The sequence below is a fragment of the Sus scrofa genome, chromosome 2, assembly GCF_000003025.6.
Source record: "Sus scrofa isolate TJ Tabasco breed Duroc chromosome 2, Sscrofa11.1, whole genome shotgun sequence".
Taxonomy (NCBI): domain Eukaryota; kingdom Metazoa; phylum Chordata; class Mammalia; order Artiodactyla; family Suidae; genus Sus; species Sus scrofa.
The window spans coordinates 7,734,032-7,794,979 of NC_010444.4; the positions used below are offsets into that span (position 1 = coordinate 7,734,032).

General features: G+C 56.2%; 2 protein-coding genes and 1 long non-coding RNA gene across 5 annotated transcripts; 1 reads left to right on the forward strand and 2 right to left on the reverse strand.

Moving 5' to 3' along the window:
* RPS6KA4 (ribosomal protein S6 kinase A4) lies at positions 17,934-31,270 on the reverse strand. 2 transcript variants are annotated; one of them, XM_003480680.4, is made up of 17 exons: positions 31,102-31,262; positions 30,929-31,000; positions 30,014-30,232; positions 29,806-29,921; positions 29,161-29,268; positions 28,623-28,703; positions 28,115-28,218; positions 27,872-28,022; positions 24,296-24,460; positions 21,349-21,477; positions 21,048-21,181; positions 20,860-20,953; positions 20,205-20,378; positions 19,930-20,124; positions 19,474-19,633; positions 19,116-19,279; positions 17,934-18,873 (listed from the first exon to the last, which is right to left on the reverse strand). In XM_003480680.4, exons 1-17 carry the CDS (start codon positions 31,154-31,156, stop codon positions 18,679-18,681), a joined length of 2,316 nt encoding a protein of 771 aa, XP_003480728.1. In that variant the 5' UTR covers positions 31,157-31,262; the 3' UTR covers positions 17,934-18,678. The 2 variants fall into 2 exon arrangements, with proteins under 2 accessions (XP_003480728.1, XP_005660815.1); XM_005660758.3 differs by lacking the exon at positions 30,929-31,000 and having other exon boundaries at positions 31,102-31,270.
* Positions 33,893-50,594, reverse strand: CCDC88B (coiled-coil domain containing 88B). The gene is given in 31 exon segments (XM_021082875.1): positions 33,893-34,096; positions 36,382-36,450; positions 36,568-36,786; positions 37,298-37,390; positions 37,393-37,463; positions 37,658-37,756; positions 37,988-38,133; positions 38,253-38,439; positions 38,639-38,782; positions 39,115-39,371; positions 39,737-39,877; positions 39,964-40,059; positions 41,387-41,504; positions 41,583-41,710; positions 44,998-46,134; positions 46,216-46,352; positions 46,530-46,544; positions 46,547-46,637; positions 46,813-46,959; positions 47,499-47,657; positions 47,800-47,881; positions 48,011-48,086; positions 48,089-48,155; positions 48,349-48,492; positions 48,575-48,658; positions 48,744-48,802; positions 48,879-48,948; positions 49,062-49,156; positions 49,159-49,172; positions 49,334-49,476; positions 49,759-50,594. Coding segments are annotated over 31 exon segments (4,770 nt in total). The 5' UTR covers positions 50,185-50,594; the 3' UTR covers positions 33,893-34,040.
* LOC110259241 lies at positions 49,921-59,692 on the forward strand. 2 transcript variants are annotated; one of them, XR_002341447.1, is made up of 3 exons: positions 49,921-50,112; positions 53,607-53,710; positions 57,932-59,382. It is a non-coding gene; the product is annotated as an uncharacterized LOC110259241 (long non-coding RNA). The 2 variants fall into 2 exon arrangements; XR_002341448.1 differs by having other exon boundaries at positions 49,930-50,108; positions 57,932-59,692.

Consider the following 60,948-nt stretch of genomic DNA (forward strand, 5'->3'; position numbering starts at 1 on the left):
TCACTTTCTGCTGCCTGGTTTTCCCATCTCCAGGGAACTCAGACCCAGAAGGATCCTTTCTGGGCCATGGGCAAGGTCAGGCATCCCCCTTAGTGCTCCCTGGCACCCCCTCCTTCCCTGCCCTCTCAGCTGATACCTCTGTCCCCCCCAGGCTAGCAGGGACCACGTCTGTCTTGTTCACGTCTCTACCCCCGTCCCCAGCCCAAGACGGGCTCCGCCTATTGAAGGAACGTCTGATTCTTTGAGAACAGAAACAGTCTGGGAGGGGATTGACTCGAAGGCCCCATCCTGCAGGGAAACTCAAGGAACGGAGCATGTAAGGTTTGAGAATCCCCCAGGCCCAGCAGGCCCAGCTCTACAGAGGCTCGGGAAACGGCCCCCAAATGGAACTCAGGGAGTTCCCGCTGTAGCTTATCATCAGTAACAAACCCAACTAATATCCACACTGTGGCTATGGTGTAGCCCAGCAGGTGTAGTTCAGATGCGACCCCCCCAGCCTGGGAACCTCCACATGCCGCAGGTGCGGATCTAAAAAAAAAAAAAGACCAAAAGGAGTTCCCGTTGTGGCTCAATGGGTTAAGAACCTGCCTGTTGGAGTTCCCATTGTGGCGCAGCAGAAACGAATCCGACTAGGAACCATGAAGTTGAGGGTTTGACCCCTGGCCTTGCTCAGTGGATTAAGGATCTGGTGTTGCTGTGAGCTGTGGTGTAGGTCACAGACACGGCTCAGATCTAGTGCTGCTCTGCCTGCGGCGTAGGCCGGCAGCGGTAGCTCTGATCAGTCCCCTAGCCTGGGTACCTCCTCGTGCCACAGGTGTGGCCCTAAAAAGCAAAAATAAATAAATAATTAATGAAATGAAACGGAAATAAAAAATAAAAAAGACCAAAAAAAAAAGGGGTTGGGGATCAGGAACCAGGTCGAGGATGGGCTTTCTAAGATCCTTTGTCCACTCCCCGTCATCCAATGAGCTGAAAGAACCACACAGAAGCAAGAGTCTTGGCATCTCTGCAGCACTAGGATGCAGGTTTGATCCCCAGGCCAGCACAGTGGGTTAAAGGATCTGGCGTTGCCACAACTGCAGCTTGGATCTGATCCCTGGCCCGGGAAATCCATATGCCTCGGGGAGGGCAAAAAATGAAAAACATAAACGGTCTCTCTCCCAAAAAGAAATCCTTAGACACAGAGCCATGGCAACTGCTGCTTTAAAAGGAAAGGCTGGCCTCCCAGGCTTGGGCGGGGCGAGGGAGGGCTGGCCAGGGCCTGAGTGGCATGAGGTGGTGGTGCTCTTGGACCCCAGGCTTGAGCCCCATCCCTGACCCATCCTGCAAGCGATGAAGCCTCCCTGCCCTCAGTTTTCCCATCTGTTAATGGGGCCCCCGTGAGACCCACGACAGGCTGAAATAGATGACACCTGGGAGGTGTGTAGCACACGGGCTTGTGCTCTTACTGCTTTTGGCCAGCAGGTCAACACGAGGTTCCCAGATGGTGCCACGTGAGGAAAGATGTTTGGGAAAATCCCACCACGAAGAGTCTGTTTAGCCTCTGCCTGCCTGCCTGGGGAAAGACAGACTTTACCAAGAAGGCCGACCCCTTTCGTCCTCCTCAAGCCCCAGCCCCCACCTGGGAGCCCTCGCTGGCCTCTGCCTGCAGTTCCTCCCCCTCCCCCACCCCCAGGCCAGGAGGGACCGCCCCAAGCAATTTGCTGCCTGGGATCGATTACGTGGACAGAGATAGCTTCTCTGCAATTTAATGAATTGGCTCTCTAGCTCATAAATCACCCCCTGTGACAAGCCTGGCCTGTTCCCAAGAGAACGTCCAGCCTCAGAGCCAGCCACCTCCAGGGCAGTTTCCCAAACTACATTCCCGGGGAACCCTGGTACTTCACAGGTGTGCCTGGGCCTGGGGCGGGGAATCCTGCGTCATACAGGCATTGTGATGCAGGACTTCTCAGAGCCTTGAATGTACCCTCAGAGCCTTGCCTCCTTTCCAAGAGGGGGTAAAGTAGACGGATGATGACAAAAGCTTTTTACAGAACATCTATTATTTCTTTTTTTTTTCTTTTTGTCTTTTTAGGGCCTCACCTGCGGCGCATGGAAGTTCCCAGGCTAGGGGTTGAATTGGAGCTGCAGCTGCTGGCCTACACCACAGCCACAGCAACAGCAACGTGGGATCCAAGCCGATTCTGTGATGTACACCACAGCTCACAGCAACACCGGATCCTTAACTCATGAGGCCAGGAATCGAACCTGCGTCCTCATGGACATACAGTCAGGTTCTTAACCCGCTGAGCCACGACGGGAACTCCATAGAACATCTATTATGTCTGATAAATACCTTGAGCTCCAAGGAACACCGTTGGCTGCTCATTTAGGGCAGTTCCCCACTACTCTCCAGCTAAGGAGACTGAGGTCCCCCTCTCCTACTGGGCACAGTAGGGACTCAGCCTGCTGTCCCCTCACTGAGGCTCTCTCTGTGACGTGATATTTTGAGCCTGCTGAGCCAAAACGCAGACCTGAGGGGTGAATTGACCTCCACCTCCTCTCTGGGGCCCCTCTCCTCCCCCCCCCCGTTTTGTGACAGTAAAGGTGGGAACCGGGGGGACTTGGGGTCTCAGGGACCAAGAGCACTGCCTCAAGCAACCACACCGCTTTTATTGTGCTCTTTAGATGAGATCAAGTGAGGAGGGGTTCTGGGTGGAGGATATAGGGTTTGCTTACTATTTTATAAGTTCTTTTACTATTTTAAAAGCCGCTTAGCTGGTAAAAGGTTAAGCTTTTACTCTGTCTTAAGCTGAAGTCATTTACCAGCACTGTGACTGTTTTTCAAGCAGGAAGACTGGACAAAGTAAAGAAGGACAAGATGGAGTTTTCAGCAAAGATCCTTCACCCCTTAGCTCCAGCTAGGCTACAGGGCACAGAGCCACAGGCTCCGAGGCCACACACACACACACACACACACACACACACACACACACACCCAAGTCCTCTCTCCGATCCTTGCCTCCCCCCCACCCTCTTCCCCCACAGGTCACAGGAAGGCTGGTAAATGAAGAACCTCAGCCCTCTGGGAAGTCCCAACACCTTCCAGGGACCTGCTCATGACACTTGAGGATGCTCGGGGCACAAGGAAGGAAACAGCCCTACTCCCACCTGTCGGCCATCAGCTGGAGCTCCTGGCCTCTGTGCCGCCAGTGTCCACGTCCCTTCCCTTAGCTGGGCCAGGCTTCCCAGGAACCGCCACCACCGCTGAGCCCACTCCCTCTGCCAGCTACACACCTCTGTCCCGATGGGACTCCGTTCGTTGACATAACAGGGTCTCTGAGCTCCAGACACCACTGGACCCCTGTGCTTCCGTATCCAGAGCTGCTGGATATAGGGAGGGTGTATTCCAGGCATTGCAACTTGGGCCTTGTGTGTGGCATGGGCTTGGGCTGTGGAGGACAGAGTGGATACCTACAAGAAGACAGGGCTTTTTTTTTTTTTTTTTTTTTTTTTTTTTTTTTTGTCTTTTCAGGGCTGCATCCTTGGCGTATGGAGGTCCCCAGGCTAGGGGTCAAATCGGAGCTACAGCTGCTAGCCACAGTCACAGCCACAGCCACGCCGGATCTGAGCTTCATCTGCAACCTACACCACAGGTCACGGCAACGCCGATCCTTAACCCACTGAGTGAGGCCAGGGATCGAACCCACATCTTCATGGTTCCTAGTCGGATTCGTTAACCACTGAGCCACGACAGGAACTCCAAGACAGGGCTTTTTTAAGAAGGCGTTAAGTGGGAGGCAAGGATGCTGAGCAAGCTGTACATGTTCAGTGAAATCACGTATTGAAAGCACTTGTTTCTGGGCCAAGTTCATATGCTCACAGATCATTAGCACTTTTATTCCTTTTCAACAAATATTTTGGCTAATAGAGAGCCCATCTTCCTTTGATGATAATAGTTTGAAGGATGGTGGAACACGATTTTTTTTTTTTTTTTTTGGTCTTTTTATCTTTTCTAGGGCCGCATCTGCTGCATATGGAGGTTCCCAGGTTAGGGATCTAATCGGAGCTGTAGCTGCCAGCCTACACCACAGCCACAGCAATGCGGGATCCGAGCCGCGTCTGCAACCTACACCCCAGCTCACGGCAACGCTGGATCCTTAACCCACTGAGCAAGGCCAGGGATCGAACCCACAACCTCATGGTTCCTAGTCAGATTCGTTAACCACTGCGCCACAACGGGAACCCCTGGAACATGATTTTTTTAAAAAAGCCCTATAAGTTCCCTGGTGGCCTAGCAGTTAAGGATTCAGTGCTGTCGCTGCTATGGCTGGGGTTCAATCCCTGGCCGGGGAACTTCTGAATGAGGCGGACATGGCCCCCCCAAAACCCCCTACATTTCTTTTTTGACTGATAGAAACAAATCACTGTCTACATCATCACAAGGATCCCATCTTAGATTCTCTGTCTGGAAAATGAGCTATAGGGCGTTCCCGCTGTGGCTCAACAGAAATGAACCTGACTACGATGCATGAAGACGCAGGTTCGATCCCTGGCCTTGTCCAGTGGGTTAAGGATTCGGCATTACCGTGAGCTTTAGTGTAGGTCACAGTCATGGCTCAGATCTGGTGCTGCTGTGGCTGTGGTGTAGGCCAGCAACTACAACTCTCATTCGACCTCTAGCCTGGGAACCTCCACATGCCTCGGCCGCAGCCCTAAAAAGTAAAAAGTAAAATAAAAGAGCTGTAAATTAAGTCATAGGGAGTTCCCGTCATGGCTCAGTGGGTTAAGAACCCAACTAGTATCCACAAGATGTGGGTTCAATCCCTGGTCTCCCTCGGTGGGTTAAGGATCCTGCATTGCTGTGGCTGTGGCATAAGCCGGCAGCTGCAGCTCCAGTTTGACCCCTAGCCCAGGAACTTCCATATGGGGCGGGTGTGGCCCCCAAAAGACAGAAAAATAAAATTAAATAAAAATAAAATTAAATAAAAAAATAAAATAAGTCAGAGATCAGACTTTATAAACCAAAGAAAGGTTGGCTGTTATGTTTCTGACCCTTGCTTCGTGTTTCAAATCCTTATTATGAGCACCAGCTGGCAAAGGAAATGTTTCTGAAAACAGAGTCTTTGGGTAAACAGTAGACCGGACCAAACAGCTTAGAGCTTAGATGGAGGTAGAAGTTTTTACTTTAAAAACAAAATGCGTCTGGAGTTCCCGTCATGGCGCAGTGGTTAAGAATCCAATTAGGAACCATGAGGTTGGGGGTTCGATCCCTGCCCTTGCTCAGTGCGTTAAGGATCTGGTGTTGCTATGAGCTGTGGTGTAGTTTGCAGAGGCAGCTCAGATCCTGCATTGCTGTGGCTCTAGTGTAGGCCGGTGGCTACAGCTCCAATTCAACCCCTAGCCTGGGAACCTCCATATGCTGTGGGAGCAGCCCTAGAAAAGGCAAAAAGACAAAAATAAATAAATAAATAAATAAACAAAAGGTATCTATACCTTTAAATCCATTTGGTTAAATGGCTGATTCGATAAACAAATACAGAAGAGACTGGAAAATGGGGTGTGAGCTCCAAGACAGCAAAGAGGGCTGTGAACTTCAAGGATGTTTATGGAGCAACTGCTGAAACCAGCTTTGCAAAGGGCCAAGTCTCCACCAGGTAATAAGAGGGCTGCCACGTCGGGAGCCCAGCAGGATTTATGACGTTAATTAAGTTCACCAGATTCCAACTCCCTGTATAACCCGCTCAGCGGCCTGAGGTTATAAATGAAGTCTCCGCACCCACATCAGTGCCTGGGGCCCAAGGCTCACCACCTCTCACGGAAACAGCCCTGGGGTCTCTAGCCCTAGGCCCTGCCCTCCCCACCCACCCCCCTGCGCCACCGTTCCTGCCTCCCCTCCTCTCACTGGGCACTTCTGCACTAAACTTTTTCATTCTCTTCTTCCAGTCCTAAGAGATGAAACCCCCTTGTGTGTCCCATCCTTCAAAGAGGACCAGGTGACACAGGCCAGCAAAGAGCGGGCTCTGCTCCCCAGCATACACACCTGAGGGACTCACTGCTATATTCACATCAAATGCCTCTTTATTCATGAATAAAGCTGGGGGAGTTCCCGTCGTGGCTCAGTGGTTAACAATTCCGACTAGGAACCATGAGGTTGAGGGTTCCATCCCTGGCCTCGCTCCGTGGGTTAAGGATCCGGCATTGCCATGAGCTGTGGTGTAGGTTCCAGACACAGTTTGGATCCCACATTGCTGTGGCTTTGGTGTAGGATGGAAGCTGTAGCTCCGATTAGACCCCTACCCTGGGAACCTCCATATGCCTCAGGAGCAGCCCAAGAAATGGTAAAAAGACAAAAAAAAAAAAAAAAAGGAATAAAGGTGGGAAGTGACTCACCAGTTGTGCTCAAAAGCCATTGGTGGAGTTCCCATCATGGCTCATCAAGTTACGAACCCAACATAGCATCCATGAGGATGTGGGTTCGATCCCTGGCCTCACTCAGCAGGTTAAGGATCCGGTGTTGCCACAAGTGTGGTGTAGGTTGCAGACACGGCTCAGATCTGGCGTTGCTGTGACTGTGGCCTAGGCCAGCAGCTGCAGCTCTGATTCAACCCCTAACCTGCGAATTTCCATATGCCATGGGGTGGCCCTAAAAAGAAAAAGAAGGAGAAATTACCATTTCAAAAGTTGTTGGTATCAGTTAAGAACTGCACCTAGTTAAGTAACAAAGAACCAAAATCACAGTGGCTCAGATAAGACAGAGGTTAAATTTTTCCCTCAAGTAAAAAGAAGTCCAAGGCAGCCAGTCTAGGGTTAATACAGCAGCACCATAGCCACCCATGATCCAGGCTCCTCGATCCTGCTCTCTGCTATCATTAACATGAGGGTCACATCCATGAGTCACCTCATGATGCCAAGATAGTTACTGCAGCTCCAGACATCACATCCACATCCCAGGCAGCAGGAAGTAAAAAGGGGCAAGGGCAAAAGAGCATGCCTCCCAGTTAATTCGGCCTGCTTTAAAGAGCCTTCCCAGAAATCTCACCCAATAACTTTTTTTTCCTTTTCGGCCGCCAGGTGGCACATGGAGCTCCTGGGCCAGGGATCAGATCTGAGCCACAGTTGGAACCTACACCACAACCCACTGAGGCAGGGGATCTAACTGGAGTCCCAGTGCTCCCAAGATGTCACCAATCCTGTTGCACCACAGCGGAAACTCGCCAATAATTTTTGCTTGCACCTTATTGGCCTCTTTCTTTTTTTTTTTTTTTTTTTTTTTTTTTTTTTTTTTTTTTTGTCATTTCTTGGGCCGCTCCCGCGGCATATGGAGGTTCCCAGGCTAGGGGTCTAATCGGAGCTGCAGCTGCCAGCCTACGCCAGAGCCACAGCGGCGCAGGATCCGAGCCGCATCTGCGGCCTACACCACAGCTCACGGCAACGCCGGAACCTTGACCCACTGAGCAAGGTCAGGGATCGAACCCACAACCTCATGGTTCCTAGTCGGATTCGTTAACCACTGCGCCACGATGGGAACTCCCCTTGGCCTCTTTCTAAGAGGCTAGGAAATGTGGTATTATAAAAAGTTCATAAACTGGAGTCCCCTGGTGGCCTCTCGGTAAGGATCTGGAGTTGTCACTGCTGTGGCTCAATTTCTATTCCTGGCCTAGTAACTTCCGCATGCTGCGGGGTGGGGTTCGGTGGGGGAGCCCATTGACATAACCAGCACTTTCAGCTTTCTGTTGCTAAAGAAGACGGGGAGGGGGCGTATGGATTTTGGATAAGCAAATAGCAGCCTTGGACACAACTGCTTGAGAGCTAAACAGAAGTAAAGGAATAACACCTCAAACTAATTTCCCACTTGGTTATTGTGGGGAGGCCGCAAGAGAAGAATAATACAAGTCCCTAAACAGTGATTATAGCATCAAAAAGAAGGCCATGCCCGATATTCTCAGCCCATTCTATACCTAAGATGGGATGCTATTTTCTCTCTCTCTCTTTTTTTTCTTTTTTCTTCTTTTCTTTTTTTTTTTTTTTTTTTTTTTTTTTTTTTTTTGGTTTTTAGGGCCACACCCGCAGTATATGGAGGTTCCCAGGCTAGGGATCGAGTTGGAGCTACAGCTGCCAGCCTACACCACAGCCACAGCCATGCCAGATCCGAGCTGCGTCTGCGACCTACACCACAGCTCACAGCAACGCTGGATCCTTAACCCACTGAGCAAGGCCAGGGATTGAACCTGAAACCTCACGGTTCCTAGTCAGATTTGTTTCCACTGTGCCACGACGGGAACTCCTTGTTTGCTTTTCTCCTTGAAACAGCTTACATGAGAACCCTGTTTCTAGTCTTTCTGGACCACAGCCTGCACATTGTGGACCCAAGTTGATCAGACTGGAAAGCCAAGCTAAGATGAGGGACCCCACAATGTCCCGTGATGACCAGCATGCTTTGTTTTTAAAAGAGCTGCTGACTTGCCTTTTTTTTTTGGAGGCGGGGGGGGGGGCCTGCCCCTGCAGCATGTGGAAGTTCCCAGGGCCAGGGATGGAACCCATGCCACGGCAGTGGCAACACCAGATCCTTAACCACTAGGCCACCAGGGAACTCCATGTCTGTCTTTTTGAGCTGGCACATCTGCCTCCAATAAAGAAAATCCAGAGCTGACATTCATGATGCTTCAGGCTCTACAAATGGAGGCAAGAACCAGACTCTAGGAGCAAAGAAAGCTAAAACTTAGAGCGAAAGAGGGAGGCAAATAACCACACATCTGTTAGGAAAGAACATTTCAAAGGTAGGAGAAAACTTTGAGACAGCTTAACATTATGCTTAAGAGCTTAGGGTCTGGAGTAGAGGGACGCGGCTTCCAGGGCCCACACCTCCGGAGGCGTGACCTCGGACAATTGACCTTCCCGAGCCTCAGTTTCCTGATCCATAAAATGGAACACTAACAGATAATCGTCGTAAAATAGAACCTATTCACGAAATGAAATCATTCATGCACAGCCCTTGGCCCAGTGCCTGGCTCCTGGTCCAGGGCCAGGGCACCCCCAAACATCAGCGATTACTGCTATTTGCTTAACAACTATAGTGAGCCGAAGGGTATTGACCTGCTCTGTACGGCACGGAAGGTTTTAGCTCAGGACTCTACAAACAGCTTCAACATCATTATTATCGTTGTCGGTGATGAAGGAAATATCCAGAAAGTGTTTCCTCTTTCCACAGGCAATGAAAAACACCTCCTCTGGATCTGGTTTCCTCCTGCGCGAACCTTCCAGAGTGAGCCTCCGGGCCTCAGGGAAGAAGCAGGACACAGCAGCCCCCGTGGGGACGCTTGAAGGTCCCGAGCTTCGGAGCCTGCTTGGCATCTGCGACTCCCTCCCTGATGACCTGCAGGGCCCATCTGGGTTCACGGGCTCAAAGGTGGCTTCTCCTCGCTCCTTTCTGGATCCAGCCTCCTCTGAGCCTTGTGATGGGTTTTCAGGGACATCTGTCGGCAAGCAGGCCCCGTTGGACTCCAATCAGCAGGAAGGGAACACACAGAGGATGTGGGGATGGGGCGGGAGGCCTGGCACGGAATACCCTGCTTCCAGTAGAATGGCAAAGGCCTGAATTTCTGGCAGAGGGCACTAGTTTCTGAGGCTCCTGCCAGCCAATTGGATCTGTGTCCCCACGGAAAATTCCACGTTACAGAAAGCACGGCCAGTGAGGTGGAAGTCTCAAGCAGGGAGCCCCGGGACACATGGCTTTGCCCTCCTGCAGCCCTGTGACTGTGGCTGAGTTCCTTCCCTTCCATGTGCCTCAGTTTCCCCAACAGGAATATTTAGGGGGTTGATGAGAACTGTGGCTCTAAACTCTAAACATGTATCAGGAGTTCCCGACGTGGCACAGTGGAAACGAATCCAACTAGGAACCATGAGGATGTGGGTTCGATCCCTGGCCTTGCTCAGTGGGTTAAGGATCTGGCATTGCCGTGAGCTGAGGTGTAGGTTGCAGACTCAGCTCGGATCTGGCGTGGCTGTGGCTGTGGTGTAGGCCTGCAGCTACAGCTCCGATTCGACCCCTAGCCTGGGAACCTCCATATGCCGCAAATGTGGCCCTCGAAAAGACAAAAAATAAAAATAAAAATAAAATAAATGTGTATCAGCAAAGCTTGTTACAAAGACAGAGTCCAAAACACACACCCCAGAGTTCCCAAGGTGGCTCAACGGGTTAAAGACACAACATACTGTCTTTGAGGATGCGGGTTCGATCCCTGGCCCTGCTCAGTGGGTTAAGGATCTGATACTGTTGCAAGCTGTGGCGTAGGTCACAGGTATGGATTGGCTCTGGTGTGGCTGTGGCTGTGGCATAGGCCATGCAGCTCTGATTCCACCCCTAGCCCAGAAACTTCCATATGCCTCAGATTTGGCCCTAAACTACCCCCCTCCCCAGAAATTCAGACTCAGATGGACACAGAGGGCCCAGGAACCCACCTGAGCCTCCTCCCAGGGGACAGGGCTTCACTGGCTGCCCTTCAGCTGGTGGTTTCAGGCATCCCAGAGTCCCACTCTGAGCATGACCCTTTCCTGGGAGAATCAAAGGGAGAGGAGGGTCCAAGAAGAGAGCAAATCGACGGCAGGGGGTCCCAGAGGCCCTGGCCTGGTGGCTTCTGTCTGCACATGACCCACAGCAAGCCCACGCAGACCTGCTGAGTACCGCCCGCCCACCTTCCTGGCACCAGCAGGGCAGCTGCCAAACGCAGGCGCTGCTGGGAGCAGCACCTTCTGGAAATTGGTCTCCTTGCCTTTCCTGCTGAAAAGTCCTTACCTTTGAGATTTTCAGAAATCTGAAAGGAACAGCTCTCTGGAGACATGCCCTGTCAGTAAGGAAGTCAGGGCTTTTCCTTTCCAAGGAGGATGCACAGCAAGACGACACTCACAAGCAGGCACGCACTGTCCTGTAGAAGCCGGGAGTGGGGGAGGGCCGGCCTGGATGGCAGTGACCTCCCTGCCTCGCTCCCAGGGGCCCTTCTGCCCTCCGCCACCCCCCCACCCCTCACTCTGCTCCATCACCAGCATTCAGTGACACCTGGGAGGTGGTCCATGGGCTTTGCAGGTTTCACTCCATCTAATCCACACAGCGACCCCATGAGGTAGCCAGCATCCTTGTTCCCATTTCACAGATAAGGTTACTGAGACGTAGAGAGGTTCAGTAATTTGCCCAAGGTGATCCAGCTAAGAATTGGTGGAGCCAGATTTGCAGTGAGCGGTGGAGCTCCCAGAGGCTGATCTCTGAGATCCGCAGGTCTTCCTGCCTCACCTCTGCAGCCCCAAGGCGGGCCAGCTCCACCCGGGGCCACCAGACCCTCCATCCTGGTCTAAATCTGAATCCCACACACAGACCCCTGTAGTTCATAAAGCACATCCAGGGAGTTCCCGTCAGGGCTCAGCAGAAACAAATCTGACTAGTATCCATGAGGATACGGGTTCGATCCCTGGCCTCACTCCGTGGGTTAAAGATCCTGCGTTCCCGTGAGCAGCGGGGTAGGTGGCAGATGCAACTGGGATCCTGCGTTGCCATGTCTGTGCTGTAGGCTGGCAGCTACAGCTTGGAATAGACCCCTGGCCTGGGAACCTCCACAGGCCACAGGTGTGGCCCTAAAAAAACTAAATAAATCAATCAATCAAGCACGTCCAGGAACCTTGAGGGGCGGGGGAGTGGGCACAGGTTGGGACAAAGAATAAGTATTTGCTGCAAAGCTTCCACCCCGAGGCTCTGTGCCTCCTTCAGGGAGCCCACTGAGAGCACTTTTACACACGCATGCATACACTCATATATGTGCATGGTCTCTTTCACGTATATACAAACTCACACAACACATATGCTTTGTTCACACACTCAGGCACATTCACATTCACACAAACTCATGCAGCCTCACACTCACACCCACACGAGACATTCATGGTCCACAAACACCCTCACATACACACCCACACACCTGTGCAGACACGCTTGCACACGTTCACACGCTCCCAGTGCACACTCATCCTCGCGCAGTCACATGCATCCTCACGCTCACGCATGAATTTACTCACATGCACACACATCTGTGTATTCATGTGCACACCAACTGCCACCCACTCCCAGCTGGTTGATTTGTCCTCAAGCTGCTAATGGCCGTGGGTGGTCAGTTGTCAGACGGCAGGTGCAAGGAGGACCTGTGGGCCGTGGGGACTGGGCAGATGGGAAGAGCATCCCCCTTGCCCCAGCCCCGTCTTGCCTGGACCTGGGTCCTGGCCCCCAGCAGGCCTGAGCCCATCCTGATTTTCCCTGGGTTCTCTGAATACTTTTTCCCCCCAGTAAAGCTGCTATTTGTGGAGGACTCACACTGTGCGCCTGGACGCCTCGCCAGGAGTCCCGCTGGACAGCCTGCGGCTCTCGAGGTGAATGCCGTGCCAGCCCCGCTTCACTCAAGAGGCAGTGGAGAGCAAGCCACTGTGAATGGTTGACAACTGCACCGCTCGGCTCCCAGGTGTCCCAGCCGCGCCCCCTGTGACCTCGCTGCACGCCAACTCCCTGGGACTCGGCAGGGTTCACTGCCACCTTCACACCCACAGCCCATCCCTGAGTAGAGGGGAGAGAGGGAGGAGCTTCCCATCAGCCCGCTAGGGCCTCCCATCCCCCCGGCCACCACCACCATCACCATACCCCCCCCCCATCACCATCGCAGCCCTGCCAGACCCCGGCAGAGGAGAGAAGGGCCCCCTGGCGACCTCCAGGAGCCCTGCCAAGAAAAATGCGGGCGGCTGGGCGGGCAAGGACACACTCGTTGGTTTCGTTTTCAAGGAGACAGCGCATCTTGGATCGCGCCAGTGCTGCCTCGAGTCATATAAAATGATAGGCTCCTTCTGAAGGGCAGTTTGATCATATATCTGGAAAGCCTTTAAAACGTGCATGCACGGGCACATGTTTTAGCCCATTAATTCCACGTCTAGGAAATGTATCCTAAGGAAATATTTGCACAGGGGAGCAAAGATGTAGGCGCAAGGATGCTCGCCGCTGCCCTGTTTAAAACGGCAAGGAATGGAAATCAGCCCGAGTAGCCAAAAATAGAGAACAGTCCAAATAATCATAATATACCCATACAATAGAGTATTATGTGACCACACAAAAAAAACCTGTCATATAATTATTGGCATAGACACAATCTATTTCTGAGTTTAAGACGAGCTGTAGGAGTTCCTGTCGTGGCGCAGTGGTTAACGAATCCGACTAGGAACCATGAGGTTGCGGGTTCGGTCCCTGCCCTTGCTCAGTGGGTTAACGATCCGGCGTTGCCGTGAGCTGTGGTGTAGGTTGCAGATGCGGCTCGGATCCTGTGTTGCTGTGGCTCTGGCTTAGGCTGGTGGCTACAGCTCCGATTCGACCCCTAGCCTGGGAACCTCCATATGCCGCGGGAGTGGCCCAAGAAATAGCAAAAAGACCAAAAAAAAAAAAAAAAAAAAGACGAGCTGTAATAACTTGCTTACACTTGATACCATTTCCATCAAAATCTTTGTCAATAAACAAAGATCGCGAAGTGTATGGATCAGACTGTGAACACAGATTCTCAATGGAGAATAAAGCCACTGGTGAGTTTTCATTTTTTCCTTTTTGTATTTTCAGATTTTTTTTTGAAAATTGACCTTCAACGAAGATGAATTTTTTTCAATCATATGTACATATTATTATATTGGTTTGACTTTACATGAAATATTCCTGAAAGACTACACAAGAATTGGTAATATTGGCACCTCTGGTAACAAAAAGTCCGTGGCTAAGGGTCAGGACATGTGGAAGGAAATTTTTTCCCTCTGTGCCATTGTAATCTTTGAATTTTGAATTATCCAAGTTTATCTCTTTTCACAAATATAAACAAAGTGGAGTTCCCCTCATGGCTCAGTGGTTAACAAATATGACTAGGAACCGTGAGGTTGCGGGTTCAATCCCTGGCCTTGCTCAGTGGGTTAAGGATCTGGCTTTGCTGTGAGCTATGGTGTAGGTTGCAGACAGGGCTCGGATCCCACGTTGCTGTGGCTGTGGCATAGGCCAGCGGCTATAGCTCTGATTAGACTCCTAGCCTGGGAACCACCACATGCCAAGGGTGTGGCCCTAGAAAAGACAAAAAAAAAAAAAAAATATATATATATATATATATACACACACACATATATATACACATGTAAACTAAGTTTACATTTTGAAACAAAAACCAAAAGATTTAAGGAGGATTTTCAACATTTCACAACTCCTTTCTTTCTCTCTCTCTCTCTTTTTTTTTTTTTTTTTTTTTTTTTGGTGCACCTGCAGCACATGGAATTTCCAGGGCCAGGGATTGTTGGACCCCAGCCACAGCAGTGACCCACGCCACAACAGTGACAACACCAAGTTCCTAACCGCTAGGCCACCAGGGAACTCCATAAATGCCATTTTTGTGCAGCAGTGATTGGAAGGAGACTATATCAAAGTCACAAACTCAGATACCTAAAGGAGTCAGGAAGATAAATGAGAGACAGAGCTAGAGTGAACAATAGGGAACGGTGGGGACTGGGGCAAACCAGAAAGCAGGAGCCCTCTCTATGTGGCAACAGGATTCTGCTCTGGCTGCTCAGGCCATCCATAAAAGTCAAATATCGGAGTTCCCGTGGTGGTGCAGCAGAAACAAATCCTACTAGGAACTATGAGGTTGCGGGTTCGTTCCCTGGCCTTGCTCAGTGGGTTAAGGATCCACCATTGCCATGAGCTGTGGTATGGGTCATGGACGCGGCTCGGATCTGGCATTGCTGTGGCTGTGGTGTAGGCCAGCAACAACAGTTCCGATTAGATCCCTAGCCTGGGAACCTCCATATGCCGCTGGTGCAAAGGACAAAAGACAAAAAAAAAAAAAAAAAAAAAAGTCAAATATCCAGGTTTCCTATGCATTTTCTCACTTTAAAATATGTGCTGCCCTCCCCCTCCAAGAAAACAAGGCACGGGCTCCAGTTTGCCATTCCCACTGCATTACTGTGAATGTTCTTGTTAAGAGCCGCAGGGAACTTTAGGGAGCGACACCTTTCCCAGAGTCAGAGGACGGTTTCCCGGGGCACAGACTAAAAGCCAGCATCCCCACTTCAGTTCCAACAGCAGTTAGTGAACCGTGACTTCGAGGAAGGTGACCGTTTACAGGCAGCCAGGCTTTTGGAGAGGCATCAGCATTTTAAGAGCCTGAGCCTGACCTCTGAAGCCATTTAAGAGTAGAATTAGGAGTTCCCATCGTTGCGCAGTAGTTAACGAATCTGACTAGGAACCATGAGGTTGCGGGTTCCATCCCTGGCTTTGCTCAGTGGGTTGAGGATCCAGGGTTTCCGTGAGCTGTGGTGTAGGTGTAGGTCGCAGACATTGCTCGGATCCCGCGTTGCTGTGGCTCTGGAGTAGGCCAGTGGCTACAGCTCAGATTCAACCCCTGGCCTGGGAACTTCCATATGCCATGAGTGCGGCCCTAAAAAGCAAAAAAATAAAATAAAAATTATATCTCCATAAAGCATTTTTTGGCTCCTCCCCCAGCCTGTGGAAGGTCCCAAACCCGCACCACAGCAGTGACCCAAGCCACAGCACTGACAACACTTAATCCTTAACCTGTGCACCACAAAGGAACTCCTCAATACAGCTTTTTTTGTTAATGGCACACTCTCAGCATGTGGAAGTCCACCAGCCAGGGATTAAGTCCAAGCCTCAGCTGAAACCTATGCCACAGCTGCTGCAATGACAGATCTTTTAAACCGCTTTGCTGGACTGGGAATCAAACCCTCATCCTCGAGGCCACTCAAGCCACTGAAATTGGATTCTTAACCCACTGTACCACAGCAGGAACTCCTAAAGCTATTTTTTTTTTTTTTTTTGGTCTTGTTAGGGCCGCACCCATGGCATATGGAAGTTCCCAGAGTAGGGGTTGAATCGGAGCTGCAGCTGCCAGCCTACACCATAGCCACAGCAACATGGGATCCAAGCCACATCTTCAACCTACACTGCCGCTCACAACACCGGATCCTTAACCCACTGAGCGGAGCCAGGAATCGAACCTGCGTCCTCATGGATATTAGTCGGGTTTGTTATCTCTGAGCCACAACAGGAACTCCTCCTAAAGCTATTTTTGAATGCACAGATTTCAACATGGATGAACCTAGAGTTTATGATACTAAGTTAAGTAAGTCAGACAGAGAAAGACAAATATCCGAAGTTGATATTGCTTATATGTGGAATCTAAAAAAGTGATACAGGAGTTCCCATTGTGGTGCAGCAGAAACGAATCCACCTAGGAACCATGAGGATGCAGGTTCAATCCATGGCCTCAGTGGGTTTAGGATCCAGCGTTGCTGAGGCTGTGGTGTAGGCCAGCAGCTCTAGCTCCAATTGAACCCCTAGCCTGGGAACTTCCATACACCACGGGTGCGGCCCTAAAAAAACAAACCAACAAAAAAATACCTGGTGGGTCAATGACCACACGCTCACATTTGTTTATTCCCTAGTTCGTTGTCACAACCACAGGACTCAATTTTGACCAATTGGGAAGCCTGGGGCTGTAGGTGACTTGCTCAAATCAGTTAGTGAAACAGGGGTCAGAATTAGAGCTACTTCCCCCTCCCTCCATCTCCTCCTGGGAAGCTTCTCCTGGGCCCCGCCCTCCTCCCTCAGACCTGTAGGATGCCACACAGCTGAGGGTCCCCACATACCCCAGTTGCCTTTGATCCACACCCATGGGACCCCACCTGCCCACCAAGCCTGCCTGGCTTTGCCCTGACTTCAGCATCTCTGGAGCCCTGGCTTCTGTGCCCAGGCTATCGGGTACCTCCTCCTCTAAGAGGTACACCTCAGAACAAGATGGGAACATCACCCTGAGAAGACCCCGCAGGGTGGCTATGGGGAACAAAGGCCAGGAGGCAGCCAAGTGGTATCCAGGCAGGAGCAAGGGGTGGGAGTTTTCAGGACATCAGCACCCCATGGACAAAGAGCCCTGACCCAAGGTGCTCAGGCCAAACTGCCCTATGGCCACAGCCACCCAGCAGGGATCACACAAGGGCAGTCCCACTCTCCCTGAGAGAGCCACACTCTGACCATTGCCAGGGTCATGGGCACAGCTCCTTCCCTCCTGCTCTCCCTCCCAGACAGGCACCAAGGCCTGTCCAGCCAACCTCTCTCTGGGAACCACCCCTTCTCCTGTTCTCCACCCAATGAGCTTCCAGAGTGGGTTCAAGATCCACTTCTGAGCCAATCAACATCCCTGGTCCCAGCAATTGGCTCAGGGTAGTCACCTGACCTAAATGCATCCAATCAGAGTACATCTAGAGATTCCTGCCTGGAATATGAACACAAAGGCTCTGTTTATCACCAGATCTCGGTGAGGCCCCCAGCACCTGACACCCATCTTGGGGCCAAAAGAAGAGTCTGCAACAATACCCCCCAAAAAACAATAAAAAGCTGCAGACTGCAAAAACACCCCCCCAAAAAACAAATCAACAACGACAGCAAAAATCAGACTGAAAAGCTGAGACTGGAAAGCTGAGTCCTAATCAGGGGTTTGCATCTTGATCAGGCCTTGCCTGAAGGAACCACTGGATTGTGTAGTTCAAAGAGCCTAACAATCCTATTCTGCTGAAGCAAGTTTAGTTTGGGTTTTCTATTACCTATCACCAGGAGAATCCTGTATGAGACATGGCAGAGCTGTCAGATGCACACCCAAGATGACTGTCTGACCTTCCTACTGCTCACATCAAAAGCCAAGGCCAGGAGTTCCCTTGTGGCAAGGTAAGTTAAGAATCCCGCGTTGTCACTGCAGCGGCCGGGTTGCTGCTCTGCTGTGAGTTCAGTCCCTCGCTGGGGAACTTTCACATACCATGGGTGCGGCCAAAAAAAAAAAAAAAAAACCCCAAGGACAAAGGCCCCCACCCATCCACACACATCCACACACGGATGCCACACACAGCACTGGGTAGACTTTTATTTTAAAGTCAAAGGCACAGCCTGGATGGGCTGAGGCAGTGACGGTGGATGCCCAGCCCAGACCCCCAAGGCCCCACCCCCAGCTAGGGGCTGCTGTGCCAAAGGAGAGGGATGGGTGAAAAGGGGGCCTCCCCTTTTAGGGGTTTGCCTACCTCCTTCTTAGCCCCAAAAGGGGAGAAGCAGGTGACATAAAGTGAGGCAGCAATGCTTCAGGGGGTCCCCCAGGGCCTCTAGCTGAGCCCCCCAACACAGGTCTTTGGTGGACGTAATTGCACAGACAGTCCATAAAGTGACAGCTTGAAGGGTGTCCCCTCCCAAGAGCAGGACCTCAGGGGAGGGCAGGAGAGAGAGGTCCCAGTTTCTCCCTGTGGCAACTCAGTGCTTAGAAATGGAGGAGGAGCCCTTCCCTGCTGGGGCGGCCCCTGGGGGGGAAGTGCCTTCCACCAGATGAGGCTGGATCTTGGCAGAGGGCCCCCAACACCCCACTCCCCAGCAGGCCCCCTCCCTCCCTGCATCTCTAACTCTATCTGGTAAGACATAAAAAAAATTCTCTGCTTATAAAAATACTTCTGCTCTGTCTGGGGTGGGGTGGGGGGAAGGGGAGCGGAAGGTAACAATCTGGGAATGGGGCCGGGCAGATGCAGGAGCCCCCGGGGGCAGTGAGCTGGCCTCCTAGATCACAGACCCGACGGGAGGGGGGGTCACAGTGGCCGGGGCTAGGAAGGGGGCAGAGGACCGTTGGCTCGTCGGGGGGCTCCCTTGGCGGCGGGAGCGCGGCCCGGGGCGGCGGGCGCGGGGGAGACGCGGCGGGATGTGGCTGCGCTCCGCAGCTTCTGCTTCCGCCGCTTGGCCAGAGGCGCGTTCTCCACGCTCTTCAGGAAGAAACCCTCGCGTTTGCCCCGGTTGAATGCCTGGCAGAAAGGAAAGGCTAAGTCCCACAGGCCAGCCTCGACTTCCAAATCCTAGCTTTGGCCCCCCATCCCTTCCCCCTAGGTCAGAGCCAGCAGTCGCACCAGGAAAGGTCAGGGCCCCCCGACAGGTCAGAGGCCGGGACTCAGTGGAACTCAAGCTTCCGGGACTCTGCGGAGTCGCCTCCCAGAGGCCCCGCCTCTCCAGGCTTAGTCCCCCACCCATCTCAGGCCCTGCGCCTCACCATGAAGGTGGCGTTGAGCCCAGAGCGCACGGCGGGCCCCGAGGACTCCAACACGTCCGGCGTCCGGAGCGGGGGCGAGGAGCGCGCGCTGCCATCCTGCAGCCACGAGCTGCCCCGCAGCCCCTCGAGCTTCAGCCGCTTGGCGGGGTCCACAGTCAGGAGCCCTGGGGGAGCAGGGCAGGGAAGTGTTGGGACCTGGCCGTGTGTAGAGGCTGCGCCCCGGAGAGATCCCAACAGCCCGCTCTCCTCCCCGGACAAGTCCCCCACCAGAACACCTGACCCAGTGGCAATCCCTGTCCCATCATCACCCCGTGGCTTCCCCCTCCCCAACCATGACGTGTGACCTACGGCTCCGCACCTCGGACCAGCTCCTTGGCTTCCTCAGACACGCCCTGCCAGGCCTCCCCGTCAAGGGAGAAGCGCCCCTCGCGGATCTTGCACATGATCTCGGCCGCCTGGCTCTGCCCGCCCTGGCCTGAGGCCCCCTGGAAGGGGACCTGGCCTGACAGCATCATGTACTAGGGGGGTGAGGGGGAAAGTGAGACCGGTCCAGGCTAAGGGGCCAGTGGAGGCCGGGAGACTGACTTCTCAGCCCACCGCAGGACCATTCATCCTCTCGGCCAGGGTAACTTGTGAGGCGCATGCGTGATGAACACTGACTTCAAACCTCCAATACTTGGATGCCTGGACCCCAGACCCAGAGAGACCACGCTTCTGTATTAGGACGACCTCTGACCCCAGGCTCAGACCAAATCTTCCCACCCCCGCCAAGCTCAAAGGACCCTGACATCTCCACGGGGACCCCGTCCCATACCAGAATGACGCCGAGACTCCAGAGGTCGCAGGATTCGTCGTAGCCTTGCTGCGCCAGCAGCTCGGGGGCCGCGTACTGCAGCGTGAAGCAGGGCGTCTGCATGGGCCCCGCGGGGCTCTGCGGGCGCAGCCGCGCGAACCCGAAGTCGATTATCTTAACTGGGGCTCCAGGCGTGTCATCGGCGTAAAGGATGTTCTGTGAGGGCGGCGAGGCGGCCGTCAGAGACGGGCCCTCCTCGCCGAAGCCCTCCCGGTCCACCGAGGCCCCGCTCCCACCTCGGGCTTGAGGTCGCGGTGCACCACTCCCGCCTCCTCGTGCATGAAGCTCACGGCCGACACAAGGCTGCGCAGGATCTGGCTCGCCTCGGACTCGCTGAAGTGTCGCTTCTTGCGGATGTGCTCCAGCAACTCCCCACCCTGCAGCAGCTCCAAGACCAGGTACGTGTGCAGCTGCGGGTGGCAGGGCGGGCCACGGTCACCACCGGGTCACGCATCACCTCTGGCCCGGGCCAGGCCCCACCCACGAGCCAGATCCCGCTCTGCGGTCACCACCAAACCCCTTCCCCAGCCTCAGGCCCCGCCCACGTTAGCGTGCTGACTCAAGACCACCCAAGAACCACCTTCAAGTTCTACTACCCTCTCCCCCACTGTCTTCCAGGCCCATGTTCCATTGGTCACCTTAAAACCCCGCCCCCATAAATTCCCTTCCCCCTCACACGCCCTCCAATTCCGTTCCCTTGGCCATCCTCAGCCCTGCCTTCAGGTCTTCAAGCCCTATTTCTCTCAAATCTCTCCACCCTGGCGCCAGGTCTTCAGGCACCTGCACAGACCCTCAGGCCCCTCCCACGGCGCTCTCAGGCCCCCGCCTCCCAGCATCCTCCCCTCATCCTCCTGCGCCCCTGCGTTCCGCCCCAGCCCAAGAAGGCGTCACCTGGTCGTGATGCACTTCGTGCAGCTTCACTACGTTGGGGTGCGACTGGCACAGCCGCAGGGCGGCCACTTCGCGCTGCGTATTCGCCTCCAGCCTGGGGGCGGGGGAGTGGGTCAGGACAGCCGCCCTCCGGCCCCGCCCTCCCGGAATCCCCTCCTCCTGGCCCCGCCCACCCCGGGTCCGCCCACCTGCGGCTGAGGATCTTGACCGCGAACTCCTGGCCGCTCTGGCGCTGCCGGCAGCGGCGACACACGGAAAAGCTACCCTGGCCCAGCGCGGGCTCCCGCAGGTCCAGCTCATACTGCTGGAAGAAAGGCGAGTCCTGGGGGAGAAGGGGGGGCGCGTCAGAGGTCCTACCCGGGAGCCTCGAGGCCATGCCATGCCCCATCTCAGAGAGGAAGTCACAGCGGGCGCCTGGTGAAGTCAGGTCTGGAGTCCCTAAACCCAGATGCCCCCAAGCCCACTTATCCCCATCCTGGCCCAACCCACCTGCATCATGGCGCTCCTGGCCACCGCTGCCCGGCCGGGCCGGTCTCCAGCACCAGCCGCCTCCAGTACATCTGTCATCACCGCGTTGTTGTGGTCAAACAGGATGGAGGGCGCCACGAAGGAGTATCCCTGGCGGGGAAGGGGGGTTGTCAGGGGTGGATGGGCATCCGGGAGTTGGAGATGCAAATGGAGTCCCCAAAGGTCCAGACCCAGCAGAAGAAGGATGGGGGCAAAGGAAGGACCCAGGACTGGAGGGTAGAGGGGCTGTTGCTTTTGCATCCCGATGCACACAGGATGCGTGGACATTGTATTCCACCTTGCTCTATGATCTCTTGGGACCATGTCTATCCCCCACCAGTCTGCGAGGCCACCTTTCTCATCACAGTGGTTTCCCCCCCCTCCCCGCCAAGTACCAAAGACATCAACTGGCACAATGCGGTGGCCCAGAATATGATGCGCAGAAGGCATGAAAGAACGTGGCCTGGCACCGCACATGCTTCGCTCATGAGAATTCAACCCTGCCCCCCCAGGACAAAAAGTCTTTTTCCTTCCTTTCAAATCAAACTTTGGCCTCCTCTGCAAGGAGGAGCTACTAAGGAAATGTAAAGAGAAATCAAAGTTCTTTGCCTTTCCTAAGGAGCCCATCCTGGCAATTCAAGAGATTCCCAAGGGTAATTTTAACAATATTTTGTTTTCTCCTAAAAATGCAGTGCCACTGTGCACTAGAATGCAAGCCCCACAGGGTGGGATTTTTGTCTGTCAGGTTTATTGATACGTCCCCAGTGCCCAAATCAGTGCCTGGCACACTAAAGGCACTCCATCCGACTAGAAACCGTGAGGTTGGGGGTTCAATCCCTGGCCTCACTCAGTGGGTTAAGGATCTGGCATTGCCGTGAGCTGTGGTGTAGGTCGCAGACGCAGCTCAGATCCCAAGTTGCTGTGGCTGTGGTGTAGGCCGGCAGCTGTAGCTCCAATTCAACCCCTAGCCTGGGAACCTCCATATGCTGCGGATGTGGCCCTAAAAAGCAAAAAAGAAAAAAAAAAAAAAAAAGAAAGAAAAGAAAGAAAGTAACTACTGATTCCCAAGAAAACTTATGCATCAGGACTGTGAGATCAAGGTCGAAACACTGTGGATCCAGGGATGTTCAAACAGAGCTGTCACTTGTGAGCACCTCACAGAGAGAACTGATCCATCCATAGCTGATACTGACCTAGTATTATTTAATATGTATAGACTGTGTCCTCCAGGCCAGACGCCCAAGCTGGACAGAGGGACTGGAGTTCCCATCAAGGCTCAGCAGTAACAAACCTGACTAGTATCCATGAGGATGCAGGTTCAATCTCTGGCCCCACTCCGTGGGTTAAGGATCCATGGTGTAGGTGTGGTGTGGTGGAGATCACAGACACAGTTCAGATCTCACGTTGCTATGGCTGTGGTGTAGGCCAGCAGCTGCAGCCCTGATTTGACCCCTAGCCTGGGAACTTCCATATGCCGAAGATGAGGCCCTTAAAAGACAAAAAAAAAAAAAAAAATTAAATACACAGTCCCTGCCCTCTGGGAGCTTCCGTCTCAGGATATGACCAGACAAACCGCTCCAATAGATGTGCTATCTGCAGAGGGCTGGCACGCAAGGAAAAGGCAAGCCAGGGCCAGAGGAGCAGAGACTTTACATGGGGGCAGCGCTGGACAACAAGGCTTGAATTTTACCAGGTGGGCAACTGTGGGGAAGGAACTCCAGGTGGAGAGAACCACATATGCAAAGCCATCTGTGCCTGGAGGTGTTAAAGCACCGAGGAGAATGATAGTGAATGCCGAGGCTAGGGTGCCAAGCAAAGACCACATCATGCAAGGCCTTAAATGCAGAGCAAAGAGTTTGGCCCAAGCTTCGCAAAGTGGGTGCAGGGGGTCTATGACCCCAAGGAGGGCAAAGCCATAGTACAAACAAGGCCTCTCCTCCTTGTGTCCACTTAAGCAAGTGAATTTTTTTTTTTTTTTTTTTTTGTCTTTTCTAGGGCTGCACCTGCTGTGTATGGAGGTTCCCAGGCTAGGGGTCTAATCGGAGTTGTAGCCGCCGGCCTACACCACAGCCACAGCAACATGGGATCCAAGCCTCGTCTGTGACCTACACCACAGCTCACATCTTTAACCCACGGAGTGAGGCCAGGGATCGAACCTGCAACCTCATGGTTCCTAGTTGGATTCATTAACCACTGAGCCATGATGGGAACTCCCAGCAAGTAAATACTTTAAAACAATATCTTTGCATAATAATAAAGAGATATAATGGAAAAGAAGGGAAATTAGTGTGAAATTTAAAGATAAACCAGGAGTTCCTGTGGTGGCTCCGCGGAAACGAATGACTAGCATCCATGAGGACGCAGGTTTGATCCCTGGCCTCACTCAGTGGGTTAAGGATCCAGCATTGCCCTGAGCTGTGGTATAGGTCACAGACTCGGCTCAGACCTGACACTGCTGTGGTGTAGGCTGGTAGCTATAGTTCCGATTCGACCCTAGGCCTGGGAACCTCCATATGCCATGGGTGAGGCCCTAAAAAGCAAAAAAATAAATAAACAGGAAATTCAAAGACATGTCCTGTCAGGGAGTCTTTCGTTTTTTTTTTTTTTTTTTTTTTTTTCCTTTTTAGGTCCACTCTCTTGGCATATGGAAGTTCCTAGACTAGGGGTTGAATTGAACCGCAGCTGCTGGCCTGTGCCACAGCCACAGCAATGCCAGATCCTTAACCCACTGAGTGGGGCCAGGGATCGCACACGCACCCTCATGGATACTAATCAGGTTCATTACCGCTGAGCCACAACAGGAGCTCCCCAAGGAGTCTTTATGACTGAGAACTCCAGGCACCCCATGAGAGGAGAGATCTGGGGGACAGGCTGGGTCCTGAGCAGGACACAGGGGGTCAGCACTGTGGTTCTGTGAGCTCTCACTCACCTGGAAGATGCGAGGGTCCCCAGGTGGGGGGCTGCCAGGGGGTGAGTAGACAGGCTCCAGCCGGGTAAATTCCTCTGCAAAGTTGCCCACATCCAGCTCGGAGCGGATCTGGGGTCGGAAGGGGGCTGGAATCTTCCTGGCAGCCAGAGCAGCCCAATCCAGACCCTGGAGAAAAGGAATGAGAGCTAAGGGATCAAAGGGCAGGAAGTGGAAACCCCTGTCCGTTCAGGTCATCCTCTCTGGGCAGCTCCTCGGTGAGGCAAAGGTCTCTCTGGTATTTGGGTAGGAAGCGGTTCTTCCTGCCTCTCCAGCTTCTGTTTTCCCTCCCTCTGATAACAGGATCCCTATTTCCCTTGGAGAATCACCCTTCTACCACACTCAGCCAATTCTGGGACTGTGAACAGAATCGGCATGCCAAAAAATGCCAATCTCTTTCTCCTACTGGACTTACATCTGGGAGGATTACTGGAACTTCTGAGGACCCCTCAGGGTCTAATGATAAAGTGCCCATGTAGAAAAACAGAACCAAGAGACAAAGAAATGCCTAATAACATAGATTCAGCACCTGGATGCAGCCTTGCCTGAAATCAGACCACTCTGCCTTGGACTTGTCATTTATGGGAGCTAAATCATGCCTTTTTATGTGTAAACTAGCATAGCAAGAGTCTGTTCATTGCCTGCCCCACATCCAACGTCCATTTTTCCTGTCTTCCTTGGTACTATAGCCCCAATTTTATTGCAGGAAGTAATGGACACAACTAAAAAATAGGGTTTTACAAACTTCCTTGCAATTAGCACTGACTTATTACTTGTAAGCAAAAATTACAAGGTAGGAATCCAGGAAAAGAGCCTCAAGAGGAAAGTGAACCGTTGGTAAGTGCCCTTTTTTCTTCCCCTCCTTCTTCCTCCTGCATCCTGCCTGGAGAGCAGCCTAGAGAGCAAGAGCTCCAGCAGTCATCTTGTACCAGGAGGTAACCCTGGGAATGGAGGCTAAGAAGAGAGGAATATTTTTTGGACATGCCCACAGTATGCCCAAAAAATATTCACATGTATGCCCACAGAAGTCCCCAGGCCAGGGATGGAACCCATGCCACAGCAGTGACAATGCCAGATCCTTAACCCACTGAGCCATCAGGGAACTCCTAGAGGAGCATTTAAAAAGGAAAAAAGAGAGTTCCCATGGTGGCTCAGTGGGTTAAATACCTGACATTGTCTCCACGAGGATGGGGGTTCAATCCCTGTTCTTGTTCAGTGGGTTAAGGGTCCGGCATTGCTGCAAGCTGCAGCATAGGTCACAAAAGCAGCCCAGATCTGGTGCTACTGTGGCTGTGGCATAGGCTGGCAGCTGCAGCCCCAATTCAACCCCTCGCCTGGGAACTTCCACATGCCTCAGGTGCGGCTGTAAAAAATAACGAGAGGAGTTCCCTCTGTGGTGAAGCGGAAACGAATCCGACTAGTAACCATGAGGTTGCGAGTTTGATCCCTGGCCTCGCTCGGTGGGTTAAGGACCCACCGCTGCCATGAGCTGTGACGTAGGTGGGCAGCTGCAGCTCCAATTCGACCCCTAGCCTGGGAACCTCCATATGCCACAGGTGTGGCCCTAAAAAGCAAAAAAAAAAAAAAAAAAAAAGAAGAATAAGAAGAAGGAGAGAAGGAGAGAAAGGGGAAGGGAGGGAGGAAGGAGGGAAGAATAATGGAAAAAGGAAAAAAAAAGATGGAACTTGCCTTCATGAAGACACCACAGCAGCCCTAGCCTGCCAACCTCTGGCTCTCTTTTATATGAGAAAATAAATAAATAGACCTGGGTCTTGTTTAGACCACTGTTCATTCCAATCTCTGTTCTTAGCAGCCAGACTCTAGTCCATGGATATCACCGTTTTGAGTTGGACTTTTTTTTTTGTCTTTTTGCCTTTTCTAGGGCCACTCCCTCAGCATATGGAGGTTCCTAGGCTAGGGGTCGAATCGGTGCTATAGCCACCGGCCTACACAATGGCCACAGCAACGCGAGATCGGAGCTGCATCTGCAACCTACACCACAGCTCATGGCATTGCCAGATCCTTAATCCACTGAGCAAGGCCAGGGATCAAACCCACAACTTCATGGTTCCTAGTCGGATTCGTAAACCACCGCACCACGATGGGAACTCCGAGTTGGACTTTTTGTCACTTGCAGCCTAGAGGCCTGGCTTGGGCTGGAAGGCCCCGGTCCCGACACCAGGGACCTCAGCATCACTATCACTGAAGAGGGAGAGTAAGGGCAACATCAGGCCTCGAAGACCTTACGGCCTCTCCAATCTGACGGCTGGTCCACCTGCTCCCAGCACCCAGGGCCCAGCTCAGGGTAGGCTTGAGGAAAAAGCAACGCAGCAGCCACTTTGCCCACAAAGGGACATCATTACTGCAGAGACTCCGATCCCTGAGAAAGCTTCTCTGAGGCCCCTTCTAGGCGGTGCTGGCTGAGAAGATTCGGGGAGACGGCACTCATAGCAGTGGTAACTGGTCCTGGCCCACAGTGAGTGACTGTAAATGGGTGCTTTTTGTTACCAGACAAGGGACAGATTTAACACCCAGAGGTTAAACAGAACACAGCAGTTAAGAGCATATGGGCCCATGGAGTTCCCTTCGTGGCTCAGTGATTAACAAATCCAACTAGGATCCATGAGGATGCGGGTTTGATCCCTGGCCTTGCTCAGTGGGTTAAGGATCCAGCATTGCCGTGAGCTATAGTGTAGGTCGCAGACACGGCTCGGATCTGGTGGTGTTGTGGCTGTGGCCTAGGCCAACAGCTACAGCTCTGATTAGACCCCTAGGCTGGGAACCTCCATATACCAGGGTGCGGCCCTAAAAAGCCAAAAAAAAAAAGAGCACATGAGCCTTCAAGCCACCCAGACCTTGGTTTGAATCCGAGCTCCATCAGTTGGCCCAGTGATCTTGGTCAAATTACTTCACTCCCTGAACCTCGATTTCCTCATTTGTAAAGACGAGGCTAATCAGGATGGTTCTGAGGCTTCCATGGAATAATGTAAGCAAGGGCCAGACGCAGATGGTACTGCTACATGGTCCTACTAGACAATGACGCTGGCCGCGCACAGTGCCCACGCCAGCGCGGTCCCACAAACTCCGCACCGCACCTGCGTGTGCTTTTAATAAGTGAACAAAACCCACCTGGCTGATCGACTGTGCAGGTACACAGGCTGTACAGGGACAGAGACCAAAACCTGGGTGGATGCTAAGAGTCATAAGATTTGGACCAATAGAGACGCGAGGGCTATACCCAAGCTACACTTTGACTGTGTGATCGCGGGCAGGTCACCTCGCTTCTCTGAACCTGTCCAATAAAAGGACTGATGAATCAGCCCTGCCAGGCAACGAACCTAGAATTCTCTCCCCTGAGAACATCTTCCAAGTTTCAATTGAGATGGATGAGAAGACAAGCCAGCTTTCTTTGGTGAATTTTCTAAAGCAAGTGAAATTGTCCAGTCTCAGACCACCCCCGCCCCAGCATCCCCCAGCCCAGAGCCATAGCCCGGGCCCCAGTGTGTGCAGAGAGGTATGGGGGTGAGCCGGGAGCCTCACCTGGAAGAAGGGGTGATTCTTAACTTCCTGTGCCCCCTGGGGTCCCGCACCCAGCCGTTTCTTGGGATCCTTGCAAAGTAGCCGCTGCAGTAGGTCCTGTGCCACTGGCCCGATCCGAGGGGGGAAGGGAGGGGAGCACTTCAGGATCCGTCTGGGAGGATTGGGGGGGGCGTCAGGGGCAGCGAGCCCCCCCCCAGCCCTGCCCAGGCCCCTCGGCCACCCTCTGCTTCCAGCCCTACTCACCGAGACACCTCTGCCTGTGTATTCCGCTCACCCTCCAGGGTGAAGGGCGAGGCCCCTGTCAGCAGCTCAAAGAGCAGGATGCCTAGGCTCCACCAGTCCACAGCCTGCCGGGCAGAGGCAGGATGAGGGCCTGCGGCCACCCCTGCCTCCCCCTCCACCCCCCTCCACTCCCCCCCACACTCTCACGAGCTCTGCACTGCACCTGTGTGTGCTTTTTTTTTTTTCTTTTTGGTCTTTTTGCCATTTCTAGGGCCGCTCCCACGGCATATGGAGGTTCCCAGGCTAGGGGTCAAATCGGAGCTATAGCCGCTGGCCTACACCAGAGACACAGCAACTCGGGATCGGAGCCACGTCTGCAATCTACACCACAGCTCACAGCAATGCCGGATCCTTAACCCACTGAGTGAGGCCAGGGATCGAACCCACAACCTCATGGTTCCTAGTCAGATTCATTAACCACTGAGTCACGATGGGAACTCATGTGTGTGCTTTTAATAAGTGAACCCACCTTGCCGTGGCCTGACTTGCTGCGGATGATTTCAGGAGCCATGTACTCAATGGTGCCACAGAAGGAGAAGGTCCGCTCTTTCTGGGAAGGCAAGAGGACCCTTTTGTATTGTTTGTTTTGTTTCCTGTTTTGTTTTGTTTTAGGGCCACAGGGGCGGCATATGGACGTTCCCAGGCTAGGGGTCAAATCAGAGCTACAGCTGCCAGTCTACACCACAGCCACAGCAATGCCAGATCCCTAACCCACTGAGCAGGGCCAGGGATCGAACCTGCATCCTCATGGATACTAGCCAGGTTCGTTACCTCGGAGCCACAACAGGAACTCCAAGAGGACCCATTTGGACACCTAGCCATCCCCAAGGCTCAAGATAAGACTCGCTGGACTTCGTAAGGGTTGGAGCAGTGGGAACTTCCTGAAGGTAGGGCCTGACTCTAATCAGCTCTGGGCCCCCGAGGAACACAGAGCCCAGCATGGAGCTGAAGCCAGGAAGGGAGGGCCTGTGTGGGGCTGCAGGAGGCCAAGACCGCCCTTCACTCACCTCCTCCGTCAGGAACTCCTTGCTAAGCCCAAAGTCCGTGAGGACGATATGGCCCTCGGAGTCCAGCAGCACGTTCTCCAGCTTCAGATCTCGGTAGATGATGCCCAGCTGGCAGGAGCAAGAAGGCACTGAGGATTCCTCCCCCGCCTCCCCCCGCTGCTACAGCTCCCATCCCTGCACCAGATCCCTGGGGAAGCGGATCTCCCGAGCAAGGGTGGCCGGGGGCAGACCTAGGCCATTGGATAGAAAAAGCCACTTAAGATATGAAAGCAAGAAAGGAGATGCGAGGGAGTGGGGCCTGAGGTCCCAGAGAGAGGAAAGCCATGCGAAGCCTCATTTCATGCTGGCTCTGGGAGCCAAGGCGTGAGCTCTCTATTTGAGGAAGTTCTGTGAACATGGCCCCAGGAAGCAGCCCGGAGTTCCCGCGACAGGAAAGCCCCTTCGAGGAGGTGCGAGGGGAGGAGAGACCCCCCCCCCAACCAGGCAACACAAGGCCTTCCTTCCAGGAGGCCTAACAGAAGCAGCTCCAGTTCCCTCCCAGGGCACCTCCCCAAAGGAAGCCCCCGGCTGCTATATTCACAGGACTCTTCTAAGGCCCAGACCCAGTCCCCACGGCAACGGGCAGGTGGCCAGGTCCTCACCCACCTTATGCAGGTGCTCCAGGGCCAGCACGATCTCGCCCCCGTACACGCGCACCTCGGCCTCCTTGAAGTACTGGCGCTGGTAGAGGTGGGTGAACATCTCTCCGCCGTTCACATAGTCTGGGGAGGGGGGGTGGAGGTTGGGGAGTGGCCCCCAAGGGTCGCTCCACCTGCCACCGTGGCCCCCAAGGTTGGCACGTGCCTGCCCTTACCCAGGATGAGGTGCAGCTTGGCATCAGTCTGGAAGGCGTAGTGCAGCGTGACCAGGAAGGGTGCCTGGCGCACCAGCTCCAGCACGGAGCGCTCCGTGCGTGTGTGCTCCTGCGTCTTGGCCCGCTGCACCAGAGCCGCCTTGCGCAGCACCTTCATGGCATACAGCTTCCCCGCGTCGTGCCCGCCTGCCTTCCGCACCAGGAACACCTTCCCGTAGGCTGCGGGAGCGGCGAGTGGGCGGAGAGTAGGCCGTGAGCAGGAGGGTGGTGCAGACTGGTGAGGGTGGGAGTGACACCACCCCGGGAGGGTGTGCAAGTGGCGGGGAAGGAGCTGGGGTGAGAGGCAGGTGTGCAAAAGCTGGCAGAGCTCTAAGGAAAAGGTGTGCACACCCCCGGAGGGTGCTCAGCAAAACCGGGTGGGTGGGGGTGCAGTGTGTAAACCAGGCTGGGGGGGACACGCAACCCCAGGAGGCCTGCAGCGCAGGGTGGGGGCGGGGCATGTGCAAACCTGTGGCTGATCAGACAAATGCAAGAGGATGCAAAGCCCAGGAAGGGAGGCAGAGGTGCGTGCAGAGGGGAGGGATGGTCAAACCCGAGGGGGGCAGTTTGCAAAGCAGGGGAGAGGGCTCTCATCTCTCTAGAGGAGGAACCCTGGAATCACACAGGCGGGTACAAGCCCCCAAGAGTGTTGGCAAACCTGGAAGGACCTTCCAGGGAGAAGCAGTGTCAACGTGGAGCAGCCCCGGGAGTGGGCGTGCAAACCTTGGCAGGGCAGGGCAAGGCTGGCAAAGCGGGCTGTGCCAGGAGAGGGTGGGGGACACTGTGGGTGGCCTGGCCCGGCCCGGGCGGGTGCGGGGCGGGTGGCCCAGGGCACCACGCCTGGGACACCTGCCGGTGGATGGGGGGGGTCCTCACCTCCCGTGCCCAGCACCTTGAGCAGCTGGAAGTTCTCCACGCCCACCTTCTCCTCGTGCCCGGTCAGGTTGGCTGCGGGCACAGGGGGCAAATGAGCCCAGCCAGTGCACGAACCCTCCCGGCCGGCCTGGACCACCCTCCCCCGGCCTGCGCCCCCGCCGCCCCTGCCCCACCTTCGGTGATCCGCAGCTCCACCGCACAGCCTTCGTCCTCGTCCTCGTCCCCCATGGCGGGCGGGTCGCTGGGGCCCGCGAGGCTCGGCTCCGGGCGGCGCCGGTTACATGGCGGCTCCGGCCGGGGCGGGCGCTTCCTGGTGCCGCCTCCGGGGCCCAGGCGGGCGCCGGCGCCGCCTCCCGGCTCCCCGCCCCGTGCGGCCTGAGTCAGGCGCTGGAACGTGACAGCGCCGGGCCGCCGGTGGGCGGGCGGGGGCGGTCCGTCTCCCGCGGGCGCGCGGGGCTGGCGCCAGGGTTGTGCGCTCGGGGACCCCAGGGGACCTGCGAATATCCCATGCCTGGACTCCGTGGATAACCTGGAGCCTCCATGGGGTGGACACTCCCAAGCCAGGTGTCTGCCTCAGGCTGCGCCCCAAGGGGACTGGGAGTCCCACTCGGGATTTAGAGGCCTCCCCGTCCGGGATGCCAGGCCTAAGGGCAGCCAAGCAGCTCTGTCCAATTCTTAGCCACCAGCGAAAGTGAAGGATTTTCTTAAAATCACAACCCACGGGCAGTTCCTGCTGTGGTGCATCAGGTTAAGGATCCCTTGCTGTCTCCGTGGTGCGGAGGGTCCCATCCCTGGCCCCAGCGGTGGGTTAAGGATCCAGCATTGCTGCTGCTGTGGCATAAGTTGCAGCCGGGGCTGGAATTCGATCCCCAGCCCAGAAACTTCTCCATGCTTCAGGTGCAGCCAAAAAAAAAAAAAAAAAAAAACCACTCAGTCCCGGGTTTCAGCACCAAAAAAAAAAAAAATCACAAGCTGTTTTTGATCATTCCTTGACTGCAGCAAATAGGAGAGGGGATCTATAGATCCCCTTGACAGATGAGCAGCCTGAGGCCGCACGGCCACCCTTCTCCAGCTGCTGCCAGCGCAGCCTCAGCTTAGCACCTCACTCTGTGGCTCTCGATCTTGGTGCTGGGCAGGCTGGGAGGGTGTTTGGGTCCCTGTCTATACCCTGAACAGCCAGAGATCCTCTCTCTGCGGACTTGCCTGTGCAGGGAAGGCCTGGGGGCCCAGGCACCCTGAAGACCAAGCCCTGTCTCTGGGCTCCCCCTACCCAGAGGACCACCTGCAGGGGACACTGAGAGGGAGCCCCGCCTGACCCCCAGCAGGGAGGGGCAGCCAATTTTCTGACCGAATCTCTCTTGAGCAGACCTGTAAGAGCGCCTCAGCCTCCAGCCACCCTTCGCGGCCCCGCCGGTGCCACGCACCTCCCTTGGTTCTGTCCCCTGTCATCCCCAAGCCTGGCACAGAGTAGACCTCAAAAAGATGTCAGAGCCACACCAGAATGGCTTCCTTTCCCCATCGGGCCCAGGACCCCTGGCTGGCCTGTGTTTCAGAGCCTCATCCCCTCCCTGACCGTTGAAGGGGCCACCAACAGCCTGGGGCAGCCATCAGAGCCCCTCCCCGAAGGCCTATGGGAGGAGGCTTCCAGCAGCTCAGCCCTGCTGGAAGCTAGGGCGTGTGCTCCCACGCCACCAGCCCGGGAAGCTCAGGCTGAGAGGAGGGGGACAGAACAGTGGGTTATCCCCAGGGAGGCGGGGTGGGGGGGCAGGGACTGTGGAAACCCTGTGAGTCAGGCTACCACGGGTCACCAATGGGGAGGCTGGCCCAGCCCTCCCAGCTCTTCCCGCCCTCAGATTCAGGTGCCTCGCCTCAGCCCCGCAGCCCCACCCTACCCTGGGCAGTCCCAGGTGCCCTGACTCACGTCCTGTAATCCTGTCACCCGGACTAATTGCCCCCTTCCCGGGTATCATCTTAGAGGCCCTGGTCGAGACCCCAGTGGCCTTCCCGCCTCATGCGTCCCTCCCCAACAGGCCCTGGCCCTAGGTGACACCCCTGGGGCTGTAAACTCCCTGGGGAGGGTCTCAGCCCCAAAGGCTCATTGGAGAAAGAAGGAAGAGGCAGGAGAGTTCCCACCATGGCGCAGTGGTTAACGAATCCAACTAGGAACCATGAGGTTTCGGGTTTGATCCCCGGCCTTGCTCATTGGTTAAGGATCCGGCGTTGCCATGAGCAGTGGTGTAGGTCGCAGACGCAGCTCAGATCCCGCGTTGCTGTGGCTGTGGTGTAGGCCGGCAGTGGCTACAGCTCCGATTGGATCCCTAGCCTGGGAACCTCCATATGCCAGGGGAGCAACCCTAGAAAAGGCAAAAAGACAAAAAAAAAAAAAAAAGAATGAAGAGGCAGGAGAAGTGAAAGGAGAGAAGAAGATACACGGGAGGGGGGGGTGGGCCCTGACCCCACCTTTTAAGCAAAGGCTGAGTGGAGGCTCAGACCCCACCCACTGCTGGCTCCTAGAATGCCCCCCCACCTCCCTGAGACACCAGGCCAGCCCCCTCTGAAGACTGGGCAAGGAAGCCAATGGCCACAGCTCCCTGCCAGCAGAGGTTGACTCCAGGCCACCGGTGTCCCTGGCCCCGAGTTGCTCCTGGATGCGGCCAGTAGACACAGAGCGCAGGTTCAGGCATTTACAGCCCGGCTTTATTCATGGGCCCCTCACATCCCAGCTAAGGCTCAGAGGTGGGCCCAGCCCACAGTCCCCAGGGAATGGTCCTTGGCTCCCCGCCGGGACCGGAGAGGGGGCTCCCTCGCCCATTCCTGCCTGCCTCCTCCAGCGGAGGGGTTCCCCAGAGACCGCCTCCTGAGCACGGGCCGCAGGGCAGAGCCCCAGCAGGGAGCTGTTGGTGGGCACCGGCCAGCAGCCCCGTCCATACACTGAAACCGGCCCCCAGTCAAGGCTCCGGGGCAGGCTGTGGAGGGTCTAGGGACCCAGGCCTTCTTGGCCAAAGCATCTCCACAAGTATCCTGCCTCCCCAAGTTCTTGGGCTGCCTGGGGCCCCCGCTGAGACACCAGTGTTGAGAAGATTCCACTCCCAAGCTCCCCGTCCACGCAGGGTCACTGGCTGAGGGAAGGTGTGAGAGTCCGTTTCTCCGGTTCCTGCACCTCGAGGCCTAGAAGAAAAAGCTCAGCTGAGGCACCACGGTCCCTCCAGGGACTCCTGGGAGCCCTGCCAGGCCTTCGCTTCGACTGTTCCCTCTGCCTGGCAGGCCATTCCCCAGACATGCGGACATGACAAATTCTCACCTCTGAGTCTTTTCTTTTTTTGTCTTTTTAGGGCTGCACCCGAGGCATATGGAGGTTCCCAGGCGAGGGGTTGAATCAAAGCCGTAGCTGCCAGCCACAGCCACAGCCACAGCCACACCAGATCCAAGCCTCATCTGCCACCTACACCACAGCTCATGGCAACACCAGATCCTTAACCCACTGAGTGAGGCCAGGGAGCAAACCTGTATCCATCATGGATACTAGTCAGATTCGTTTCTGCTGAGCCACAGCAGGAACACCTCACCACCTCACCAGCAGGAACAGCTCCACCTCCTCTCTGAGGCCTGCCCTGAGCACCCTGATTAAAACTGCCCACCCAAGAGTTCCCGTCATGGTGCAGTGGCTAACGAATCCGACTAGGAATGAGGAGGTTGCGGGTCCGATCCCTGGCCTTGCCCAGTGGGTTAAGGATCTGGCATTGCCATGAGCTGTGGTGTAGGTTACAGACACACCTCGATCCTGTGTTGCTGTGGCTCTGTCGTAGGCTGGCAGCTGTAGCTCCGATTGGACCCCTAGCCTGGGAACCTCCATATGCCACGGGAGCAGCCCTAGAAAAGGCAAAAAAATATATAAAAAATAAAACTGCCCGCCCAGTGCTCCTGATCTCCCTCACCCTGTTCTCCTTTCCTTTTCTTTTTTTTTTTTTTTTTTGCTTTTTAGGGCCGCACCCATGGCACATGGAAGTTCCCAGGCTAGGGGTCGAATCGAACCCGCAACCTCATGGTTCCTAGTCAGAGTCATTTCCGCTGCGCCTTGACGGGAATGCCCCTGTTCTCCTTTCTTCCCAGGATATTATCACCTCCTAATACTTTCTTCCCAGGATGTTATCACCTCCTAATATCCCAGGGCTGAGCTGCTCAGTACAGGACTGAGCGCGTGACATGTGGCCAGACTGAATTGTGATGATGGGCCTGGGTGTAAAAGACCACCGACTTCAAAGACGTGGTATGAAAAAGATGATATAAAATACTTGGGTAAATCAACCACAATAGAAAAAATAAAAATCTTAAAAAAAAAAAATGAGGAGTTCCCAGCATGGCTCAGTGGAAAACGAATCTAACTAGCGTCCATGAGGACACAGGTTTGATCCCTGGCCTCCCTTAAGTGGGTTAAGGATCCAGTGTTGCCATGAGCTGTGGTATAGGTCGCAGACGCAGCTCAGATCCTGCATTGCTGTGGCTGTGGCGTAGGCCGGCAGCTGTAGCTCTAGTTCGAACCCTAGCCTGGGAATCTCCACATGCCGTAGGTGTGGCCCTAAAAAGACAAAAAAAAAAAAAAAAATTTGTTTTGGAGTTCCCACCGTGGCACCGTGGTGTTAAGGACCTGGCTTTGTCTCTGCAGTGGTTCAGCTCGCTGCTGAGGCACAGGTTCTACCCCTGGCCTGGCACAGTAGGTTAAGGATCCAGTGTTGCCGCAGCTGAGGTGTAGGTCACAGCTGTGGCTCAGTGTCGATCCCTGGCCCAGAAACTTCCATATGCTGCAGATGCAGCCAGGAAATAAATAAGTGGAATTTCATTGATGATTTTTTTACCCTGACTACATGTTGAAATGATAAGTTTTGGCATATCAAGCTAAACAAAACATGTTATTTAAAATTAATTTTAGGAGTTCCCATCGTGGTGCAGCGGAAATGAATCTGACTAGGGACCATGAGGTTGCAGGTTCAATCCCTGGCCTCGCCCAGTGGGTTAAGGATCTGGCGTTGCCATGAGCTGTGGTGTAGGTCGCAGACGCAGCTCAGACCCCGAGTTGCTGTGGCTGTGGTGTAGGCCAGCAACTGTAGCTCTGATTAGACCCCTAGCCTGGGAACTTCCATGTGCCGGGGGTACAGCCCTGAAAAGACAAAAAAAAAAAAAAAATTAATTTTACATGTGCCATTTTACTTTTTCTGATGAGCCTACTAGAAAATTTTAAATTTGCACATGGAGCTCACATCATATTTCTAGATAATTATTATTCACTGTCTCCCGCCTCTCCATACCAGAGCATTCCCACTGCACCCCCACCCGGCTGGCACATCACCTGGCACTTAGTAAAGGCTTATTGTCCAGTGAGGGAAGGGGTGAAGGAGGCCTGCCAGGGGCCTCAGGCAGGGCAAATATCCCGAACTCCCTCCCAGGGCCCCACTCACCCTCTCGGTTGGCATCTGCATCGTGTTCTGCCAAGGTCTCGACAGAGCCATCCCACTCCACGCCAGATCCTGGGGGACACAGGTAGACACTGGGCCACAAGGACCAGAACAGAGCCGGCAGGGAGACATAGGCGACAGGAGCTGGTGGGTCAACAGGGAACTGGGGGGGCTCATGGGGGCAGGGACCCTGTCCCCATACCTTTGCCACGGGAGCTGGGTGCCCCAGGGGGCCAGGGCGCCGCTGTCGGAATCGCTGCCTCGGCGTGTCCCCAGGGCTGAATGACTCAGAGCTTCGCCCCACAGGGAATCTTGAGCTGAGTTTGCGCCGCTGCCCACCTGCCAGAGTCTCATCCCGCAGGCAGAGGGAACTCTGGGCCCGGCGCATGGGTGCTGGTGAGGGGGACCCTGCAAGAGGCCCAGGCATGGAGGGTGTCAGGGCAGCGCAAGGAAGGGCTGGGCAGAGCGGAGGGGCCAGCAGGGAGGAGAAGCTGCGGGGGGGGGGGCCACTGGGGGAAGGAGGGTGGAGACAGGTGGCTGGACCCTGAACTGGCTCTGACTCTAACTCACTGTGTGACCTTGGGCAAGGCGCTTCCCCTCCCTGGGCCTTGGTTTCCTGGTCTGTTGACTGGGATAAATGACCTCTCACTAAAGTCCCCTGCTGCTCCGAGGTCCTAGGCACCACTGAGGATGGATAGGACTGGGTGGGTGGCAGCGCAGGCAGGAAGGAGGTGCCAGCCAACAGGGACACAACAGGGACTTGGGGCAAAGAACCCCTGAACCATCTGAGAGGTGGGGGGAGGGCATGTGTGCAAGCCACACAGGAAGGCAGAGAGCAGAGGCACTGACAAGTCCCGGGGAAAGGCGGGGAGGGGACACGGGGCAGGGACCATCTTGGTCACCTGGCCCCCAGACCCACCTGTCCCATCCGCCTCCCTGCCCTCGGGGAGCTCCGTCTCTGGGGGGCCCCCCAGGCTCTCGGTGCTGCCAGCCCCATCGGCCCCCAGGCGCGGCCCCCCATGGGGGCCCCCTCCCGCCGGGGCCGCATCAGCCTCTTCACCTTGTCTGCCAGCCAGCTGCCCTTCCTGGGGGCAAGAGGGCACAAGAGGGGGTAAGGCCATGGAGGAAGGAGGGACACGAGGGCCATGGCAGGGACGGCAAAGGCCAGGCAAACCCTCACTGGGGCCTGGACCTGGCCTGGGCCGGGGCTCCGAGGGCGGGGTAGGGGCTAAGTAGGGAAGCTCCCCAGCCCAGCCCAGCGGGGTGGAGGACGGCTCACTTGGTCCGGGGCAGGGGCCCGGGCTCCAGCACGCGGTACTGGTCCATGATCTTCTCCACCAGTTTCTGCTTTTCCCGGCGCAGGGCATTGAGCTGGTCCCTGGGAGGATGGGGAGGGGTGAGGCGCGCCTGAGGCCTGGGCGGGAGCATGGGGAACGCCCTGGCACAACCCTGCCCGTTAGCGCACTAACAACCCCAGGATGGGCTGATAAATGCCACTGCCCCAGCCCTTGGGGGGGGGGGTCAGCCTCACCCTGTACCCAGGCCCTCTCCAGGCCTTCTCCCCATAAACGACCCAAGGGCAGCCACACCGGTCCCCCCGGCCCCTCACAGGTACTCGCGCTGCTCGCGGTGCAGGTGGTCCCGGCTCTCCAGGCTGCGCTCCAGGAGCTCCCGGTTCTCCCGGCTCAGCGCCTGCACCTCCGCCAGCAGCTGCCGGTTCTCCTCTTCCTGGGCACTCCGGAGCTCTGTCAACAGCTGTCAGGGGCAGCCAGTGGGCTTGATGGGGCTCAGGATGCCGCCTTCCACCCTCTCCACGCTCTCTCCACCCGCCCCCCTTCAACTTTCCCCCAGGCTGCCACCGCCCCTTACCACACCTCACACTGCGTGGTCAGCCGGCAGGCGCTCAGGTCCAGCTGCTGGTTGGACTCGCGAAGTCGCTGGCTCTGCATCTCCAGCTGTGCCCGCTCCAGCTCCAGCCGTGCCAGCCGGCCCCGCAGCTCCCCGCGCTCCCCCTGCAGCTCACCTCGCTCCCGCGACACTTCCGCCAGCAGCAGCTGAGCTCTGCAGAGGCAGAGAGCTGCTCTCCAAGGGGACTTGCCCCCCATCCAGACCCTTCAGGAGGGCCGGAGGAGCCATGAAGGGGAGAGGAGGCAAAGCAGGACACCACGGGGAAAGCGCCTAAATCACCACCAACCCACTTCTCAGACGGGAATACTGAGCACTGGCCCGAGAGGGGGTGGGGCTATGCCAGGGCTGGTACCTGTCATGCTCACTCTGCAGCCTCCGCAGCTCCTCCTCCAGGCCCCGCTGCCGATGCCCGTCCTGCATCAGCCGTTCACGCTCTGCCAGTAGGGCCACCTCCTGCGCCTCCACACTGGCCCTCTGGGCCTGCAGCTGCTCGTGCCTGCAATGAACAAGGGATTATAGTAGGGCTGCAGGGACCAGAGCCGGGACAAGCGGGCAGCTAGACTGTGAGGACCCTGTGCCATCTCCTAAGCACAGGCCCCAGGGCAGAATGCTGTGCCAGGTGGCACCCACCATTCCCGACCACCAATGAGCCCCAGGGTGAGCCCACCCTGGCAGGGCAGGGAGCCCAGCTGCCCAAGAGGGCACAGCAGCTGAGGAGGGTCGGTTGGTGGTGGCCTTTCTCCGGTGACGTCAGACCCACCCAGGGAATCTGCTCCAGGCAGTCAGCAGGTGCCTGGGGTCGGAGCTTGGTGTCTGGGGGAGGCTCACCGGCCCTGTAGCTCCCGGTGGGCCAGCTCCAGTGCCCGCATGTTGGCCTTGAGGTCCCGGTGCCGGGCCAGCAATCCCTCTAGCTCAGCCTCCTGCCGCCGCTGCAGCTGTGCCAGCGCCTCGTGGTCCCGAAGCAGGGCCTGTTGCTGCCCGCGGGTCTCCTCCTGGGAACGCCGTGCCGCCTGCACCTCCTCCTCCAGCACCCCCAGCTTCCTGTGCAGCTCCTGGCCTTGTATCTCCAGCACAGACTTCTCAGCCTAGGTCAGAGGAAGGAGCAGGAGCTGCTGGCGTGGCCTCGCGGGTCAGAAAGGTGGTAAAGGGATGGGGCAAAAGGCAGAAGGTGGGACAGAGGAAAGAGCCATGCAGGGAGCCAGAGGCAGAAGCCATGGTGGAGAGGAAGCAAGAGGCACAAGGCAGGGGCGGGGGTGGGGGCCGGGCAAGCAGGAGGCTGGCTGGGGAGGAGAGGGCCAGAGAGAGGCACTGATGTTGGCGCTGGAGGCAGGGCAGGGATGTGGGCGCTGGAGGCAGGCAGAAGGGGTAGGAACAAACAGGGCAAGGCTGGGGCGGGCAGTGGAAGGGGGCAGGGACGAGGCAGGGGCCAGGTACACAGGCCATCACCCACCTGCAGGCGGCTGCTGTGCTCCTGGGCCCGCTGACTCTGTAGCAGCAGCTCCTGGGCGCGCCCCTGCAGGCTTCCCAGCTGCCCCTCCAGGTGCTGCAGCTGCCCCTGCAGAGCGGCCTTCTCGGCTGCCAGCGTCGCATTCTGTCCGGAAGGGAGGAGCTGAGTTGGGGGGGGCCAGGGCTCCAGGGCACAGCCCCAACCCCGGGCCCAACCGGCCCCACACTCACGCTGCGCTCCACCTCAATGAGCCGCCTGCTCTGGGCCTCCGAGACCCTCGGCTCAGCCTGGTCCTCCGACCCCGGCCCCACAGGGCCCTGGCGCAGCTGCAAGGAGAGGCCCAGGGAGGTCACGGGGGGGGAGGGGCACTGGCCTGGGGACAGCACGTGGACCCTTACCCCCTTTGGCAGCCCCTCCCCCACCACAGCCCCCCTGAACCCCGCAGCCTGGGCTCCTGGAGCTCCGTCCCCTCCATCCTGCGTTTCTCGCCTCTTGGTTCTGGGCACAGCGTGGCGTCCGCACATCCTACTCCTCCTTGGGGCTCTGGTTTCTTTTCTTTTTTTTGTTTTGTTTTGTTTTGCTTTTTAGGGCCACACCCGCAGCATATGGAAGTTCCCAGGCTAGGGTTCAATCAGAGCCACAGCCACCGGCCTACACCACAGCCACAGCCAATTCAGATGCGAGCCTCATCAGCGACGCACACCACAGCTCATGGCAACGCCAGATCCCTAACCCACTGAGGGAGGCCAGGGATTGAACCTGCACCCTCATGGATACTAGTCGGGTCTGCAACCCGCTGAGCCACAACAGGAACTCCCTGGGCCCCAGTTTCGATATTGCTTTCTCCAGAAAACCTCCCCTGACCAATCGCACATATGTCAGCGAGCCAGTCTGCTGGGGGCCCACAGGCTGTGCTCGCCTGCGTTCTTGCCTCCATCCCAGCTGGACAGTGAGCTCCCGAAAGACGGCAGCCTGGTACTGGGCCATACCAGTGCTGAGCCTGCCCACAGCAGGGGCATCAGAAACAATTACTGGAGTTCCCGTCACAGCGAAGCGGAAACAAATCCGACTAGGAACCATGAGGTTGCGGGTTCGATCCCTGCCCTTGCTCAGTGGGTTAACGATCCGGCGTTGCCGTGAGCTGTGGCGTAGGTCGCAGACGTGGCTCGGATCCTGCATTGCTGTGGCTGTGGTGTACACAGGCAGCCATAGCTCTGATTAGACCCTGACCCTGAGAACTTCCACATGCCGAGGGTGCGGCCCTAAAAAGACCAAAAAAAAAAAAAAAAAGAAACAATTACTGACTTTGGACAACAGAGCTCAAGGACTTAGTCACTGAGCTCAGGAAGTGGTGGGGCTCCAGCAAGAGAGACACAGCAGTCACTTCAGAGTAAAGCCACCAGGCTCTGTCCTTTTGAGGAGTCGGGTAGACAAGGCCTAGGCAGAGCGGCCTGACTCCCAGCACAGCACTCCCTCCTCCAGGCCCCAAAAGGGGGTGCAAGGTGAGCAACTGGCCAAGAACTGAGCGGTGAGACCAGAGAGGTCACTAGAGGGACAGGGGGACACACAGCTCTGAGCGTCCCCATGCAGGATGGGGGAGGGGTGGCCGAGGTCCCGGCAGCCAGGGCACCAATGGGGCAACCCGGGCCTCACCTGGGACAGCTCCTCCTCCAGCTGCAGGGCCCTCTTTTTGAGCGCCATCAGCGCCTCCTCCTTGCTGGTGGCCGCTGCCTGCAGCTCGGCTTCCAGCCGCTGCTCCAGGCCCTGGTACCTGCCGAGAGAAATCTTGGCAGCTGCCCCTCCCCAAGTCCTTGCCTGCCCCCACTCTGCCCCTTGGGCAAGGTCCCACCTCTGGTGCTGGAACTCCTGTTCCCGAAGAAATTCCTGGCGCTCCCGAGCCGCCTGCTCCAGCTCACTCTGCAGACGCTCCAGCCGGGCCCCCAGCTCCCGGCCCCGCACCATGGCCTTCTCCAGCTCCTGAGGACAGGCAGAGCAGGCTCAGGGCCAGGAGGGCAGACCAACCTCCTCCCCCAGGCCTGAGAGTCAGAAGACCTGGCCTTCTGTCCTTGCTCTGTCACCCTGGGCAAATATCTTTAACCCCTGGTGCCTCTACTTCCCACATCTGTAAAATGGGAGCAAGGCCTGGTGGCCTTGCAGAGTGGGTCTGAAGGAACTGGGGATTATAAGCCTGCCGGGGAGTTCCCGTCGTGGCTCAGTGGTTAACGAATCGACTAGGAACCATGAGGTTGCGGGTTCGATCTCTGGCCTTGCTCAGTGGGTTAAAGATCCGGCATTGCCGTGAGCTGTGGTGTAGGTTGCAGACTCGGCTCGGATCCCGCATTGCTGTGGCTCTGGCGTAGACTGGTGGCTACAGCTCTGATTTGACCCCTAGCCTGGGAACCTCCATATGCCGCAGGAGTGGCCCTAGAAAAGACAAAAAGACAAAAAAATAAAATAAAATAAAATAAAAAATAAGCCTGCTGGGGGGTGGTGCTCCAAGCCCACAGAGACACTCGCGGGACAAATGTTTTCACCTGTCTGAGCCCCTGGTTCCTCATGGGCCCAGGGACACTTGAACACATCCTAGGTGCTGAGGCTACACAGGCCACGTGAGGGAAAGAGGGGCTCGGGGGGCCAGGCCTGGAGAGCGCCCTCAGCCCCAGGGGGATAGCCACAGAGGGCAGGACCTTGGTGAAGGCCAGGCCTAACCACAGTGGGAGCTGGGAGGGGAGGGCCAGGCAGCTGCTGGCGGTTGGGCCATACCATTGCGGAAGTGGGTAGGAGACCCACTCTGGCCTGTGGGCCCCAGAGAGAGGTAGGTCAAACCACTCCGACGAACGGGGGGCCCCGGCTAGATGAAACCACGGGGAAGGGCCAACTAAAACCGGCGCCCGCCACATCCTGCCCTTGGAAGTGGAGTCTGCCAACCTTTGCTCTGATCTCCTGGCTTAGCAACCTGACCCAGGCCACAGCGCACTTCCAGTCACCCTTGGCCACTGCCTCTTGCTGAAAAACTAAAAGTCCCATGAGGCCCTGCTGCCTGCAGCCAGCAGCCACGAGAGCCCCAGGGCAGAGGGTTGGAAGGATGGCCGTGCGAATAAAGACTTGCATCTTGGGCCAGAGCCCTGCCCTGGCCCTCTGGCCCTGGCCCCAGCCCTCAGTGCCCCATCCACTGCCTCCCATCCTCCACCTCACCAGAGAAGCCTATCTACCCAGGAGGCCCACTTGGCACCAGGTGCCCTAACCTCCTCCCCCTGGCCAGCAGCCTCCTCGGGCACCACACCCACTTATCACCAGGAACTGCTACCAGGAAACCTCACAAAATTCCCCTTTGTCCCCAGCCTCTTCCACTGGCTTGATCCTCGGAGCCAGCTCTTCCAGCCGGCCAGCCCTGCCCTCACCTTCACTACCCACCTCCTGGCACTCCCTTTCCACAGATTAAGCCCAAAGTGAGTGCCAGGCGCTGCCTCAAGCCTTCTTCATTATCTTACAGGATCCTTTCTTTGGCCACGCCCACAGCATGCTGATGTTCCTGGGCCAGGGATCAAACCCCAGCCGCAGCACTAACCAAAGCCACAGCCATGACCACGCCAGATCCTTAACCTGCTGAGCCACCAGGGAATTCCCTAGCAGGTACCATTTTTATTCTAATTTAACAGGTAAGGAAACTGCGGCTCAGAGAGGTTAAGCAACTGGCCCCAAGCCACACAGCTTAGTAGGGGACCTGGGATAAAACCCTGGTCTGTCTGACAGCATCTCTCAGTCACCTCCTCCAGAGGCAACCTCTTGGCCTTCCCGTGTCACTCATGCCCCCAGTTCTCACACTCCCCAGGCCAAGCCAACAGCGTGTTCCCCACTCCCCTCTCGGAATGTTAGGGTCCTCCTCTGTGCAACGGGGGTGAAACTAGAAACTGCTCAGTCAGAGGATCTGATTCCTTGTCTGCAGCACACCCTCCCCCAGCACTGGGCCCCACTGGCCGGAACACCCCTCCCATTGCCTCAAGGTCTCCTCCCCTTCCCCTGAGGGGCCTCCAGACCCACAGACCCGACCACTCTGCTCGCTTTAAACCCCCCAGTGACTCCTCACTGCCCTCCTGAAAGCAGCTGCAACTCCTTCCTTTGCTCGGAAGGAAGATGAAGGCTTGCCCAATAGGAAACCTGCCTCATGAAGCCTCCAGTCTCACCTTCCTGCGCTCCCCGCCTCGCACTCCACCCTGATAAACTCAGGCCTGCGCCTCCTCCTGGCTCACTGCCACTCTCTCTCCTCCTCCAGGAAGTCTTCCCTGACATGCCCCTGCCTGAATCCAGGGTGCTTCCTGGACCTGCCACAGCTCCCTTCAGGGTCCTGTCTCCAGCCCAGACTGTGAGCGAACATCTGCCAGAGGACAGGTGCACTGGATGCCTGGTACAGGGCCCGGTGCCAAGGAGATGCCCACGAACACCCTTGAATGAATGAATAACGAAGTTTCCGGGTCTTCTCTCAACTCCAGCCCCTGCCCCAGTCCCCGTCAGCCATACCTGCCGCCTGGACCACTGACACTGCCTCCTAATGACCCCAGGATCCCCTGTACACCAAAGTGACCCTCCTCGAACCCAGCCCACACCTTTGGATGCATCCCCTGCCTGGAGATGGATTACAGGCCTCGCAAAGCTGGCCCAACGCATCGCTCCCCTTTCCCCCACGTCTCCTGGGCCCCTGAGTATCACTAATGCCTTCAGGTCTTTGCACATGCTGTTCCCTCTGGATGAAATGTCCTTCCCCACCTAGTGAAATCTCCCATCTTCCCTTGGAACCTTCCCCGAAACCTCCTTGCCCAGACCCTGGCAGCAGCGCCCCCTCCCACAGGCTCCCCCTCTACTTTGTCCCTAATAACCAACATATCTCAAGCCTTGCCCGGCATGAACTAGGCTTTTCACATCCTATCTCCCTTGGTCTCCCAAAGACCCACTGAGGCAGCTCTGAAGAGCATCCGCATTTTACAGATGGAGGCACTGGGGCAGCGTGGAGCAAACTGCCAGGATTTTTACCCAGACCATCTAGACCCATGCCAGCCTCCTCCAGCCACCCCATCAGAGGGAAGGGACAGCTGCCCCTGTCCCAGGCCAGGCGCACCTATGGAAGGCCGAAGTGGACTTGGCCTCTCCATCTCCAGCCCCAGCTCAGTGCTGGGCGCTCAGTAGCTGCTGATGGAACTAGTAACCTCAAACCCCAGCAGCTGGCCTGGAGCCCTGTTTCCTGACCCTGGCTGGGAGCTCCGACATACCTCCTGGACGGCCCGCCTCTCCCGGCGCTCCTTCTCAGCCTCCTCCCGGTGCTGGCGGCCCTCGCTCTCCAGCACCTGCAGCCGCTCCTCGGCAGCCTCGGCCCGGGCCCGCAGCCTGGGCGCCTCTCGCTCCCACTGCCTCCGCTCACGGCCTGTTGCTGCCAGCGCCTCCGCCAGCGCCTCGCGCTCCCGCGACGCAGCCTCCAGCTCCCCGCCGGCTGCCTCCACCGCCTCCCGCAGCCGGGCCAGCTCCTGGGCCTGGGCCTCTGCCTCCCGATGGGCCTCAGCCTCGGCCCTCCGCGCCTGAGCCAGCTCCTCAGAGAGACGGGCAGCCTCTGTGCCTCGGGCCTCCAGCCTCCGGGCCTGGGCCTCCAGCTCCATTCGAAGGGCTCCAGCCTCTCTACTCAACTGCGCTACCTTCTCCTTGAGGGCCTCCTGCTCGGAGACACCGCTGGCCAGGATCTCCCCTGGGCTCAGCCCCGCCCAGGTCTGGGTCTCAGGCACCCTTTCCAGCATCTGCGGTGGGTTCTGTTGGGCTGGATCCCTGACCGTCTTCTCCAGCTGCTGTTCATGCTCTCTGGCCTCTGTTTGCCCCTGGGGCAGGTCCAGCCTCGGGCCTGGGGTCGCCGGCTCCTCCAGCTGCACACGGAGGCTGGGCTCTGAGAGTCCAGACCTGCTTCCAGAGGCTTCCTGTCTCAGTCCTGGGGCCTCAGGCACTGACTCCCTAGGCTCTCCTCCCAGTGACAGCTCGGCCTGAATTTTGATCTCTGGACCCAGAGGTGGAGCCACAGAGGCCGGGGTCTGGAGGGGGGCTCCAAAGCCAGCCTTGTCCAGGGACTCCTGTGCCTCCGCAATGGAGCCTGACTCCTGGGGCGTCAAGTCTGCAGTGACCACAGCAGCCATCTGGAAGCGACTTTCCACCTCCTGTAGGTCTGAATCAGATGCCTGGGGACACTCAGGTAACTCCGTGAGGGCTGAATCTGATGCCAGAGGAGCTGGGTCCATGGCCAGGGGGCCTGCATCCCCTGCCTGAGCGGCCAAGCCCTGGGGGGCGTGGTCTGGGGCCAGGCAAACCTGGGGATCTGAGTCTGGGTCTGGAATCACCACGTCCTCGCTCTGCTCCTCCAGCAGGGGGGGCTGAGGGCACACGAGAGGATTGGTCACACCCAGAGGAGGATGCCAGAAAGGACCGGTGGACAGCTGGGGGAGAGAACTCACCTGGCCACTTGACGGCCCCTGCAGCACCCGTAGCAAGCCTCGAAGCTCCAGATTCTCCCGCTCCAGGGTCCGCAGCCGCCCAGCCTCTGCCTCTCTCACTTCATCATGCAGAGAGGGGGCTGCTCCTGGCAAGGGTGCTGGCGTGTGCAGGATGAGGTCAGGACCCCTGCCCTTCCATGGCCCCAGCTCTCACATACACCCCCACCCCTACCCTCTGGGGGAAGTGAGCAAATCAGAAGCCCCCGTCCCCACTGTAGCTGCTGGCAAACATAGGCAGCCTCCCACCCACAACCCTCCACTAGGGCCCGGCTCACCCTCCCCAGGAGAGGCGGGGGTGGCTCCAGGCTCCGCTGAAGCTCCAGCTCCAGCTCCACGTTCTCCTCTGACAGCTGGTCCACCTGATGCCGCAGAGAGTCCAGCTCCTGGAGTGGGGGGAGCGCAGAGTCAGAGAAGCCCTCCCCACCATGGCCGGGCCAAGGGTGGGGACTAGAGGGTCACTAGAGGAAACAAGGGTAGGAGTCACAGGGATCACCAGGGAAGCCCGGGGTCCCAGGGGGTCACAGATCACTGAAGGACCGGAGTCGCGCGGGCAATCACCGCGTGGGCCTCGCCCAGCCGGGTCCGCAGCAGCAGGTTCTCTCTCTGAGTCTCATGCAGCCGAGCACAGCGCTCTTGAGCGGCCTCCAACTGCTCCTCCAGCAGCGCTTTTGAGGCTTCCAGAGCCCCCGAGAGCACCCGCTCCTCCTGGTGGGAGAGGAGAGAGAACCGTGGTGTAAAGCTGCCCCCAAACACTCCAGGGCCGCAGACCCTGGCGCCCCCCGCCCCATCGGACACGACGCCCCGCCTCCCCCTCCATCTGCCCCTCCCTCTCCAGGGTCTCTCAAGGTACCACTTCCCTTGCATCTGACTCCGCCCTTCTCCTACGTAGGCCCCGCCCACTCTCCCCAGGAACCTCCTTCCAAGGTGGCATCCTTCTAGGCCCCACTTAGCCCCCGATGCTGGGTGCTCTCTCCAGACACTGCCTCCCCCACCCTTGGCACCACCCTCCTCTCTAGAACCTGCCCTTACCTACAGCTCCCACTTCTCTTCTCCAACTGCCGCATCCTCCAGAGGACCCATCCCCAGACACCACCTCACTCCTTTCTCCTAGCGGTGACTATTCCCTCCATAAAGCCGGACCCTCTCTTCTCTAGGCCCAAATTTGTTCCTTTCATGGCCCACCCCCATCCCTGGCAGGCCCCGCCCTCCCCTAGGCTCCGCCCAGGCCCCGCCTCCCGCCTCACCTCCAGCTGTCCCTTGCAAGCCTCGGCCGCCTGCAGCCGCTCCCTGCAGCGTCGCAGTTCCTCCTGCAGGCGGGGCAGGCGGCCGACCCGCTCCCGCAGCGCCTCTGCCTCCTCGCGGTACAGTTCGGCCCGCTTGGCCTGTCCCGACAGCGCCTGGGCCTGGGCCAGACGATGCGGAGCTGGGAACGGCCAGCCACTAGCCAGAGGGATTAGGACGGGAAGGAGCCGGGTTGGGGGGAGGCCATAGGACAAGGGAGGCGCGGGGAGAGGGACAGGGAATGCGGGGAGCGTCTGAGCGCACCTCCTGGCGGAGCCTTCGAAGTTCGGCCTCCAGGCCCTGCACCTCCACCTGGGAGTCTAGCACCAGCTCAGCTTTCTCCTCCCTGGAGGAAGGGACACAGGAGGGGTCTGGGGACCCTCACCCTCCAGCCCTTCCTAGGCCCCAGGCCACCTAGGACCAGGCCCCCATCCCCCTGCCCGCAGGTCCTTCCCAGCCCCCACCCCGCACTCACAGCTCCTGCCGCAGGCGCCGCAGCTGGGCTTTGGCGTTGGCCAGCTGCAGGGCCAGATGGTGTGAGGAAGCCTCTGGGGGGTCCTGGCAGGAGCCTCGGGCAACAAGGGGACCTGCTCTCGCTCCAGCAGCAGTTCAGCCAGCCGCTGTGGGAGGTCAAGGGTCAGGAATCAGGAGTAAACCCATCCCAAGAACCCCACATCTGCCCCCAACTACACACGATGAATCTAGTCGTTACAACCCTCCTGGCCCAAGACCTACAACCCCAACCCCACACCTGGGCCCCCACCCCCATCTGGATCCCCCACCATCCTTGCTTCTCCACCTGCCACGTCTTACCTGAGCCCCCACGTCACGCTCCCGAACCAGCCTCAACAGTGTGCCCATCAGGCTCCGGGACAACATCTCCAGCTCCGGGGGCGCCAGCTCGCCAGGGTCAGGCCCAGCCAGTGCCAGCACCATGCCCGTGCCGGGCTGGGTCACCTGGAGGCGCAGGGAAAGCAGTTCAGCCAACGAAGTGGGGGACAGGGTGTCCCTGCATGGCAGTGCCAGTCCAAAGGTGTACCTCCTGGATGGCGGCAGCCAGCTCACTCTGGACGTCGAGGCTGAGGCCCTGGATGTGTCGGATGAAGAGTTCCCGGTGCTCACACTGCGGGGAAGAGGGGACGAGGCTGAGCCGGAGTGTCCCACCTCTGCGGCCAAAGCAGGACCGTACCCTTCCCTCCCCCGCTCACCTGCACGGACGCCCCCAGCAATAGCCTAAGGATGCCTTCTAGCTCCTCCACCGCCTCCTCTGCAGGGCACAAGCCACAAGGGGTTAACGGGCAGGGGAAGGGGTACAAGCAGGAAGGGGTGGTGGGAGAGAGCACCTGAGAAGGGGTCCAACCCCAAAGTCTGGAGGTCTGGTGGTGGTGACAGGATCAGCAGCTGCAGCTCCTCCTGCGGAGGAGGGGCAGGAGATGTGGGAAGGGCCTTCCCGAAGCGGGGGGGGGGGGGGGGGGGGCGGGGGGGGGCGGGGGGGGTCCCAGGCTCGGCCTCCCCAGATCCCTCACCTGGTAGAAGTCCCTCAGTCGGCTCCACAGGTGGTTCAGGTTCCACACCCGCCAGGCTACGGGCCCCTCATGGCCTCTGGTCATTCGAGGGCCCCTCGGGAGCTAGGGGCACTGTGGGCACAGGTAGGTGATAGATGGGAGGGAAAATCCAGGACCCGCCTCCCCTAAACCAGGCTCTGCCCACCGCCCCTCAGGCTCCTCCCACCAGGATGCCAGGCCCCCTCCCTCAAACCCCTAGGGAGCTGCCGGGGTCATTCTCTTGTGCCCCTTACATGATGCCCAGCACCCGGAGAAGCAGGGCCCCATCGCTGAGACGCAAGAACCTCTTCTCCGGACAAAGGGGCCCATCTCCTTCCTCCTCTGCTTCCCCCTCTGGCTCCTCAGCCTCCCCCACCAGCCCAGCCAGTCCCAGCGCCTGTGGGAACAGAAAGGAGTCAGCTGGCCTGGGTGGGAGCCCTCCACCAGCTGAGCGACTCCCGAGAGCCTCTGACCTGCCCCCGAGCCCACGCAGCCCCTCCTCACCAGTTCCCTGAATGCCAGTGGCCCGGGGTCTGGACCCCTTTCCCTGCCCCTCCATCCTCGGTTGAGCCCACCCCTCTCCTCCAGGCCCCCTCTGCCCCGCTCCTCCCCACCCCCACACCAGCCCCTCCCAGCTGCTCACTTCCCCTCCCCAGCCCCCCTCCCCCTGCCCCCTCACCCAGGTGGCCAGGCTCCCACTGAGGAAGTCTCTGATCCTGGGCCCCTTGCCCCCATCCATGACGGGGTCAGGGTGTTGGTCCTGTTGTGGCAGCTGCACCTGCCGTGAGAGGAAGAGGAAGTCCCCGGGTGGGGATCCCGGCCCCAGCCACAGACACCCTGTGCAGCTAGCTTCCTCCTTCCGGGTGCTGGCAGGCCGTGCACCCCCAGGCTCCTGCTTCGCCACCCTGCCTCCGCCCCCACCACTCCACATCCTCCCAGCATCTCCGACAGTGCTGGCCCAGGGATTAGCAGTAGGGTCAGGGCTCCCCAGGAGCAAGGCCCACGGCTCTCCTGGCTCCATGGACAAGGGTAGGTGAGTCCTTCCCCTCCCTGGGCCTCCTTTGCCCAACTTGAAACCCGCGAGGGCCACTTCGGCCTTGTACATTTCAGGGCCTTTGCAGGGGCTCCAGGCCTCACATGGTGCGTCTAGGTGCCCACACCTGCCTCTTCTGATCTGCCCGGCTCCCCTCTCCCTCTGTTGCTCCTCAAACTTATCCCAAACACCCTCCCAACCCGTGAAGCTGGGAGATGCCACCCCCCGCAGCAGACCCCCTCTGAGCCCTCACCAGAGGGGCTACCCCCCCCTTATTCTCTATACACTGGACAGAGACAGGACATCTGGCCTGGGGGCTAGGGACCTCACAGGTCTCTCTTTCCTGTCTGTAAAAAAAGCGGGTTGGAATCCAGCCTCTGAGGGAAGCAGTTTGATGCAGAGACCAGAGACATGCCTCATGGACAAACCAGGAGGCCAGGAGGACACCCCGCAGCTCACTATGAGGCTCCGTGTGGGCCGCCGTGCTGGGTACTGAGATGCGGTAAAAAGCCACATAGTCCCTGCCCCCATGGGTGCACAGTACCCTGGGGAGGCAGCTATGCAAATCACACACACACACACACACACACACACACACACACACACACAATGTAACACTGCAGCTGTGCTACAGGCATTGACAGGGAGGGCGCTTGACGGCAGGGGGATGATCAGGAAGGGCAGGGGGAGGGCGGCTGACATGAAGCTGAGATTGGGAGGACCGGGTTACCTGGGCAAAGCGGGGAAGAGAGAAGGACATCCAAGCAGCTGCAACAGATAGTGCAAGGCCTCAGCTGGAAGCACGGCCAGCGTAAAGCCCAGACATTATTCATGTTTCATCGATTCCCACTTTTTTGTTGTTTGTTTGTTTTTTGTTTGTTTGTTGAGGGCCACACCTGCGGCATATGGAAGTTCCCAGGCTAGGGGTCAAATTGGAACTACAGTTGCTGGCCTACACCACAGCCACAGCAACGCCAGACCCAAGCCACATTTGCGACCTACACCGCAGCTCATGGTAATACCAGATCCTTAACCCACTGATCTAGGCCAAGGATCAAACCCAAGTCCTCATGGATACTAGTCAGGCTCATTACCACTGAGCCACAATAGAAACTCACTCCCACTTTATTTTCATTATTATTCTTTTTTTTTTTTTTTTTTTTGTCTTTTTGTCTTTTGTTGTTGTTGTTGTTGCTATTTCTTGGGCCGCTCCCTCGGCATATGGAGGTTCCCAGGCTAGGGGTTGAATCGGAGCTGTAGCCACCGGCCTATGCCAGAGCCACAGCAACGCGGGATCCGAGCCGCGTCTGCAACCTACACCACAGCTCACGGCAACGCCGGATCGTTAACCCACTGAGCAAGGGCAGGGACCGAACCCGCAACCTCATGGTTCCTAGTCGGATTCGTTAACCACTGCGCCACGATGGGAACTCCCTCTTTTTTTTTTTTTTTTTTGGCCCAGCCTATGGCATGCAGAAATTCCCAGGCCAGGGATCGAACCCTAGCTACAGCAGTGACGATGCTGGATCCTTAACCACTAAGCCACCAGGGACCTCCCCAGACACTTTATTTCTCACATGGATAAATCTCTGAAGTCAAGTTGCACGGCAGAATTGCTGGCTGGCTGGCAGCTGTCCTGACATTGTTGTCATTGCTTGCACGTGCCCACACTTCAAAAGCATCAAACCCTTCAGAAAGGGCATCAGCAGCTTGGAAGAGGAGCCCAGAGGAAAGAGCAGAGCACTCTTAACCCCAAGACCCAATGGTGGGAGCCCCCCTGTGGCAGGGAGTGGGGTGGGATGGGGGCGGGCGGCGGAAAGCAGACTTGTCAGCAATGCTCCCAAAGCAGAAACCCAGAGTCAGGGGGCTCTGCAGGCCTGCAAAGCGGGCTTCGGACTCCCATGGCTGCTGGTGGGTTTAGGGTTGTCTTATGAATTGTTGGGGAGGACAGCTGCTCTCCTGAACTCTTGACGCCTCACAGGAGGAGGTGGTAGGGCAAGCAGACAGCGAACCTCTGTCTGATTCCAAATGCGAATGAGCTGTAACACCATAAACAATGTATTCTGCTTCTATTTTCCTTTTTATGTGTGCGTCAGAATTATATATGATGAGAATCTATGTCTAAGTCAAAAAGAGCTCCTTCGGGAAGTATAAAATAAAGATTCTAGTGATGAAAGGGCCTTGGGACATAGTTAACTGGCAACACTCCTTTTTTCTTTAGTGGCAGCTTTTATAATCGTTGACATCTTAGATTTGCTGAAACGTGGGGCAGTTGTGCAAACACGGGCTTCCCATGAGCCAGCGCGGTTCAAGTACTTTACACTAATTAACTTATTTGCAGTGGGCTAGGCTATGAAGTAAGCACCATGGATTCACTCCAATTTACAGAGGAGGAAGCTGAGACTCAGAGAGATTAAGAGCACGCCCAGGAGTTCCCGTCGTGGCTCAGTGGTTAACGAATCCGACTAGGAACCATGAGGTTGAAGGTTCGATCCCTGGCCTCGCTCAGTGGGTTAAGGATCCGGCGTTGCTGTGGCTATGGTGTAGGCCGGCAGCTACAGCTCCAATTCAACCCTTAGTGTGGGAACCTCCATATGCTGTGAGAGTGGCCCTAGAAAAGGCAGAAAAAAAGACAAAAAAGAGCACACCCCAAATCACACAGCTCTGAAGTGGTAGCCTGACCAGGCAACGGGAGACCATGCCAGGGTTGTTAGCCGAAGAGCGTCTCTGGTTGTTTAGGCCTCCCGAGATGCATCTGAACATGCAGATAACCCTCTCAGAGGGTTGTTGCGAGGATTCCACGAGCTGGGACCCAGCTTAAGTGTTCGTTAAATGGTCCCTGGTGTGGTCGTTCTCTTTAGCATTAGTAATATTGAGTTCATCCAGATTTGACCCTCCGCGCATCTTCTGCCTCTTTATGTCCGTCCCCCAGGGATCCCAGGGCAGGAAGTGCTCCCACGCGCCTGCCCCGTGTTAGCCAAGCGTGGTGACAGGGGCCTCGCCTCCTGGTGGCCGAGAGCCCCTGCCTTGCTCAACATCTTGAAGTCACACCCTTCCTCGAGCCTCCTCAGAGACATGGGCTGTGTTGCCACATTGCTCTTGCTGATTGCTCTCACATTGTCACTTGGGACATGCCTGGCTGCACCTCAGTCTCTCAAGCTGGATCTATGACTTAGTTCAGCCGAGTCAGGCGGAGGGCGGGTGGGGGGTCGGGAGGATGGAAGAAGCTGGGGAGGGGCTCCCGCATCAGCTGACACAGAGATCCTGGGATTTTGAGGCTCAATTAGCCATTTAAGGAGGTTCATCAGAAGCTGGCAGTGGTCCCTATCCTTAGACTAAATTTTTTCTTTAAAAACATGTTCGAGGAGTTCCCTGGTGGCCTAGCGGGGGATCCGGTGTCGTCACTGAAGCAGCTTGGGTTGGGTGGGTTCAGTCTCTGGCCCGGAAACTTGCAAATGCCGCAGGCGCAGTCAAAAAAAAATTTTTTTTTTCAGGTGCATGTGCAAAAACATCAAGAAGGGAGTTCCCACTGTGGCTCAACGAGATCAGCAGCATCTCTGCAGCACCAGGACATAGGTTTCATCCCCAGCCCGGCACAGTGAGTTAAAGGATCCAGTGTTGCTTCACCTGCAGCTCAGATCTGATCCTTGGCCCAGGAACTCCATATGCCACCAGGTGGCCAAAAAGAAAAAAAAACAAATGTCAAGAAGATATAAAGAAAAAAACCCAGTCTCTATCTCATAACTCTCAACCCCAATCCCCAATGCTCCGTTAGCATTTTCTGTGTCCTGCCGGAGCTGTAGCTACCCAAGTCTGTCTATAATAGGTGGTTGCAACCACACACACACACACACACACACACACACACACCCCTCCACACTTCAAAATACATTTCACAATCTGCTCCATTTCAGTTCAGGATCACTGGCCTTGGCCTTTTTAAGGGCTACATAATATTTCACTATGCTACCTTTTCATCCCCTCAAATGTCTCTTGTTGGCAAAGATTTAAAACATCTGCATCTTTTGCTACTACCACAGTGCCATAATGACTGCCCTTCTCAGATACCTTTTTCTGGCAGTTTCTAAGGGGAGTTGGTGCCAACTACTGCCAATATGGGGAACCAAGAGGCAGGCAAGGAGAGAAAGACCGACAAACAGACGATGTTGTCACCTGCCACTGTCTCCCTGCAACCTCCTTCCTCGGGACTCAGCTTCGCCACCCACACAGGGCAGGAGCAAGAAGGACTTCCAGTTCCCTTCTGGTTTTGAATTCTCTGGGTAGCCCTGGTCTGACGCCCAGGCCAGAGACAGCAGGGCTCTGGGGCTCCAGAAAGTACAATCTAGGGAGGCCAGGGCAGGTGGCAGCTAGGTTCTGCCAGAGCCCAGTACCAACCAGGGCCAAGTCAGAGAGCAGTACTCCCTCCCTGCCTGCGGGGGGCCCAGTGCCCCGCCTGGCACCCCAGCGGCTTGGCTGGGGCCCAGCTCTCTAACCGGATGGTTCAGGGCCCCAGGCTTGAGAACAAAAATCAAAAAACAGCCTCCATGGCCTTTGGAACACGTGGCCCTCTGGCGTTGGGTCTGAGGAACTCTCCCTCCTCTCCATCCAGGTAGAAAATGTGGGGGGAGGGTGTCCCACCGGGTCCCACCCACCTTTTGGGGGTGGAACCAGCCAGAGTTGCACAAGAGCAGAAATGCCAGGGGCCCAAACAAGCTGCCCAGGTGGAGGAGGCACTGAGAAGCCAGAGCCAGGGAGTGTGGGGCCCAGGGCCATCTGCCAAGTGCCAGGCCAGGTGCCCAGGGACTCAAGGTATGTCTACAAGGTCTGGGCTCCAGCCCTGAAGAGGGCCTGGTGCAGCCCCGCCCCCTCTAGCTCAGCCAGCTCTCCCTTCCTGTGCTCCCCAGGGCACTCCCATGCTCCTGGGAGCCCTGCCCTACCCCGAGCCTCTCACCATGCCTGGCACCAGGCACCGATCCTTCTCCTGAGGGCCTCCACCCAGTGCCCAAGGAATCATTGGGAAATACTGACTCATGACCCTTGCCTGCTTAAACTCCTCCAATGGCTCTCCCATGCACTTTTTTGTCTGCTTGGTTCTTATTTATTTATTTTTAGGGCCTCACCTGCAGTGTATGGAAGTTCCCAGGCTAGGGATCGAATTGGAGCTGCAGCTGCCAGCCTACACCACAGCCCCAGCAACCTGGGATCCAAGCGGACCTGCGACCTACACCACAGCTCATGGCAACGCCAGATCCTTAACCCACTGAGCGAGGCCAGGGATCGAACCTGCACTCCTTATAGATACAAATCTGTTCTTTTTCTTTTCCTTTTTCTTCTTCTTTTTTTTTTTTTTTTTTTTTTTTGCCTTTTAGGGCCGCGCCCACGGCATATGGAAGTTCCCAGGCTAGGAGTCGAATCGGAGCTACAGCTGCCGGCAACAGCCACAGCCTCAGCTTATGCAAGTCTGAGACCCTGTGTTGCTGTGGCTGTTAGGCTGACAGCTGCAGCTCCAATTCAACTCCTGGCCTGGGAACTTCCATATGCTGCAGGTGTGGCCCTAAAAAGAAAAAAGTTTTTGGGCCACAACATGCAGCGGCTTGATGTAGATTGAAGTTCCCAGGCCAGGGATCGAACCAGGCCACAGCGGTGAAAGTGCCGGGTCCTAACCACTAGACCACCAGAGAACTCCCACTCCCCTTGTACTTTGAATTAAGTTCCAGCTTCTCACCATGACCTCCCAAGCCCCACAGGGGCCAGCCTGACCCTACTCCCCCACCTCCACAGCTGTACCCCCCAGCGTCCTCAGTCTCTCTCCCACCCTCAGCACCTGTGCAGCTGCTATTCCCCAACCTGGAACACTCTCTCCAACCCTCTCCTCACTGTTTTTGTCTTGTTAAGGCCACACCTACAGCATATGGAAGTTCCCAGGCTAGGGGTCTAATCAGATCTGTTGCTGCTGGCCTGCACCAGAGCCACAGCAACGCAGGATCCGAGAGGTTCCTACTCCACAGCTCATGGCAACGCCAGATCCTTAACCCGCTGAGTGAGATCAGGATCAAACCCTCAACCTCATGGTTCCTAGTCAGATTAATTTACACTGCGCCACAATGGGGACCCCTCCCCTCAGAGTCTTATTCCGCTCTGCATCGTCCCTTGTTTGCTTCATCTGCTCCCCCCTAGAGTGGAAGCTCCGTGTAGGGTTGGCCAGGGCTGCAGCCGGGCTGCACAAACCAGGAGCGTGCCTGAGTATGCTGACTGCTTGCCCACACCAGCTCTGTCCTTCACCTGCATTAATCACTCAATCCCCTCCAAAGCCGTAAAATACAGGTCCTATCATTACCATCCCCCTTTTATAATGAAGAAACTGAACACAGAGAGGGTAAGTCACTTGCTTAAAGCCACACAGCTATGAAGTGCTGGAGCCACAACACTGAAGGCAGCTGAAATAATGGGTTTTTTGGGTGGGTTTTTTTTTTTTTTTTTTTGCCTTTTAAGGCCACACCTGTGGCATACGGAGGTTCCCAGGCTAGGGGTCAAATCAGAGCTACAGCTGCCAGCCTATGCCATAGCCACAGTAACACAGGATCTGAGCAGCATCTGTGACCTACACCACAGCTCATGGCAACGCCTGATCCTTAACCCACTGAGCGAGGCCAGGGATCGAACCCACAACTTCATGGTTCCTAGTTGGATTCGTTTCCTCTAAGCCACGATGGGAAATCCTGAATTAATGTTTTTGAACAAATGCATTCCTATTTCAGAGAGAAAGAAAGGGAGGCTCGGAGGGGCATGGGGTGAGGAGGGTAAACCCGAATCCTGCTCTGAGAGCTGCATGGTCTCAGCCTTGTTGCTGCCTGGAGGGAGGGCAAGGCTGAAGCCCAGAGCCCAGTTAACAAGCACAGGGAGGCCCAGTGCCCTGAGGTTGCCAGCCTCCCTCATAATAAAAGACACACACATCAAAGACAGCTCCAAGGTACCATTAAATATCCATTAAGTGAGGAACAAATAAATCCAGAAGGTAAAACTCAGGTTGGCACACTGTGCGGGACAGAAGCACATGCAAACATCCCCAACAGGCCCTAAAACAACCTCGGGTTTCCAGACACCTGTAAAATCGCCAGCACCTTTTGTCCCAGCACTTCTGGCATTTGAAACTCACTCTGAGGAAGAAGCCCAAGAGGAAACAAAAATAGGAATGTGAGGAGTTCCCTTTGTGGCTCCGTGGTAACGAACCCAACTAGGATCCATGAAGACGAGGGTTCGATCACTGGCCTCGCTCAGTGGGTTAAGGATCGGGTGTTGCCGTGAGCTGTGGTGTAGGTCGCAGATGCAGCTCAGATCTGGCATTGCTGTGGCTGTGGCGTAGGCCTGCAGCTGTAGCTCCGATTCAACCCCTAGCCTGGGAACCTCCATATGCCGCAGGTGTGGACCTAAACTGCCCCCACCCAAAATTTAAAAAAAAAAAAAAAAACAGAATAAATAGGAATGTGTCTGCAGCTGCCACTGGACAAATCCTAGAGGCACCCAGATGTCCACCAGGAGGACCCAGCTGTGCTGTGGCTTGTGGCCAAAGTCCCTGCTCTGCCCTAACCCTCGGCCAGCACTCTCTCATCAGCTTCACCTTTAGGCCTTCGCACAGGCTGTTCCGCCACCTGGAACACCCTTTCCAACTCTGTTCACCTGGCTGTCACCTCTTCCTTTCTTGGCTGCAGCTGGAAGTCCTTTTCTCCCTCCCTGTACCCCCCCTCCCAGGGGAGGGTGGGATAGTGAGTGGGTCCTTCCGTAATACCCCAAAGACCCAACCTGTGCTTCTCACTCACAGCCTCACCACACTGATCTGGAGTCTGGCGCCCCCACTAGACTGTGAGTGCATTGAGGTGGGAACCAGAGCTGTGCTGGCCTTGCCCAGTGCCGGAGAACCGTGCTTGCTGGGCCTGGAGCTACAGCCTGCAGTGGCCCCCGCAGGACCCGTGCCTCCATCTCCACCGCTGTGTCCCCGGAGCCACAGAGATGACTCTCAGCAAACAGCCGCTGGATACCAGATACTGATGTGACCGTGGGGGTCCTGGGAGAAAGCAGAACCCCTGAACGTCCGAGTGTGCTTGAATAACTAGGTGAGGACCTGCACACACACGATGCAATGCTCAGAAGGGACAGGCAGCTTCATCTTAGGAGAGGTCACTGAGATTAAAAATCCATCTTTGGGAGTTCCCGTCGTGGCTCAGCGGAAACCAAAATGACTAGGAGCCATGAGGTGGCGGGTTCGATCCCTGGCCTCCCTCAGTAGGTTAAGGATCCAGCGTTGCTGTGATCTGTGGTGTAGGTTGTAAACATAGCTCAGATCGGGCGTTGCTGTGGCTGTGGAGTAGGCCCTAGCCTGGGAACTTCCATATGCCCTAAAAACAAACAAACGAACAAACAAAAACCATATTAGATGAAGCTGAAGGTGTGGCCCACGTGGACCTGTTCAGAGCAGGAACCAGGAATAAATAGGCTGTTGTCCTTGGGCAACAGGATGGGTGTCAGAGCCTGGAAGGTTAGAGAGACTTGGGCAGGGGTAGGGAAGGGAGGGGTGTCCCAGTGAACCTGCTGGGAGATGCTGAGGAGGCAGGAGTTTGGAGGACCTGCCCACTAAGGAAGGACGTGAAGACCAAAACTGCAGGGGCAGAGCTGGGGGATATGAGGCCACCACACAAGGAGCCAGGACAGCTTGTATGTGCCCTGCAAGGCTGAAGGGAACAGCAGGGGAGTGACACTGTCTTTTGGTAGGCCATGGAGTCTCAAAGTTTCCTCTCCTCAGAGGCAGTCCCCTCACGTGGCCCACATTGCTTGTCGTCTACCCGGTATCAGAATCCCTGACTTTTTAGTTAGACACATGGCAGCCTGGAATAAAGTCAATATTTCCCAGCCTCTCTTACAGCTATTATGACCAGGTGACTAAGTTCTGGTCAATGAAATTTAAGTAAAAATGATACATGGAAGCTTCTGGAAAACCTTCTTAAGAGCCAGCTGTTAGGGGCCTTTTATCTCCTGTTCCCTATTTCCTCCTTCCTGCTGGCTGGACTTTGACTGTGATGGCTGGAACTCCAGCAGCCACATTGGATTATGAGGTAGAAGTCACTTGTTTTAAAATGGCAGAATGGCAAGATAAAAGGAACGTGGGTTGTTGGAGTTCCTTTGTGGCTCAGCAGGTTAAGAACCTGACATCGTCTCCATGAGGATGCAGGTTTGATCCCTGGCCTCATTCAGTGGGTTAAGGATCGGGTGTTGCTGCAAGCCGTGGGGTAGGTCACAGATGTGGCTCTGAACTGGTATTGCTGTGGCTTTGGCCAGCAGCTACAGCTCTGATTGAAGCCCTAGCCTGGGAACTTCCCTATGCCCAGATGCAGCTATAAAAAATAAATACATAAGTAAAAATAAAAATAAAAAGATAATCATGGAGCTGCCATACTAGCCCTAGGTTATCAGTCTTCCTTACTGCACATCTGTGAACTAAGCCTCTATGTTAAGTCACTGGTATTTACATCACTCTCAAGAAGTCAAAGTCTTTTTTTTTTTTTTTTTTTTGTCTTTTTGTCTTTTTAGGGCCACACCCGTGGCATATGGAGGTTCCCAGCCTAGGGGTCAAATCAGAACGACAGCTGCCAGCCACAGCCACAGCCACAGCAACGTCAGATCCGAGCTGCATCTGCAACTTATACCATAGCTCATGGCAACACCAGATCCTTAACCCACTGAGCAAGGCCAGGGATCGAACCTGCAACCTCATGGTTCCTAGTCGGATTCATTTCCACTGCACCACGGCAGGACCTCCTAACAAGTCAAATTCTAACTCAGAAGCACTACGGTCAAGTTCATGCTGAAACAATGGAAACAAATATTGAAGAAGCTGGAGAGAAGACAGCTTTCTCTCTCCCTCCGTCACTCCTTTACTCCTTCCCAAGACACACGTTACCTATTTCCTATGTTCCCCACCCTAAGCAGGGCACGTCACCTGTGTTAAGTCCAAAAAATATGATTCCCAGCTCAAGCTGGGAGAGTTGATACAAATATTAATAACACAGCGGATTGATATGCATGTTTAGGAGCTCCCGCTGTGGCCAAACGGGATGGGTGGCGTCTCTGGAGCAGCGTTAATCCCCAGCCTGGCAGAGTGGATCCACCAGGTCACAATGGAGGCTTAGAACTAATCCCTAGCCTGGGAACTCCATGTGCTGCAGAGCAGCCAAAAAAGAGAAGAAGAAAAAAATGCAGGTTTATTAACACCAAGAATCTGTAATTCACACAGATGTTACCCAAACTTCTCTAGAAGTTACACAAGCACACCTGTACATGCACGCACACGCACACTCTCTCTCCACGGTCACACTGTCACTCCTTGATGCCTGTGTAATCAAACCCCAACCAAGACCAGCAGGGTGTGTTCTCTTGGGGCCAATAGACCTCCCATCACGGCGCCTGCATGGCTGCAGCCCGAGCCTAGTGTGGGCCAGAAACTCTCCCTTGCTCTCGGAAGCTCAGGTTTCTTATTGAAGCCCATTTTCTAGAGGATGATAAGAAATCACCCTGGAGCTGTCCTTCTAGCTCCTTAAGGTGAGACTTCCAGGCACCAGACAGCACAAGAAGAATCCTGGGCCCTCAAGGCATTAGACAATAAAAGCATCACTAGCCCCATTATATTGATGGGGAAAGTGAGGCCCAGAGAAGCACAGAACAGGAATCACCAAGAACAGGCCAGGGCTTTGGCCTTTCTCCTAACTCTTAGCTCCTTCCCTACCAGCATGCAGGCTGCATAGTGGTGAACAGGGGTTCTCTTTCTTTTTACAATCATTTTTTGTA

Coding starts and splice junctions, on each gene's coding strand:
- RPS6KA4 (XM_003480680.4), bottom strand. CDS start 31,156: ATGGGGGACGAGGACGAGGACGAAGGCTGTGCGGTGGAGCTGCGGATC. Junction 28,704..29,160: donor AGGAGTTCCTGACGGAGGAG/GTGAGTGAAGGG, acceptor TTGCCTTCCCAG/AAAGAGCGGACCTTCTCCTT. Junction 28,219..28,622: donor GCAAGTCAGGCCACGGCAAG/GTGGGTTCACTT, acceptor TCTGCCCGGCAG/GCTGTGGACTGGTGGAGCCT.